This window comes from Phoenix dactylifera, unplaced genomic scaffold (assembly GCF_009389715.1).
Source record: "Phoenix dactylifera cultivar Barhee BC4 unplaced genomic scaffold, palm_55x_up_171113_PBpolish2nd_filt_p 001257F, whole genome shotgun sequence".
In the NCBI taxonomy this organism is placed as follows: Eukaryota; Viridiplantae; Streptophyta; class Magnoliopsida; order Arecales; family Arecaceae; genus Phoenix; species Phoenix dactylifera.
The window spans coordinates 1-72,089 of NW_024068591.1; the positions used below are offsets into that span (position 1 = coordinate 1).

The 72,089-nt window shown below is 38.2% G+C and overlaps 1 protein-coding gene, 2 long non-coding RNA genes and 1 other non-coding gene across 5 annotated transcripts; all 4 read left to right on the forward strand.

Moving 5' to 3' along the window:
- The first annotated feature begins 6,528 nt into the window (after positions 1–6,528).
- LOC113461024 lies at positions 6,529–11,978 on the forward strand. Its single transcript, XR_003382944.2, has 4 exons — positions 6,529–6,981; positions 11,102–11,202; positions 11,470–11,575; positions 11,666–11,978. It is a non-coding gene; the product is annotated as an uncharacterized LOC113461024 (long non-coding RNA).
- Positions 11,979–14,281: 2,303 nt separating this feature from the next.
- Positions 14,282–24,713, forward strand: LOC103723466. Its single transcript, XR_606632.4, has 3 exons — positions 14,282–15,061; positions 15,136–15,305; positions 24,480–24,713. It is a non-coding gene; the product is annotated as an uncharacterized LOC103723466 (long non-coding RNA).
- LOC120108288 lies at positions 17,897–18,103 on the forward strand. Its single transcript, XR_005509701.1, has one exon. It is a non-coding gene; the product is annotated as a small nucleolar RNA snoR127 (small nucleolar RNA).
- Positions 24,714–43,115: 18,402 nt separating the features above from the next.
- LOC120108285 (ABC transporter C family member 14-like) lies at positions 43,116–57,072 on the forward strand. Of its 2 annotated transcripts, XM_039121873.1 has the most exons (14): positions 43,121–43,420; positions 44,038–44,138; positions 46,124–48,402; positions 50,021–50,341; positions 51,462–51,548; positions 52,041–52,670; positions 52,920–53,084; positions 53,231–53,525; positions 54,244–54,458; positions 54,702–55,007; positions 55,385–55,448; positions 56,021–56,260; positions 56,456–56,738; positions 56,841–57,072. In XM_039121873.1, the coding sequence occupies exons 3-13, from the start codon at positions 46,294–46,296 to the stop codon at positions 56,554–56,556; spliced, it is 4,533 nt and encodes a 1,510-aa protein (XP_038977801.1). In that variant the 5' UTR covers positions 43,121–43,420; positions 44,038–44,138; positions 46,124–46,293; the 3' UTR covers positions 56,557–56,738; positions 56,841–57,072. The 2 variants fall into 2 exon arrangements, with proteins under 2 accessions (XP_038977802.1, XP_038977801.1); XM_039121874.1 differs by lacking the exon at positions 44,038–44,138 and having other exon boundaries at positions 43,116–43,420.
- The last annotated feature ends 15,017 nt before the right edge of the window (positions 57,073–72,089 follow it).

Sequence of the window (72,089 nt, forward strand, 5' to 3'; positions counted from 1 at the left end):
ACTAAATTAGTCTTAAGGACTTTATCACAATACACAGGAGTTCAAATTGAAGATGAAACACTTGTGATAAATGAAAAAAATGCCAGAATAAATTTTATTCATTTTAATAAAACATAACAAACTCCAATTTCTTACAATTAACAAAAAATTGGCTTTGGACATAATTCCCAACTTCCATTTGAACTAAAGCCAATTTGTATAGTACTAATACCCATCTTCGATTTGTGATAATCGAACTCCTTTACAGAAAGGGCTTTAGTGAATGGGTCAGTTAGGTTTCCCTTCCATCGATCTTCTGAAGATTGACGTCACCTCGTTCCACGATCTCTCGTACAAGGTGGTAGCGACGCAGAATGTGCTTGGTTCTATGGTAAGACTTTGGCTCCTTCGCTTGTACAATGGCTCCAGTGTTGTCACAATACAAAAGAACTGGACCATTGATTGAGGGAGCAACACCAAGTTGATTTACGAACTTCTTGATCCAAACAGCTTCCTTTAGCATCTGATGCAGCAACATACTCTGCTTCGCATACGGAATCGGCTACTGAATGCTGCTTTGAACTTTTCCAGCAGACTGCTCCTCCATTCAGGGTAAACACAAATCCTGACATACTCTTATTGTCATCATGGTCTGACTGAAAACTAGAGTCTGTAAATCCTACAAGTTTTAAATCAGATTCTCCATAAATTAACCATTGGTCCTTAGTATTTCTCAAATACTTAAGGTTGGTTTTCACCACCTTCCAATGGTTCTCACCCGGATCAGACTGATACTCTACTCGCTACTGCTAATGAGTAAGCAACATCCGGTCTCGTACATGTCATGGCGTACATGATAGATCCCACTGCAGAAGCATATGGGATTCTACTCATATGCTCTCTCTCTTCGGAAGTTGTCGGACAATCTTTTTTAGAGAGAGAAATTTCTTGGCCTATCAGAAGATAGCCCTTCTTGGAATTCTCCATGTTGAACCGCTTCAACATAGTATCGATGTACGTGGATTGGGACAATCCTAGTAACCTCTTAGATCTATCTCTATAGATCTTCATCCTAGGTTGTAGGATGCTTCTTCCAGATCCTTCATGGAGAACTGTGATGACAGCCAGAGTTTCACATTTTGTAATGCAGGGATGTCATTTCCAATTAGGAGAATGTCATCTACATACAAGACAAGAAATGTGATCACTGAACCGTTAGCCCACTTGTAGACACAAGGTTCTTTTCGTTCTTAACGAAGCCATATGTTCTGATAGTTTTATCGAAACGTATGTTCCAACTTCGAGAAGTTTGCTTAAGTCCATAAATGGACTTTTGTAGCTGCATACTTTGGACTCGTCTGTGGAAGTGAAACCCTCAGTTGTATCATATACACCTCTTCTTCCAGCTCTCTATTTAGAAAAGCTGTTCACATCCATTTGCCAGATTTCATAATCCATATATGCTGCTATAGCAAGCATGAACCGAATAGATTTTAGCATTGCCACAGGAGAAAAAGTCTCGTCATAGTCGATACCATAACGTTGACAATACCCTTTGGCAACCAGACGGTGCTTTATTAGGTCTCCACCTTTCCGTCTGCGCCTCTCTTTCTTTTGAAACCCATTTGCATCCTATGGGTTTTCATCCCTTCGGGTGGATCAACAGTGTCCACATACACTATTGATTTCGATTGATTCCATTTCGGATCTCATGGCGTTAAGCCATAACTCAGAGTCAGACCTCTGTTATAGCATCCATATAGGTGATCAGATCCTCATTGTTCTCATCGAGCTCAATAGGATCTGCGTCATGGACCAAAAATTGTAGTATCTGTCCACTTGACGCGGTACTCTACCAGATCGCCTTAATGGTGCCTGTACACTGGGCTCCTGATTTGATCTAATCAAAATCCGGTTCAATGGGTTCAATAGATTGTTCCGTTAATTCTCCTACCTACTGAACTTTACTAAGTTCAACCTTAGAGGCAACAATTTCTTCACCAAGGAATTCCTTTTCCAGAAAGGTTGCCTTTAGTCTACAAAACCTTTTGTTCATTAGGAAGGTAGAAGTAATAACCCTCAGTTTTCTTGGGGTACCCTACAAAATAACACTTATCGGACCTAGGACCAAGTTTGTCAGTTTTGAAAAACGTTTAACATAAGCCGGAATCCCCAAACCCTAAGGTAAGAAAGTGTCGGCTTACGTCCAGTCCATATCTCATATGGAGTCTTCTCAACGGACTACTTGGAACCTTATTTAGTATTATACATGCAGACTCTAAAGCATAACCCCAAAAAGATAGAGGCAGACTAGTAAACCCCATCATGGATCGAACCATATCTAACAGAGTTCGATTTCTTTCTTTCGGACACACCATTGTGCTGAGGTGTTCCTGGAGGGGTCCATTGAGAGAGAATCCCATTCTCCTCTAGATAAGTCAAAAAATTACCAAAAAAGATATTCTCCTCCTCGGTCTGACCGAAGGATCTTAATACTCTTCTTAGTCTGTTTTTCTACTTCATTACGAAATCGTTTGAACGTTTCAAATAATTCCGACTTATGATTCATCAGATAGACATACCTATAACTAGATAGGTCATCTGTGAAGGTTATGAAGTAGGCATAACCACCTCTGGCACTTATGTTCATAGGTCCACATACATCAGTATGTATGAGGCCGAGAAACATCGCTGGCTCGTTCACTCTTTCCAGAAAAAGGTGATTTGGTCATCTTACAAGAAGACAGGATTTACAGGTTGGCAATGATCACAATCATTGATTCTAAAATGCCCTGTTGGGCTAAACCTGTTTATCCTGTTTTTGTTTATGTGACCTAGCCGGCAATGCCATAAATAGGCTTAATTGACATTATCTAACTTAGGGCGTTTATTAGAAGTGTACATTACATTCACAGGCAGTGATAGAGTATAAATGCCATGTTTCAATTGTCCACGAAAATTTTAATGCCATTCAAAATGATATCACAAAAATTTTCTTTTATTGATAAGCAATCATTTTTGGCCAAAAGACCTACAGAGATGACATTCATCAAAAAATGCTGGGACAATAATGACAATCATCTAATATGAACTACTCTAGATTCAAAAACAAGCTCAATGACTCCTTAAAGCTAGGACTGGAACTGATTTTCCATCTCCAACGTTCAGGAATCTTTCGCCATTCTTGAATCTGCTACTAAACTTGAAGTCCCTGCAACGAATTGCAAATATTGATTAGACTTCCGGTATCTAATACCCAAGTAGTAGAATTATAAACAGAAAAATTACACGGTGTTATCATATAATTATCTTGTGCAGCAACTGTTTGCTGTTTTTTTTCTTTTTCTTAGGCCTGTTTGGATCAAGGGACGCTATGTAAGCCGGACAATTCCGCTTCCAATGACCCTGCTTCTTATAAAAGAAGCACTCTGCCTTGCTCTTGTGGGCTTTCTGCTTCTTAGTCTGACTGGGCTTAGAGCCCCTAACACGAGTTTTCTGCACCTTCTTCTTTTCTTTCTTAAAGGAAGAACGTCCTGCAGAAGTCCCACCTACTACATTCACCAACTCCTTTTGGAGTTGGTAATCCTTCTCATAGGTCTGCAGTAAACCTAGCAAACCATGATAGGATACTTCAGGCTTGGTCATTCTATAATGACTAAGGAAGGTCAGGTAGGACTTGGAAAGTGAGTTCAAAATGACATCCTTTCCCCATTGCTCGTGCAAAGGAAAGCCAAGTTTACTCAGGCAATCGATTTTGTTCGATCATGTACAATACATGATCGGTAACTGATGTCCCTTCCCTCATGCAGGCATTAAATATAGCGCAGGAGGTCTTATGTCGTTCGACATCGTCAGGAGTGCCGAAGGACTCCAACATTTGAAGGATTTCCACTGGCTGCGCTTCCTCGAATTTTCGACTAAACTCGTCATTCATCGATGCCCTCATGATGCAGCGCATTGTAGTGCGATCGTTGAGCCACTTCTGATAAGCGTCTTTGATTGCATGTGGTGCATTAGCTGTAGGTTCTTCAGGTGCAGGATCCAATATCACATACAAGATCCGCTTGTACTCTAATACAATTTTCATCTTTCGATACCAGCTATCGAAGTTGGGACCATTAAGCTTATTATTGTCTAATAGTGTTCGGAGGGACAATGAATTAACCATATCTGAAAAATAAAGGAAAACCCAACTAATTAGTATATGATTTATTTTAATCCTAAAGATTTGGACTTTAGTCTAAAGTTTTCTCCCACTATTTTAGTCGAATTAATAGCCTCTACCTTTAATTCGAGGAATTACTTTAATTTCTTAGCGGGTACTAGAATCCACATAGATTGCATACGGGCCCGAGGAAGGCTCGGCCAACCCATGTGCACCTAAGGGTAGGTACATTACCAATTGTTTCTCTAAATAATTTCTAGTATTCAATTTTGCCTCAGGTGGTAATCAGTAGGCGGAGGCCTCCACTGAAAATTCTGGTTAGGTCCAACCATTAATAAACTAGCTCAATGACACTACCTAATGTATGATTAGGCCCAAGAATGGCTCGGCCAACCTAATCACAATTAGATAGCTCAAAAAAACTATCATATAATGAAAAATAATTCCAATATACAGAGGAACATCAGACGGAAGCGTCCTGCATATTCAACTGTGATACTGGACCCATTATCATTCACCCTAATGGAAGGCTATGATCTAGTTATCTATATAACTTTATCATTTTAAGGGCCTAATAATTTAGAGGATTTTAATTGAGATGTGACACAGACCGATAATTCCAAATCCTCCCATTGACTTCACCAAGTCATACAGAGGACTAGCTCTTATTGGTCTATTAGACACCTAAATCAGTCACACTAATTTTTCTTAATGGCATGGGTGAGTGCCAAGTCTCAAGGTACCTTAATCAAAACTTGATCGACCAAATTGGCCAGATAAGAGAGATCATGGGAGGGTTCCGCATTAACCTCTTTCCTAGACACCAACTATGTTGGCCAGGTAAGAGGTAGCCCCAATTAAAAACCATGATCAAATGCCGACTTACCTTAGACACCAATTGGTTTACCAAGTTGATTTAGGTTATCCTTGGAAACTCGGGCTCGACCACTAAGCCACAATCAGATCAATTGAAATGTTTGGATATGATAAACTACAACTATTGAGTTTGATCATTTTAGATAACCTTGATTTAGTCTAGTTCACCTATTGATTTCAAGATTAGGTCTAACCTAGTCAACTAATCTGATTGTGCTAACCCATGCCCAAAACCCATGATCAAATTTTGAATTTTAAATCTTAAATTCGAATTTCAAATTTTGGACTTTTAAATTCAATGTTTAATTCTTAATTAAACTTATTATGATCATGAATTCAGGGTGTCAATGTATTCCAAATATAAACAATTTATATTTAAATTTTGTGGTTATAATAAATTTAAAACTGAAATTTTATTAACATCAATTATGCATAATTTTCACAAAAATAAACTATTTATTATATAATACAAATTAATCTCAATCTTGTGCTAGGACAACCTTTTCACTATAAGGGGTTAACCTTAAGGACAACCTTATGATTCAGCACAAGATTGATATTTTATGATTAAATCTAGATCTAATCTAAATTTAAAAATTAAATCATGCATAATTCTAAATATTATAGGCCAAATTCATCGGCCAACCTGGCTCTGATACCAGTTGTAGGGAAAATTTTCCGAATTGTCCGATAAAATCGGACGCCTGCATGAAAATCAGTTTTAAAATTTTATTTATAATAGTTATAAATATTAAACATAACTTTTTAAAACTGATTTTCATGCCTAGCGTCCGATTTTATCGGACAACTCGGGAAATTTTTCCTATATTAATCTCGTTTCTGGATTCACTGGTATTGATTCAATTTAACAGAGCTCTAAGATATATTCCTCTTTTGAAAGAATATGCATCATATCAATATTCAGTTTAACTAATTGATGTATCTATTTCTAAGGGATTCCTCCATAATGACCATGAACAGTTGTTCCTGCAGTGGACAAATGGGACTTTGCTGATCTTTTAACTACAAAATCAACATAAGCTATTAAAATTGACCACCCAACTATATGTTTAGTAAAATCAACTCGATCCTGGACATATTAAAATCCTCGAGGAACTTTTTCAGATAACCCTGACTGACTTGTGTCGTGTCTTCTACATTTGTCTTCTACATTTGAGTAATTGACTGATGATCTAGTATTTAAATCCTTTATTGTTGATATCATCTGCTTTTTTATTCTTCTAAAACAAATTGGTTTCATGCAGTGCAAGGATGTTGAGTTTAACAATGAGTTGGTTGAATTTCATGTTATGTCAATTGGATATGCTTTTGCTACTGTTGGCTATCTCTTAACAGTTTCCCATTTTTTCTTTTCCCGTTTTTCATTCTTGAGCAGCCTTGTCTATTTTCTAATTATCTGGGATATCGATGATCATGATTGTGTTGTATCCCTTCTAGTACGAAGTAAATTGACCACAAGGTCTTTTTTTAAATCAGAACTTATGAAGGCTAAGGATTTCTGTTTTTCGACAACCTAGGTTCTTCAGTAAAGAAAATGGTGGTAAATTGTAATCCATCTTTTCTTTCTTGAATGAGATAGTTTTTTTCTGAACAGCCCTTAAGGTTTCTTCGTTCAATCCTGGAAGATGTATAATTTCATCTAACTGTAACAACTTTAAACATCACAAACATTTTTTATCATATGTGCAGGATGTAGCATCTATATAATTTATGATGAGGCAAATGCCTTAAACAACTACCAAGTCTGCAAATGTTCAAAAGCGAGCTGTTTTCTGTTTTGAACTTAGAAGCCAGAGGTTGCAGAATAATAGAGTCAAGGCCCATTCAAAACATGCTTTCACTCCCACTCAAGGTTTAAAATATGGAGAATCAATGCGGTATTGAACAACGGTAGATAGGGTATGCATCATATCAAGGATCTTACTAAAGGGTATCAATAGGTACACATAGATATCCCTCAACTACCCTCGTTACAGCCTTTTTTAGCCTCCAAACTCTTAACTTTGGTTTTTTTATCATGTTTTTTTTATCTAAATATATATTTGTTGCAAGAAATATTCTTGGAAAATTGAGTTAAGTGCCCTCATCATGGTTTTCTATGTGCGCTGAAGTCGTTAACATACATAGAAATATGCTTGCAAGCTAAAATACATTGATATATATTAAAATTAGAAATGCAAGTTACTAAAAAGAACATGTTCATAATATCATTTAACTAGAGCAGCACCTGCCATCCAAAATCATTCAAAATCAATAGCCTGAAAACAGTTTTTCCAGTGGGAGTGTAGGTAGAACCGTTCTTGACAGCATATATGAAAATCATCCTAAACAAGTATCAATTGCTTGGGTTATTTTTGAATTTACTCTAATTTTCATACAAGTTTAAAAGGATCCACCAAAACCTCAAAATTTATTAATTTTGATCGTCCTCTCATGCTCTAGGATATGAATCCACAGATCAAGTAAGATTCAAATCAAAATTTCATGGAGTTTTTCTCTAGTCCTGTCAATCAACACATATTTGCTTAGTGATGGCACTTTTAGAAAAAGGAATGGGAAAAAAATTACCTAGTTCAAATGAATTTCTCGCACAATATAAAAATCCTTCAAGCAGTTTGCCCCAAATTCCTCTCATTTTTCACCTTTAAATAGTCGAAAACAGGAAAGAATCACCCTTTCACCCACTTCTTGAGCAGCATCCAGGCATACCACTCTTTGTAAGCGGTTCTGGGTGAACCAACCACAGTCCGCCTTAAAACCACTAGATGCACCCTCAGTTTGATTGGTTGGCGAGACGGTTCCGATGATTTTCATCTGAATCATGCCTCCCTGTACCAAATTGAGTTTCCTTGTACTGAGGATGCCTCAGTATAGTACGTACGGAGGTATGTGCCAAGCCACTCAGTATTTCAAATCTTGCTCTGACTCCAGAGCCAATTCACTTCACTTGACTCTGGTAAACATGACATTCTCCTTTTTTTTCCCCTTTCTTGTCTTGTTCCTGTCCTAGCTTGTTACTTCCAAACTGATAGTTGAAGAAAGAGTGATTAACAGATTCTGATCGAAGAGGATAGCATGTAATTAAGTAGATAGAAAGAGGGAAAAGCATCTCAATTCAAGAAATTTCAGAAGGCTGTGCTGAGGGCATTAAATCAATCAATGGTTCAAATAAAATTGGTATGATAATTTGTAAGGTGCTCAAAGTAGGATAGATTTACATGGCACTTAGAGCAAAATTTTGCACAAACTGATCATTGCCAACTTGTGCCAACCATCTGCTGATTAATTTGAAGATCATTCTGATATTAAATAAAATTAACTTAAATTGGTCCAATGTCCTGCTTCCCATCACTTTTTGAGTTGTCAAAATTTCATTATAATAATAGAACTGTAGCTCTTTGAATAGCACCACTCCTCATGTTACATGACCAGCAATGGAGAACAGTATCTCTGAACATGGATAGCTAACTATTTCATGCCAAGATTGATTTTTCCAGAGCTAAATGATATAATAAACCAAATAAAAAAATCTAGGTGTGTTGGCATAACTAACAGATATTCATGATCTTTCTTGGTCACATGGTCAAACCTTGACCTGGAATTTGCTGCAAATCAGATGAACTAGAATTCTTCTGAGTGGACTCCTTATTTTCCAAAGCAAAGTGTTTCAGCAATATAGTAAGATTGGTTCAATGATTGTCTAGTGTAAAATGCGTGAAAAAATGATTTTTTTTTTAATGAAAGGGCAACTCAGTGAATAAGGTTCCCGCCCGCAACCTTACCCTCATTTGCGGAGAGGCTGTTTTTATATTTCGAACTCGTGACACCCAACTCACAATCGAGCAATCTTATTGTTGCGCCAAGGCTCACCCTCAACTGATAATGTTTAGAGCATATTTTTAATCTCTTAGGAAGATGCTTGAGACATCCTTGAAACATGATCTTCTTTATTCTTATGACATCAGAGGTGGTGGCTGCATCACTTGTTGTTCATAATCTGGTTTTTCTGCCTTCTGAACATTTCCTACATGATCAGCAATACATTTGAAGTGGATTTGCAAAGAATGGATCAGCCTTCTAAAAAAAGTTGCAGTACTATCTTTATCCCTAGGCATGCCTTCTCCATGTTCACATCCGTACAAGGCTAATATTGACTCAAGGTGAGCCACCTGCATTGTTTGCACCACCCTTAACTAGCTCGGATTTCAACAAACTACCCAGTGACTTAGATGATGGGTACTATACAATGTAAATAGTTTGTGAATTCAAAAATTAGAATGCTAAAGGTATTGGAGGAAAAATCAAAAATTAATATGTGGAGCATTGATGCATCTCCTTGAGAAAATGATTCTTATAGTAGCGCGTGCATTAAATTGATAATATAAAATTAAGACCTTATTTGTCATAACTTGCATGGCTGGATTGGAAGAGTTGCTCCATGATGCTTCAGAAATAGATAATAAAATGCAGAATGTATGTTGGCCTGTTTCAAAGTTAAAGGGCGAGTTGCAAGCTCTTTTATGCAATGATGTTGATCATTGATTACGTACAGCTGCGTTAGGCACTTAAGCATAGGGTCACATTGAGACATTTAATTTCTTGCCATATATGGATAATTGGTGGGTCTTTCCTAGTTTTTGGATTATGTAGAACAGATGCTGCAAAGGGTGTCATGGCTATGTAGATCCAGGTTTGCTGTCTCGGTATCGGACCCATACCGGTGTTACATTAACACTAACGGTACGGTATGGAACAGTACGGTATGGAGTCTTTTTGGCATATCCAGTGTCGGTACGGCACCCGTACCGGATACTGGTACCGAACCGGTACAGACGTACGGCATCCGTACCGGATACCGGTGTCGAACCAGTACGGCACCCGTACCGCCCAACTCGGGCCGATATGGCAAACTATGGTGCGGATGGTGATATACTGTAAAACTATATTTAAAATACTTCTTCCAAGGTAACGTTGGATGGGTACAAATTGGTCTATTCACATACAAAAATGTTTCACTTAGACAAAATTCTATAGAATCTGAGGGTGTTGGATGCTTGGACACGTTAGAGGTTGATGGATCTTATTTTACAGAAAAAAGTAGTTCTCTCTGTCATTCTCTTTTGTCCGCTATGGAGTGCTTCCTGAAAGATTATACAGTTAGCAAATTTCCATGTTATTAATATAGGGGTATAGTCTTTATGCATGAGGTGATCTTGATTAGGTATTGTCACACACACCTGTGTATGTGAACATATTGACACGTTTTGACAAATTTCTACAACTTCAAGGGGCCTTTTGTGAAGTGCTTTCACACATTAAAGAATTCTTGAGGTTCACCATGGAAGCTATATATTCCTTCATCCATGCGGCAATACTAATTCTGGTGTAAAAGTAATCCCGTTTTCTTATCAAGTTATGAGGAATAAAACAACATCCAGATGTAAGAGGAAGTTTATTTAATCACCTGAGACAAAAGTTTCATGTTTTTTTTCGTCACATTTACATGCTGAGGCCATTTGACAACCCCTCTTCCTTTTATTTGTTACAAGTTTTTCTGATTACTTAAGATCATGTCATTTGCAATACAACAGCTTAATATCCTGCATCATTACCCAAAGGAGCATTTTAGTACTTGGAGGTGTTTGTGTAAACCAGGAGAAAAAGTTTTCTTGAAAATCTTTGGACTACTACTCATTTGAATATAAATCAGGACAATATGTTCAGTATAACTTTCAGAATCCAATAGACATATTGGCAGAATTTCAGGACTCAGATAAGCATTTTAAGCCCCAGTAACAGTGAGAAGACTTATATTTTCCATCAATATGCTACCAACTTTTCTGTATTTTATTCTGCAATAAACCACGTGATGTAAATGAATTAATTAAACTGAACCTATTTACATGTATATGGCATATGAATGACATTTATCTTTTTAGTGTTTCTATGAAGCCAATATTTGTGTTTGATTTCTATGAGTCCACAAGTTTTATTATATAATTGTTTAAGTGAGTAGATACTTATCTAGGTTACTTTCCGTCATCATCATTTTTTCTTCAGATACTTCATGATTTGGCGGACCTCAAGTCCCCCTGGAATTGTCCTCATGGTAGGCCCACCATGCGTCACCTGGCAGACTTGATCAGTATTCACAATGCAAGGTTAGAATTTGCCGACTACATCTGGTAGTTACCTGACAATTACATTCTTGTAAGCACTCTTATAAGAGCAAACTAAATTTGAACCTACGGCCTCAAAGATGGGAGCATCCTCCTTGACCGTTAATGGGTCAGAAGCAATCTGCTTTCATGAACCCATTTAACAAAGTATGCAGTTGCTTTATTTACTGGTAAAGAAAAGAATGTTTTTTTTCCTTTTGTTTCTGTCTGTTCTGAGATTTTAGTTCCAAGTTATTTTTCATGTTGCAGCTATGGTAACATGCACTCAGCAGCTGAGATTATCAAAATTTCCTTCCTTGAACTATGTTTCTGATATAGCTATAAATAGATGACCACTAGAGCACAGTGCACAAGTGTAAGTGAAAATGATATTTCAGAATGAGCTCATTACCATGGGCTTGCACTTTAAATCAGGTCTGCAGGGCATTTAATTTTTGTGGTACAGGGTACTTCTTAAACAACCAATAATGTGCTTGTTGGGAACTTGTAAAATCTGAAAAGTGACATGTTATTGGATGGTGGATTGAACAGAAGACCTAATATGAGAATCTCTCTCCCACGGGAGTAGAGTTGAACCAATTTCCATGTATCAAGAGGTAACCTCAAGACATGCGGATCTCCATTTCTTCCCAATAATGTTATATTGAGTAATCACTTCCTCTGTGTAATATGAAGAATGTTTAAAACCTGTCTCAGGGGCTTCCTATCAGTGGCATTTGCACACTTCTTGCATAATATTAACATGAAAATTTATGTCTTTGCAGATTAAAAGTGGAGTGATTTCTGGTCTGGCATCTGTTTTCCACCCCTGGAGACACTGGTGGTTTTTGTTGCCCTGTATTCAAGATTTGTGTTCTTGTTGTGGGTGATGTTTATGCTTTCTTGTATCTGTATCAGTATTATTAGTTGAAACATAAAAAGGTTATTCTTTTTTTTCTCTCTAAATTCTGAAGATGGATTGATTGCCACTCATACTATGGGAACCATCAGCCTCTGTGCAATCACGGCATGGCACTCTGGGGAAAGCTTTTAAGGTGCAACACAAGCAGCACAGCATTCCAGCTGTTCATGAATAATTGAGGAAGTAGACTGCTTTGTCTTTTGTTTGAAGTTTTGCAGCCTCATTAGCCAGCTCAGTTCATCATTTCCATGCCTCAAATACACTCTTTTATTTATATCAAGTTGTTTATGTTTCTTTTGAAAGATGATATATTCCAGTTTTGCAGTGAAATTTTATTTAGCTGGCTTCCTTGATGAAGAGAATGTGGCTCCAGTGACTCAGACAACTCAGGGCTGACATGGACCATCAGAAAAATTCACCTTCTTGCAAGACAATGGGCTTCTGTATTTCTTTGGTATTTTCCATGAGAACATTGAAGCCTTGAACATGCTCCAAATCTCAAAGTCCTCAAGGATATCTGAGAAACGTAAGTGTTCAAAAATCTTTTCCTGAACAGATCCTTCCAGGGCTGTGATGCAGGCAAAAGTCTAGAATGGATTGTTGTGATTCTCGATTTCATTTAGGTGTCTTCCTTTACTCGTGTTATTTAGTAAATATACTCCAAGCTCGGCCTGAGTTTTAGATTCTCAGGCCTGTATTTAGTATCCATGCCCATTAAATTTCGGGCTGGTCTGGGCGGGCTGGGTGGGCCATGATCAGCTCTATCTCCACTGCATAACCACAAGCTCGACAGCCAGAATGAGATAATTAGACAGAAGACTTGGGAGTTGGGAGTAAGAAAATATGAATCAAACATAGCTGAAAAGAGTTCAAAAAAAAAATAAAATCTCAAATATAAAAATATAATATGCAAAAGAATATCAGGAAATAAGATTTTGAACTCATAAAATGTGTTTAACTCTATCAATTTGTAAATCTAAAAATTCTCTCTTGTTATTTTAATTGGAAAACTCAAACATTTGTAAGAAGAATAAAATCTCCAAACATTTGTAAGAAGAATCTATCTATTTATCTAACTTATCAATATCCGAAAGTGAAAAATAGCGCAGGAAACCTCCAAATATTAGTAAAGAAGCTGTAATTCAGTATCCTAATATATCAAGAAAGAAAACATGCAATAAAATATATAGTATACATGAGGGGAAAATGCAATTGATTGTCACAATCTAAACTTTAAAAGTGGATCTACTCCTATGCCACGAAAAAAAAAAAATCATCAATGCTTTGGAATATTATATTTTAAAATTTATCTAGCATGTTATTTATTTCAAATTTTAGTTTTTAGAATTAACATCTTCCACCAAAAAGGTAATTTTTCTAATTCCAATTCTAACTAAAAAATTATAAAATTATTCAATTAAGATTTCCATTAAATAGGGATATAGGGGAAGCACCCATTGTTCAGTTATTTGGATCGCTTTGTGTTTCCATTTTTTAGGATTCAAAATATTTTGATATGTAAATACAAGCTAAAATGCTATGATCCTGCATTTTGCAAGTTTCTTGCATTAGATAACACCACCACTACCTACAAGAAGAAGAAAGAAAAAAATGAAAGGTATTACGAATTTTGTATAAAAATCTACTTAATCATTAATTTCATAGAAAAAATGATTTTTTTTTTTTTAAGAATGATACTTGTTTTGATATCATTAGACAATTTTGTCCCTAGGCCCAAGAATGAGGCTTGCAATATACAAAATTGGAAATGCTCTATCTGCCTTTTAGATTACCCCTCCTCTTGTGCTGGGGTCTAACAGTATTATGGGCTCTCCCATCTTTCCTCCCAAGGGGGAAAAAAGCTTTCTTATAAAATCAATATTTTTGTGGCAAAAGGTGAATTTTTCATAAAAGAGTGAATCTCATAACTTCTAGAACTTTTAAGTAATTGAGTATTATATCAGGGATCTTTAAATAATTTTCCTACACATGATTCATAAGTTTGGCAAGTTCAGCCGATTTCATGGGGAAGCAGGGGCTTACAGTTAATTTATTGTTGGAGCAGGTATCTGGAATAAATTTCATCGGCCTACGGAAGTCGGTATCTGCTTGCCGACTTTTTTCGATGTTTGGAATATTACATGTTAACCCCTCATATTTCGATACGAAGTTAAAAAAAAAACCCATTCTCCGTCCTGGAACCCTACCGCCCTGCGTTTTTTTTATTCCTTCGCCCGTCGCCGGCGACTCTTAAACTGTAAAACCTAATGCCAATTCGAAGGGAGAGAGGGGAGGGAGAATAAAGCGACGAACCGCCTTCTCTTTGGATCCAAAGGGTTCCAAAGTGGTGGCGACTCCGGCGGTGGCGATGGTGGTGTCTATCGTCGGCGGCGGAGCCGGAGGAGGATCGGCTCTTCCACCAACAGGTCATAGGCGACCATGTAATTAGTTAATCTTTCTTTCTCCCTCTCTTTGATTACCTTTGGGCCCGCCTCCCCCCGCCGTCGATCGCCACCACCCACCGTCATCTCCTCGTCTCCTTCGCTATCCCCCGATCCAAACCCTAGAAAGATCCAATCGCTCTAGCGTATTCCTCCGGTGGTCTCGACCGATTCTTGGGCTGTCCGACCTCTGCTCCTTCGAAATCATCCGATCTTTGGTTCCTCGCTTTAACTCCGATTCGCTGATCGTCCGAAAGAATGTCTCTTTTTATCTCGTTCCATCGTCGGAGTTCGGAAGGAACAAATTCACACGAAAAAAGGAAAAAAAAGTGGTGCATTTCTTGCTGACGTTTCCCTAGATTTTTGGGTTCTCTCTATCTCGGATTGGAAAAAAAATGGTTCTTTTCTTACCTTCTTAGTGACTTCTTTCTATTATACCTTCGATGCTGTTTTCAAGCTTCCTTTCTCTTTTCTAAAGACGGAGCAAGGGCATCCGATGGTAAGATCCTTAATTTTCTTGTTGTTTGGGGTTTTTTCCTCTCATTCCCGTCCTTATGGTAGTGTATCTTACAGGGTTCACGGTCTTATTCTTTTAGACTGGAATTCATGGTTTTATTTCGGTGGCGCTTTCTATATGGGTAGTTTTTCACCGGGTTGAAGAATGCGGAGAGTTACAAGGGGCACTTGGTAAATTCTGATGCCTGGATGACATTCACCTCCCGGAGGTTATCTCTACTTCAAAGGTGATATCTTGATCTTTTCTGCATCCCATGTGGGTTGAATGCTGCTCTATGAGGGCCTAATTTAGTATGCTGTGGTGTTTGTTAGAATGGCAGTAGGTTTTGGAGGATGCCTGAATGTTATCTATGCAGGGCCAGCCCGAGGCCTCGGCCCAAAGAAAGGCCTCCGGGAGGCAAAGAGAAGATAACTACAGAAGGAAGGGAGTAGGCAAAAAGGCACCAACTTGCGATGCAATAAAAAGAGGAGAGGAGAGAAAGAGATTGAGAGAGAGAGAGTGTGAGAGAGAGAGGGGGGGGGGAGGGAGGTTCCTTGCCCTATTTTCTGTGTCTGACCGTGACCAAAAGGAAGCAAAGGCCCTATATAAAACGGGAACATGAGCTGGCTACGAGCCTTCCCCCTTGATGGAAGGGAGGTGGAGAGCTTCCTGGCCTGCTGAGGGGCAATTTGGGAAGTTGGGGACAGTAGTTTTGTTTTTGGTGGAGAGAAAGAGAGAGGAGGGATTTGGTTGGTTGATACACATGTCTGAAGCCACTCTTATCTTTCATCCCTTCTCTTTTTGGTTTTGGTCTTGGTTTTCCTTCCCTCACATTACTCATGATCCAGCTGGGCCATCAGGAAGAAAGATAGGGGGATTGGAGATGGACTTCTTGGAGGTTGGAGATTCTTTTAATTTTCTCCTCTCTGTTTCTTCTCCCCTCTTGGGTGGTAGAGAGAGAAAAGGAGGGGGGGTGTTGTTTGAATGGCTGCTGCTGTGCTGTGATGTTGCAGTTGCTGCTTGGGTACTCACTTGAAGGGGAGATGGTAGGATGGGACTTTTATTAATTAGATGGAGTGAACCGTCGCAAATTCGAACTTGCGTCGAAAATGCTCTTCATTCCTCTGTCTCGTTTCCGTTCATACGTATGAAATAAATTACATTACTTCTCATAATGCCCCTACTTTCTCTTATAGAGAAGTCCCTTTCTAGACAAATTCTTTCCTTTACCTTGACCATGAAGTGCCATGGGATAACCTTTTCCTATTCTGCTCTTGCTTGACATGGTAAACAGTATTACCAAGCATTATCTCAGTTATTTAATCAGTTTCATGGGCCCTTCTTTTAGAGTAAGAACTTTTCCGTGCTTCCATTCAAGAATTATATTAAACTGAAGAGGCTTCTTGTCTATCTTTGTTAGATTCATGCATCTTTGTTGAAATAGTGTACTTGACAGCTATCTATTTCCATATCATTTTTTAAGTATTTTGTACTTATTAAATGTTTTTATTATTAAAAAATAAAAGGCCTCACTCACTGAATTCGCCTTAGGCCCCAAAATGTATTGGGCCGCCCCTGTATATATGCGTGGGAATGCAAGCAAATATCTCCAGGTTCCAGGTGGGGTTTGCAGGAAAAATCTTTATATGGAAATGTTTCATATTGGATATACAACTGCCTTATACCTGCATTGTTATTTTTGGTTTAAGTAGAGTATGCTTGACACCAGATAGTCCTTGAATCTTGATATGGTTTGAAACCCATTTGATGGGAATGACATCATCAAAATAGATGGTAGCTCATAATAATTTTGAGAGTAACATAGTGTAGGTACATGTAATGTCTTGCTAGACAATCGCATGCCAAGCAAATTCCTCGGCCCCTTAGTCATTGCTTTGATGGATTTAATTTTGAACATTCTGTTCATCTAGTTATAGAGAATCTTGACTAGTCTTATTCATCACTGTTCATGCCAATTACACATGCTATGATCATAAAGGGTGTGCTTGCAACATTTAGGCTTCACAGACCTGTTGGTTTCTAACATTGTCCGTTCTTACTCAACCAAGCATCTAGCTCAAAATGCTCATACTCTGTGTTTGTATGTGCATGTACTCTCTTTTTGCCCTCAAAATTTGATTTATACAATATGACCAGAATAATTACTTAGAGATTGTAATAATCATACCAACAATAATTACTGATAGCTGAGGCATGTGTTGGTGTTACTTAGTCAACACAACTTTAACCAAAGTAGTTGTGGCAACAGACTGAGTGGGATTGCATCTTACAGGGACCATGTTACTGCTTAAGCACGTGTCAGCAATATATCCAACTTGAGCAAGAATGGCCTGATAAACTAATTGATAAAATAGAAAAAGTTACAAAACTAATATAGCAGTGTACTTCTGTTTTGAGAGCATTTTCACCAAGTCCAGCTCCAAGCCATCTCGAAGAAGGTATGATGACTGCCTAGTCAGATGTGCCACAAAACTAACTGATTAAAGTAGTTCCACTTCTGAGCATAATACTTCAAGAGTTGTTTTAGTTTTACATGATTCTCCTCCCCTGCCCCCCCACCCCTCATATGTATATCTTCAAAAAAAAATTATAAAAAAGAAAATCATTCATGTGCCAAGTGCTCCAATCATCTTAATGGCTTTTTCTCTTGTTGTTATCCTGCTCTCTCTTATCTTGAATTTAAGTTTTTTCTCCTAGAAAGGAAGTAAAGGCATTGCCTTTTCAGATGATGAAATGAAATAAGTCATTTTCAGGCGGTAAACTTTCAGAATGCTCGAGCATTTGAAAAGCGTGTTCTATTTTTAAACAAGGTCCCATCTGGAATGATGCGAAATTAGCCAAATCAGACATCTATGTGCTCCTGCAGGCTTTCTCATACAAGCTTTCCCTAATATTGGTGCTCTTGGTGAAATTTCCTTTCTTGGGAAATTTTGCTAAGCACTTTCTTGAGCTTGCATTTAGATGCCTTCAGTGGAAGCGCATATCTCTGATGATAACAGCGAGATTGGTTGCTTGCTGACCAGATATGTTCCAGTGAATTCCTAGATTGAACATGCATTCTCGCCATGCCTTCTATTTGGATTTGTGGAAGCTTGATTCTATCTTTACTATTTGATTGCATATTTAATATCTGCATCACTTTGCCCTTTTCTAACAATTTAATGTTTGAAAAGTACAACTTCAGGAGTTTAAGACTTGCTAAGGAACAATTGACAGGTGCTTGTTGATAATGTTACAATTGCCTGCATAAATTTGATACAGTTGCCGGCATAAGTTTGATTTTGAAACTGCCGCTTTGTCTTCAATGTTTTTTCTCTTTTTTTTTTCAACTGTCACTATTTTCAAGTAATGGTTATTTATTTTTATTACAGCTTATTTAACATGTTCCTGGCAAATTATTCAGAAAATCATGAGAAAACTGGACGAGATTTGATCTTCATGAGGTCTGCCAAACTTGTTTTAAGTGATGCCCGTGCAAACTACGTTCAAAATTTTTGTTTGGCCTATATCCCATGTCAGCAGGCTGAATCTGATCCAAACATATCCAAAATTTTGGACAGGTCTGATCCTATCCCCTGGTCCAAAATAATATAAAAGTAAGCCCATAGTTTAACACATTGACTACTTGACACCCCTATCTCAGTTCTTGGTGCAAATTATGTTAATTTTAAGAGCATTTTGCATATAGGAACCCAAGCTTTTGACAATATTGTGTATTAAACCTTTCCTTATCCTTGTTTACAAATCTACGCAGATAAAGTTATGTTCTTACGTGTCATTCAGGAGCACCCATATTGTATTCCCTGCATCAGTGTTAAGAAGATAAAATACTTAAACCATCACATGCTACAGATTATGGGCTGAATAAGATTGAGGATGATTTGACCTATGTAAAGTACCAATCCATATTGTAGATGAACAAACAAATATGGCGAAACAAGATGATTCCTTCAGTTAAGGCTTTTCGGCATCATAATTTTCCAAAGAAGCACTTGGGACCATGAGGATGTAAACTTGGTGAGGGGGTAGAACGTAATGACCCTAGTCTATACATAGGAAACTAAATATGTAATGGATGCGTACAAAATATGAAAATGAACCCTTTTGCTAAGGTACTAAGTGTTGTCAAGCATCGTCTTAGATGACATGCTTTGAAGACTAATATATATGACTTTTCTAACTAGATTTTTGGGTTTTAGTAATGCTTATGTATAAAAGAACTTATGAAACTTAATGTTTGACAAACACAGTTGCATTTAAAAGACAATTTTGACTCGGAACCAAAAATCAGGATTTTCCAGGTTTTGGTAATGCTTATGCATGAAAGGATTTATGAAACCTTAAGGTTTGACAAATACCATTGCATTTAAAAGATACAATTTTGACTCAGAGCGAAAAAAATAAGGATTTGAGCTAAAGTTGGGAAATCAACTTTTTGTTCTCGAGGAATTGGAATTTTTAAATATTTTTCTTGAATTTAAGTAGTAGGTGCTTCTTTGCTTACATGTAACGTCTTAAGTAAATGGAAATAGAAATGAAAATAAAAAAAGAGGACATTTACTGAAATGATAAGGATGAAGATGAGGATGATGACAATGATGACAATGATGACAATGATGAAGCAAAACTTGGCAAGAATTTTCTTGGTTTCCTTTTGCAACATAGGTAAGTAACTTTCTTCATGGATTTGAAATTTAGTTTCTTTTTGTTTAGTGTTTCATTTGAATCTCTTAGTCCATTTTCAGCTCATTCATGGTCTTCGAGTTTTAAGCTGCATGGTCCTTGCCAAATTCTATGATTTTCCTTGTAAGTAACTTCGCCATGTTTTCGAATTCAAGTTTTGTGCTCTCAAGTCTTGAAATAAATCTCAAAATCTATATATTTGATAATGAGCCTCCTTCCTACCATTAGATCTAAACTTTGATATGATTGATGTTTTTGAGTCCCATAATCAGTTTTAAGCTTACAAATATAATTTGAGTGGATGCGGCTTATGGCCCATGTGTGATTAGGGGACGCTACGATACGAACCCTTTCGGGGGTGACCATAGGCCGATCGTGACGTTTGCAATTGGATTTGGATTCTTAGCCTAGTGAGAATCCTACGTTTTAAACCGAGGGAGTATGTGAGGACTTGCTCGAGCATATGTTTAGTCCCACATTGGTTGTGTGCTGGGGAGATCTTGAGTAATATACAAGGCTAAGGAGTTTAAATAATATCTTCCAGCTAGTCTTTTTGGGTGAGGTCTGAGTCGTTATACCTTTTTATGTTGCAAAATAATAATTCTGCCTCTTTCTAAAAATTGTTCATTAGTTGTTCTTGAGCGGTTCTTGACAATTGTTTGCTATTCGCGGTATTGATAAGGTCCAAGAGGGGGCCACAAAGAGCTGCTCAATTAAGTACTAAAATCTATTTTTAGGTTATCGCCACAAATTATTCGAAAGCATTATTGCATCATAAGTTTATAGAGCAATTGTCAGTAGTGCAAAAAATGGATTCATTTGCTGTCAGGTGAGGGTGCTATAATATAATAGATATATTAGAGGTAGTTATTTAACATCTTTTAGCAAGATCTTTTTCCATCTAAGTCCTTTCATTTTTTGAGCATCTGAGCTGTTTACTGATTCAGGAATATGATTTGTTGTATTCTTTCCGTACAGAGATGCCTGTTAGCATTTAATGACATGGACTAGATGAACAAACTGTCACAGTGTTATTTGCAAATTCATCTTTGAACCTGCATTTTCTGCCATGTAGGAAGTTGATTCTAATAGAATATTATATCTGGAGTTGCTTCCGCATAGAAGACCACCTGGTGTAGGCAATATAAGGGAAAGAGGTAGAGAGAACGGTGGAATTGAGTGGTCTAAAGGGACTGTACATGGTCAGGGTAATGGAAGCAGTGAAGGCAGTTGTGGCAAGGAGTGGAGCTGGTGGAAAGGCAGTGGTAGGAGAGGTATTAATTTCCATGCCTCAATTCAAGTTAATGTATTTACTCCACATATTTGAAGGACAGTATTGTCTTGAAGATAATTTATCATCTTATGGAAGACTGAGACCCTTTCTTTATGAGCTAGCTTTTAAATAGCAGGCATAATGTGAGTATCACTTTTTGATTTTTACCATCCATGGAATGATTAACTGGAGGAGGGCATGGGCATGGCTGATAAGAATTCAAGAAGAAGAAAAGCCATGCTTAGAGGTTATTTTCTTTGCTACATGATCAACATATGTGGAAGATTGCTTCACCTTTTTTGTTGCTTTTGCATGTAATTAACCAGGTATGGTTAGAAGGAAGTCTTCATTAGAGGATTAGATACAATTGTGGAAAGGAAAGAAAACAATCCTGGCCCATTTCCTGTTTTACATTGACTTCAGAAAAAAGCAAATTGAACGATTATTTGTAATAGACGTACATCTGATTAAGATTTCTTATGGGCTTTCATCTTTTTCCTGTACAATGTGATCATTATTTTCGTATTTACAAGGAGGATTTACCTGTAACTAACAGACACTAGTGGATGATCATTTGTAGTATGTCTTCTGGTTGTGTCTGGGCTTTTAGCTTTTTCCAATACAATATGTGATCCTTCAATCATTTCCGGTGTTTACATTGAGGATGTTGCATGTAATTGAAACAATATTTAGTCATTGTTTCTTGGCAGGGTTGAGACTGGCTTCCTCAATTCCAGCATGGAGATTTTGCTCGGTGTGTGTGTGATGCGAGGGTTATGTTAAATTTGAATTGATGCAAAATGGCAAGACTAGCGATAGAAAATGGGAAGTTTATATGAGCAATAATGTCAATTTACATACACATTCCTGCAGTTGAGTTTTGAATGATGACTGTAGTATGGAATTCAATGATATACAATCGTATATGGATTGGAAAGCAAGGCAGTAATTGATTGAAAGATGAGTCGGAGAGTGTTTTAGGTGCATTGTAGTTTAGGATCACTTAAGGGTGCAAGGTTAAAGTTGAGCAGGCTAGATGACCTTTAGCAATGCAACAGAAGAGGATAAAGTGACTGGAATAAAAATGTGATGGTGATCTTGGCAAAGGCCAGGAGACCTTGGTAATCGTAGAAGCAAATCCTCCACAGCATGAATGGTACAATTTTGGTGGGCTCTTTAACATAGATGGAAACATAGAGGAGATTTTACTTGACCAAGGAAATTACTAGAATCAAGGTAACTGAAAATGCAATCTTCTGTTCTCAACCCTTATGTTGATGTTTACAAAATGTATACACACACACACACATACATATATAAAAACTTAGAACCTACATATAGGGATGACAATGTATGCTGGTCAGGTCAGAATCTGCCCGGTCCAGACCCATTTCCAATTTGATCTAGTTAGGATGAGTCAAAGACGTACCAACCTTGCTAAGCATTTGATCAACCCCCTCTCTCCCCAACATATGACAACCTTCTCAAGGATAAGGTTGGTTCATATAGACCCAAAATTTAGCAGGTCAGTAAAACTGACCCAGACCCAGTTTTTTTTTTTTTTTTCTTTTATCTCCACCTGTTTCAGGCAACTTGGCAGGTTGAGGATGAGGGTTGCCGGCTTTTACTTTCCAGTCCTTGCTCCCTTGTTTCTCCAAAGCAGTTTGTGAGCATGCCCTAGTTTCTATTCAGAGCAAGTACGAATCAACCAACCATGTGATACTAACAAAGAATCAACGTGAAAATGTTTAAACAGTGAACTTTTCTTCTTTGCAATTAAAGTATGTGGGGTTTCTAAGTATGAATTTCATTCTTATAACTGACTAGTTATCATAGTCTTTGCTACCTTTCAAGGTTTATTTAGAAGTAATGACTGTGTGTTCCTCAGTTTCTTCATTCTACTTTTGGTTTTGTGCAAGGTGAACATCATGGAAATTTTAGCTGACTGAACTTGCATAATTTGTGTTCATTACTCGAAACTCTATTGAATTTTAACAGACTTACTTGCTCTTTGTTTATCCTGACACTGGTCCTAGTGTCAGTTTTTTGGTCAATTTGATGCTAGTGTGGAAATGTGCATGTCAACCTAGATATATTCTAATGCTGTTTCTGAGAATTTGGCATCATTGACATTAATTTATTTCCATTCCATAATGGTTTACTGGCATAGGCCTTGACATTATTCTTCAGTCCTCTCAAACAACCAGTCACTTCAAATGCCTTTCAAGCAGCTGAGGACACTGCATGACACAATAATATAATTATTGTATGTCTGACAGAGATAGGTATACACACACTCTCAGAGAGGGAGAGTAAATTGATTATTTATAATGAGAGATGGCTGATCATCAAATTATCCAAGCAGGGACTTTCCTACATACTCTATACCTCATTTTATGAGGGATTTAGAGGCTGGTTCATGAGCTATAATAACTTTAGACATGTCTGATGCCTCTAATTCTACTCATCCATTTGCTAGCAAAACCAAAACCTCCTGAACGGAGAGCCGTTCTGGTACCTTATTATGTTAGAAACTACTTCCACCACACTCACCTTCCTATTAGAACTATTTAAAGAGGTATCCTTTTTCTGCTACATTCAGAAGTATCCTTTTGCTTGACCTCTAGGATAGGCTGAAATTTTGTTATTATAGCTGTGGTGAAAGATTGCAATCTAAAGGAGTTGTAGTTAGAACAATAGATCTTCACCTCATGTTTCTTCCTGATGTTGGTAAACTTCTTCAATATGCCCACATCTGATGAAATACTTACCATGAAACTTATCAATTGTTGATTTCATGAACCATTTTCTTCAGAGCAAGGTCACTGTTTATATTCTCTTGGCTTGGAGATCACACTTTCTCCTCATGGATCTTTGGTATGCATCCATGGTATCTCAGAGAGGTATCGTGTATTTCTAATCATAAAAAAAAAAAGAGTGTTCTATCGTATGAGGCTTCTGCCACTGCAGGGTCTAGGAAAGGTTAGGATAAACTATCATATTGTACATTGTGGTCATATTATAACTTATTGATGCTTCCATAAATTTAAAAGGTGGTTGCAAGTTTTTCATAGGTCTAGTCCACCAGTCTTAGAAACCATGAAGAATTGACGAGTATTTAGAGTGTTTGATGCATATCCAACTTGCCTGTATGTGTCGCCACAAATTCTTTAAGCTAGTTCTAATCTATGATGCATTTCGCTTGCACAGCCTCTCAGGTTGTCTTCACTTACTATGCTTGCACTAAAAAGCAAAAGATGTTTTAGTTGGCAATTCAGTATCCTCTTGACATAAATATAGATACAACAAGTACAGCAAATAGCATTAGTTATGTTAATAGTTCACAGATGTCATAGATTGTCGCAAATAACTTATGAAACTGTTGGTGAGTCATTCAGTCATTGGGATGTATGGTCTAACAAGTTTATAATTTTCTTTTTGCAGGCATCTTTTTGCCAAAACAATGATGTAGGTATAATCTGGAGGAGTGCTGCCTGAGACATTCCTGGCATTTAGACCTAGGGGGGAAAGATGCTTCCTCTGTTTGCTGTTATATCTTCATTCTGATTCTCTTTTGAAGACTTGTATCTGACTGGGCTGTTTAACAACCTCTCACTCCAATGGTTTAGAAAATTGTTGCTCTGACCTTTATTTCTAATTTGTGGTGCATATCTAAAATTATTTCAAGTAATTGAAGATTTTTTTGAAGATAAATGATAACTTTATTACTTTCCATTCTAAATAATCGATGAACCAATAAAACTTAATAAAATTAGGATCTATGCGTGCATGATTCATCTATGTAAATTGTTGCGAGAAGGATGCATTTTCTAACCGGGAACAATCAAGCGGTAGACTGCAACTGGTTCATATTGGCTCTTATTCTGGCTTGATATGGATTATTAATCCAAATAGACCTTACATCTAATATTTGAAGAACTCAGGTGCAACCAACTAGCTTGAGACTTGAGAGCTTGACTTAGATTGACCTGAATAGCCCTAATGTCTGAGATTCAGGCACAGGTGCAACGCACTTTATTGATGGATTAGGTTCATGTCAGCCTAAACTTAAAGCTTTAGGGCTGCCATTTGTATCTAAACAAGACTGATGCCACTTCTGCAGGGTCCACAATTGACTTGGACTCTAGGTTCAATTTAGGGTCTCTATCCAAGGGTGGTCTAAATATTATTGAAGATTTGCTACATTCAAATAAGATTGAATAGAAGTCTGGGTCTGCCAATCAAGGATATGTTTGGTTATAATGAGAATGGCACAAAAAAAACTCTCTTTTTAAAAATCTACTTTTTGGTTACTTCTTTTAATAAAAATTAATAAGTTAAATAATGTATCACTGTATCTTCAGAATTTTTTTCTTTCTTTCTAAAACAAAAACATAAATTTTCTTCCAACCAAACATACCTAAAAGCGAAATTCATAGATGACTCGAGTATTGCATCAATAATTTAACAGTACGACATTCGTATCTCTTTCCTGAAGTTTCCGTTCCGTTCCCCAAATTCTTGATATCATGTTGGTAAAAAAAGATTGCGTCATAATCAGCTATTACATATTTAGCTTTTATAAACTGATTTCAGTAGCAGCACTTCCTGAGTAATTCTTCTATATAAAAAAAAAATCATGGGGAATTCTTCATGGGGGATAAAACCTGAAAGATGAGACAAGTATTGGCAATATTGCATTCCATGGACCACAATGTTGTGGCGCTCCTTTTCTTTTGTGCCCAGCACCATCTCTTTCTTGTTCTGTAGCAAAAAAAAAAAAAAAAAGAAAAAAAAGCCATCTCTTTCCACGCAGCTCCGTTCCCCGTTCCAACGGCTCCATGATTGATTTTAAATCGTCACAAGTGACGCCATCATCACCAAAGGCCAAAACTATGTCTCAGAGGTCAGACGAGATGGCAAGCTCTCTCTCTCTCTCTCTCTCTCTCTCTTGTCCTCCACTTTTCCACGTCTTACGTCGCGTGCTCTGTATCTTTTACTGAACTTTCGGGTCCAAGCCAAACCCAGCTTTTAATTCTCAATCTCTCTTTATTTACGTGCTTCCAACCTTTCACAATGACCTGAGACTTTGGCAGGTCATTAAGAAAATCGAACTCTTTTCTTTTGTCTCCAAAAGATACGAGTAGATACCATCCATCCACGTCAACCAAATGGCCTTTTACTTAAGAGTTCCTCTTAGCCACTGATGCCGAGGGAAGAGAGGAAAAAAAAAAAAAGAAGAAAGCTGGAAGGATTGGGAACTTATATTGACGTTGAACAAAGGAGGCATGTGTCATTGAGATGGTAGCTCAGTGAAAGTGTGGCTTTACTGTCATTGTGGAGACCGGATACTCCCTATTCGGACGTTGATTAAATTGTGGAGACCGAATGCTTCCTACTCGGACACGGAATTTGGAAGGGTGTATCGCTCTGCTGGTAGTCTTGGTGGTGCCAGATGTAACGTACTCACATGTGGTACTCGTGCCGGAGTCCAGATAGATAACCGAGCTGGCGCTGTCGGCCGCGCGCTGCTGCAGTGGGCGCAGAACCTCGCGCAGGGGCTGGATATGGCCTGCGCGGGGCTGCGCCGTGGGCTGGAGGTACTGGCCACTGAGAACTTGACTTCATTCGAACATTCTCCTGGCAGGATGGGGGGGCCAATAGGAGCTGCTACGCGGGGTGGGTTTGCCTCTTCCTCCCCTTCTCCTTTTTACTAGCGCGCGCACAAAAAAAAAAAAAAAAAAAAAAAAAAAAAAAGAAAAAAGAAGAAGAAGAAGAAGAAGAAGAAGAAGAAGAAGAAGAGAGGAGGAGGCATGAATGCTGAAAAAGTAAGGGTTGATTGGAAATTTGGAAGTGATCATGACCCAAGCAATTGGCAGCTTGCAGGGGGTGAAAAGCATTGCTACTATATGTGATCATGCAGACATTTAACACGCACCGCTTACAATGACTTGCGCAGGGGGAATATTATATTGTGTCCACACTATCATGTCTTGAGCCAAATAGATACGCCAAGGCCCAAGGATATGAGTGGATGATATTTCTCACATAAGAAAATCTAAGGTTGAGAAACTTGCTCCTAATTGGGTAAATATCTATTTCTAGATTTTTATTACATATTTAGACCATTTAAATTCGCGGATGTCGTGCATTCAGCCAAGGACTACAACAACCACCAAGGGTGGGTCCATTTTTGCTGTGTGCCACTTGTTCAACAAAACTTAGCCGAGGTCACTTTCTCTCATACATCAAGGTGAGCCTTTTGAACACGGAGTTTACCAATTGAAGGATTTTTAGCAGGTAGAAAAGCTTTTAATATTTGGATAGAACAGAAGAGATGGATAATTTTAATACTTTTGCATGATATGCATGAAATCAAATCTTGACCATAAGATGGCTGGATGTGTCATTGTTCTCTCACCATTAAAAAAATACGCACATTTGGTACTGGTGTTTTTGAATCAATAATTAAGTCAAAATGTAACATCTGTATCTTTTATCATACCTTTTTCCAAATATTAATGAGACTCATCCCTCGTGCCAAGGTTAGTCAGCTATATAGTTAAGCTTAATATCCGAGTTATTGTATTAGAAAAGATAATCATAACTTTTGGCGCCTAAAGGATTGTTTATGAGATTATTTTGCACTTCCTATCATTGTCAACGTTTGGAATGGCAGGAATGTCTGCGTTCGACTGTCATCCAAAGTGCATCATTTTTATAACCTAACTACAATTATTGCTAGTAACTTCTAGGGAAAGAAGTAAAGGAACAAGACAGCCATAGGAATTTGGAGTTTTAACTATGATTTAGAGAGTGTTTTGAGGGTGAATGAAAGGGATTTCACCTTTGTGTAATTTCGAGAACATTTATCAATGATTCTAAAATTTCTGTTCCAAGTTTTGAATGTGAATAGTCATTATCTATTACAACAGTGGACCAGTTGTTGTAAATTATTTCTCAATTTTTTTAAAAAATATACTAGAACTTCATATAATATGTTCAATATCACTCATATTATATTTTTATTTTAAACAAACTTGAATATTTTTACCGTAATGATAATCATAACCATAGTAATGACCGCCTTGCAAATAATTATGGAGCAATCCTTGTTATTATGGTAGCCTTGGTGTAAGTTTTACAATTTTTTTTCCATGACTTCTCTTCAAATTAGCTTCTTTTCTCCTACTCTTTTTGAGACACTTCACCATAAATTTAAAAAATTCCCAATGAAGTCTCCTCAAATCTCAACAGAAAATTACTATCAAAATCACCACTTATTTCAAAAGTTTAAGTTAATAGAATGAGGTAGATTTATTTATATATTTAATTTTTTTACATTTCTCCTCACATGTGGGTCGGACTTCTCTTTTAATGGGTGAGCCCAACATATGAATTTTTTTAATAATAGGATTAAAGAGTGTGGAAACAGAGTTCGAACTCAAGATTTCTACTCTAATACCATGTTGAAATCACAACTTTTTCCAAAAACTTAAATTAATAGAATGAGGTAAATTTATTTATGCATTTTAATTTTCTTACAATTACAATAGTTCTTTTATTTATTTTTATTTTTTTTGTGTGTGCACGTGCGAGGTAATGATTGACAATCATTTTAGTTAAGATGTAGTTATCACAGTGCTATTAAGGTGGCATTGCTGTCCGTCCTTGCTTTTTGGCTATTGCTAATGTAAGATAAACACATTAACATAAAACTAGGATTTCGGATCACTTACAGATTTTCTCTTTGATTCGATTCACTGATCAAGGAGTGGATTTTACCAATGAAAATCTACTGTTTTCCACAACCTAAATGCCCAAGTCACTTGCAGAGAATCTCATAACCACCCCCTTTTTAAATGAAGCCTTATGCATAACTGTCAATAGACAGTTTCAGGGTTGAAGAGATGTCTATGGAAAGACATCTCTTTTGGACATGAGATCATGTCTTTTGGTTACCGGTTTGATTGAACCATCATGGGTGGACCAAACTCGTTTTTCCAACATCTCCCACTCACACATGATGGGTTCAACAGTGTGAGTTTTAACATTACGAACAAGTCTTTTCTCTGCGATTTTCATACAGGCAAATAGATCGTGCGACCAGCATACCAATAAAAAAAAAATGATAACGAGCTCACACTACCATACATCTGTTAGGAATATATAGTAGTTCAGTAGAGTAAGTATGCAGTACCCCAGAACATTTAAGTCACATTTCAAGTACCTCATGATCTCACTTTAACTTATCACATTATTTGTTTTCTGTTTTGTATTCACAATCATGCTTTAACACATAGTCAAGATGATTGGTCGACCAGTGAATACAACAAAGAAATGAGACACAAAATGATCTTCCTTTCTATCTCGAATCTCTTAATTGTAGTTTAGTTGCTTTTCCAGATATGTCCCAATAAATCGAATCAAGCATGATTGCAGGTAACATTCCAAGATAGCATACACTGAACTAAATCTCAAGAAACAGTAAAAGTAATAAGGGTACTAACAGAGGTAATTATAGCCTCAGGGCTCACACAACGAGAGAGAAGAGATTAATTCTCTCGTTACCCTTATTGGTCGAATTATGCACATGTGGTATGAAGCGCATGTTATGGTATTTTTCTCCTTTTCCATGGAGCGTATGTTGATTCTCATTATATGAAATACCATACAAATGATAGTTCAGACACACTTAGTGTCCAACTTGAGTTCACCACTCTACTTTCTTTCTCATTATTACTACATAACTCACATTTGGCATTTAAAACAGACAAGGTGATTTGTGGGTTTACTCACCTTCGATCACAAAATATTACATAGTGACCTCATCTTGATTTACTATCAAGGCGATACTAATTTTAAGCTTGAGCTCATAAATACGTTATGCTTAAAATTGTCTCATCTCTATCAACCACAAGTTATAGAGGCGATTGCCCGTGTGAGAAGGCCAATCTAATTTCTGTCCAACATACATTTCTTTAAATAAACTAATCATATGCACTAAGCATTAACGCATATATATATATGCATATGTGTGTGCTTAAAAAAAAATAATAATAAGAACTTAGCATTAATATAAATACATACATGTGAATCCTAAATGAGAAATTAAAATATCTCATTATTCAAACCATTAAGTACATCAAAGTCTACGAAGACCTAAAGATTTCACATGTCTCATAAATACATCTCTAGGAATAGATTTAGTAAACGGATCTGCAATCATTTGATTCGTAGATATGTACTGTATGTTCACTTTCTTTTGTGCAACCATGTCTCTCACAAAGTTATACTTTGTATCAATATGCTTAGTCTTTGAGTGATATTTGGGATCTTTTGTATAAGCTATCGATGCTTGGCTATCACAATGTACTAGTACTGGATATGCAACATTTTTCATAACCCCCAAATGATTAAGAAATCTCTTTAACCAAACTGCTTCTTGTACCGCCGCTGAAGAAGCTACAAATTCAGCTTCCATCGTGGACAAAGCTATACAAGTTTGTTTCTTACTACTCCATGAAATTGCCCCATTACTTAGTAAGAAAACATAACCAGAGGTTGATTTTCTTTCATCCAAATCACCTCCCCAATCAGCATCTGTATAGCCTTCAAGACGCAAATCATTTCCTTGATAACATAATGAATAATCCGCAGTACCTTTTAGATATCTCAATATCCTTTTGACCGCTTTCCAATGGTCATGGCCAGGGTGTGATTGATATCTACTTACCATACCAACTGCAAAGCAGATATCTGGCCTTGTACACATCATTGCATACATGACTTCCGACTGCACTGGAATAAGGAACTCTTTTCATTTGCTCTTCTTCTTGTAGAGTCTTCGGGCACATTCTTTGGCTTAACGCTTCAGCTTTTGCAATGGGAATATCAATGGGTTTACAATCTTGCATATGAAACTGTTCAAGAATTTTCTTTATATAAGGCTCCTGTGAAAGAGATAATAACCTTTTTGAACGATCTCTTTCAATTTTAACCCCAAGAATATAATTAGCTTCTCCCATATCCTTTATTTCAAAATTCGTGAACAACCAATTCTTAACTGATGCTAAGAATTCTTTATCATTAGCAGCCATTAGTATATCATCCACATAAAGTGATAAAATCACAAATTTGTCTTTGGATCTTTTAATATAGACACAGTGGTCTTCATCAATCATGGCAAAATCATATGATATGACAGCCTGATGAAATTTTATATTCCACTGTCTAGAAGATTGTTTAAGGCCATAAATCGACTTCAAAAGTCTACACACTTTGTGCTCTTGGCCTTCTTTAATAAAACCGATAGGTTGTTCCATATAAATTTCTTCTTCCAATTCTCCATTGAGAAAAGCTATTTTTACATCCATTTGATATAATTCAAGATCCAAACTAGCTACTATGGCTAAAATTATGCGAATTGAGGTGAATCTCACGACAGGAGAAAATGTCTCTTCATAGTCAATTCCCTCTTGTTGTGTATAGCCTTTTGCTACAAGGCGTGCCTTATATCTTTCTATTGTGCCATCTGCCTTGCGCTTTATTTTGAGAACCCATTTGTTCCCAATTGCTTTCCGACCTTTCGGAAGATCAACCAATTTCCAAACTTGGTTTGATCTCATTGACTCCATTTCTTCTTCCATTGCATTCATCCATTGCTCTTTTGCAGGACATTTAAGAGCTTCATCAATATTTCTCGGTTCACCTTCCTCTTGAGGTGTAACAAGAAATGCTTCTCCTTCAATCTCAAATCGTCGACGGGGAACTAATCCACGGTTACTTTTTCGTAATTGAGATTGTTGTAAAATAAATTCATCATTTCTTGAATTTCTCCCACTTGAACCAGATGTTGTTGATGGATTTTCAAGATTTTTTACCAATTGAGTTTGATTAAACAAATTATCATGGTCCTCTATCTCAAATAAAGATAAACCTTTATTTATTTCACCCTGATTTGGAAAATCATTTTCCAAAAATGTGGCATTACGAGATTCAAACTCAGTAATACTTCCATTGTCAGTGTTACCAACGAACACATATCCTTTGGAGGTTTCAGAATATCGAATAAAAATACTCTTTTTGCCCCTTGGACCCAATTTTCCATATTTATGAGAAGAATCATGAATATATGCAGTGCATCCCCAAGGTCTTAAATTACTTAGGTCAGGTTTGCGACCGGTCCATAATTCATAAGGGGTGGAAGTTACTGATTTTGAGGGTACTAGGTTAAGTACATATGCAGCTGTTAATAATGCATCACCCCAATAGGTGATCGGCAAATTAGCTTGTGCCATCATAGACCTAACCATTTCCAATAGGGTTCTATTTCTTCTTTCCGCAACACCATTTTGTTGTGGAGTACTAGGAATAGTTAACTGTCTACCTATTCCCTTTTCATCACAAATTTGTTTGAACTGATCAGACAAATACTCACGTCCACGGTCAGTTCTTAACACTTTGATTTTCCGGTCTAATTGATTTTCAACAAAGTTTAAATATCTTATAAAGCAATCTAATGCATCAGATTTGTGAGATATCAAATAGACATAACTGAAACGTGTATAATCGTCAATAAATGTGATGAAATAAGAAGCCCCATGTCTTGCCCTTACATTCATCGGCCCACAAATGTCAGAATGAATTAATTGCAATGGAAAATCGGCTCTAGTTCCTTTACCAAATGGTTTTCTTGTTGTTTTTCCTGCTAAGCAATATTCACATATAGCTAGATTAACCTTTTCAACAGGGCCTAATAGTCCCTCTTTGGCTAATCTATTCATTCGTTGTTGCCCAATGTGACCTAACCTAGCATGCCAAATATTTTCATCCATGTTTGGATTACTAGTAGATGTAACAAAGGAAAAAATAGTACTTATTACATTACACATACTATAATCAGTATCAAGTACAATAAAACCATTTAGTACATAACCAGATCCATAATAAGTTGTCCCTAGCAATATGTCTACACCATTACCATGAAAATTTAAGATATAGCCAAACTTAAGTAACATAACAACAGAAATTAAGTTTCGCCGAATATCTGGAGCATATAATACATCATGTAGAATTAAGGGTTGACCACCTCGCATATTCAATTTGCAGGTGCCAATCCCCTCTACTGCAACTCTTGAATTATTTTCCACATATATCCATCTTGCTCCTTGTGGAATTCGACGATATTCCACGAAAGCGTCTCGATTTCTTGCTACATGGTCTGTGGTCCCTGAGTCTTCTTTGCCTCGGAGCATTCACGAGCAAAGTGACCCTTCTTGCCACAGTTGTAGCATCTCAATTTTGCTTTGTTCCTCTTAAAAGGACGCTTTCTTTTACCCGGCTGGCTATGCTTGAGCTTCTTAGAGGTCTTGCCATTACCATTGCCTTTCTTAAAATGACCACTAAAATATTTTCGCTTGAAGCCCGAAGCTCCTTGCGAACTAGTGTTAGCCATATACACTTCATTAGTGGTTTTATTTGCCTCAAGACGGTCTTCCTCCAATTCCAGATGACGACCAGCATCAGTGAAAGTTCTAATGCTTTCATTATGGGTTAAGTGAACTTTCATGTGCTCCCAACTATGAGGCAAAGATCGAATTATAGCTTGAACTTGTTGTTCATCAGTTAGCACATGTCCAGCATCTCGCAGTTCACTTATCATGTTCGACATTTCCCTTAAATGCTGCTTCATATTATTATTAGTGCGTTTCTTATATGTGTCGAACTTGATAGTCAGCTGCCTAAGTTTGGTGACAGAAGTTCCACCAAACTTTTCTTTTAATGCTTCCCATATTTCCTTTGCCATCTCAAAAGGCCTGAACTCTCGCATGATATCATTTTCCATGCTACTCAGCAATGTAATCCGAGCAATTGAGTTCTTCTTTTTCCAGGCAATATAAGCCTCCTTATCCTTTATGTGTTGAACCGTTATTCCATCCTCAGGCTCATTCATGGTATGGTTTAAGGCTTCCAGCGCCTCTTGTTCCTCCAATACATATTGGATTTTCATTTGCCATATTTCATAATTTTCACCATTCAATTTCTCACCCTTATTAAGTTCAGCTACTATATTCTTAGATGCTGAAGCCATTGCAGAAAACTAAATTTCTACATAAAGACAAACATGCACACAATTAATGCCAAGCACAACACATATTTTTCTTTGCCACTAAACACAAATAAAATTAATGCTAATTCACATAATGGCATGGAATTGAAAGTTCACTATAAACATTAATTTTGATTCTTAGCAGACAAAGTTTTAGTTCTTAAGACAAATTATATAGTAAGTCTTAGAACTCCCACTTAAAACATGTATACTAAAACATTAAAAATTATATAAACATGGAGACATTTATTATCATAAAAAAATTTAAATAATTAATACACAAGTAAAGAATATAAGTCATTCTAGCTTCGACTAGTTTTCAACTAGTGATTTTGCCATCTAAGAACCCGAACCCTCCTTGGAATAGTATCCTCAATTTCTTTTTGAATCATAGTTGATACTATTTGTTCGATCCAAGGAACCATTATTCTACTAATGGTATGACCTCCTGCTACTGTTAAAATTCCACTAATCTCATGCATTAAGTACTCTTTTATAAATGCTCTCACCAATTGAGCATAATCTCTCACTGCTAAGGAATTCCAAATATCTCTTAGAACTTGTTGCCATGATCCAAATAGAGAATCATACAACACTTGGTACCGTTGATGTTGACATAATGCATGTCCTAGATGAATGATTTCTTCCATCATATAATGAATAGTTTGTACATGTAAAATCATGTCATCATTAGGATCCATCCTTATAACTCGTAATGTGTGCAACAAATCTCTAAGCCTCGCCCTTTGTTCCGGGGTTCTTGCTGCCCTCGGAACCCTCACTAAGAGTGGTACTCGTGGCATTATTTCCTACAACAAATGTGGAAAAAATGCTTAGGCATAACACTTAAATATAATGACACACAATTAAAGGATGCGGGAACATTCAATTTCAAAATTTCCAAATGTCACACATACAATCACGGTATGATTGGAAAAAATTTCAGAAAAAAAAATATTTTCCTGTAATTTTAACTCATTTTTCGAATATAAATAATAATAAAAAAATTATTTTATATTCGAAAAAATATTTAAAAAAATTACAGAAAATTAGGAAATTAATTATTATTATTTTGAATCCAACGGTATAAACTACGTCTCAATATATTTCTCCAAATCATATTTGAAAATTTTGTCTCCAGAAAATTGGTGGCCCGCCCGTTAAACTTCCACCGTTGAGAGCGGGAGGTGTACGTTGCTATGTTAAACCAGCCTCACGCGGTCCCCTCCGCTTCAAGGAAAGCGGGACCCAAGCTTTTCGCTCAGGCCACGCATCCCACTACCCAACTTGGACTGGGCGAACTAGTCCTTTGCACCAATTGCACCCAGACTCGAGGACGAAACCCAACGTCCAAACCACCAAATGCCCCCGTTTGGGTTATAAGCTCCCACTGCCTTCTTTGTTTAAATATTATATTCTTCCCAACGTAACCCATCTCTCCTCCTTTCTCTTCTTCAGGATGTTTGGATGAAAAAAAAAAACAGTAAGAAGAAGATGAAGAGGGGAGAAAAAAAAATGGTTTGGGGCAGTTGGGCTTTCCCTTTTTTTTTTATGAGGTGGCCGCATGGGAGACGCCATCCGTGAGCCGTTTAGAGGCCGCGCCACTGTGCAAAGGGAAGGTCTTCTTCACAGAAAAAAAAAATTTGCAGAAACAAGCCTGAAATTTTCGGGCCTTGTTTCTCCCTCCATAGTGAACGAAATTAAGTGTATTATATATGGATAGAAAGCTTGTTTCAAGGGCTTTCCATTGATATAAGTTTCGTTTCCCAAAACAAACTGTGGAGAAAGTTATCAAGTTTCAAAGTTCCGGATTTTTGATCTTTATGAATTTATATCTCTCAAACTACTGCACCAAACATCACCAAACTTTCCATATATCATCTACATATCATATAGTATCTTCATGCAAAAAATCACGGCCTAACTCTATGTGTAAACAAAACCGCCATTAATGGCCATTCAAGGTGGTGAGTGCGAGAGCAATGGATTTAAGATATTAAAACATGTAATATTCACTCCAAAACATTTCAGAAATCGAACAAACATGCTCTGATACCAATGTAAGATAAACACATTAACATAAAACTAGGATTTCGGATCACTTACAGATTTTCTCTTTGATTCGATTCACTGATCAAGGAGTGGATTTTACCAATGAAAATCTACTGTTTTCCACAACCTAAATGCCCAAGTCACTTGCAGAGAATCTCATAACCACCCCCTTTTTAAATGAAGCCTTATGCATAACTGTCAATAGACAGTTTCAGGGTTGAAGAGATGTCTATGGAAAGACATCTCTTTTGGACATGAGATCATGTCTTTTGGTTACCGGTTTGATTGAACCATCATGGGTGGACCAAACTCGTTTTTCCAACAGCTAAAAAGCGCCCTTGCATATGCTTGCCAGCCCTAAGTTTCCTTTATACCTTCATCATTGAGATGTGGCTCAGCTCTCTTATTGGTACTAATAACAAGTTTTTGAAGGTTAAACTTTAGAGTTTCCAGCATCCTAGACTCGGCATATAATCTTTTAGTAACTCTATTTTTCTATTAGTGTTTATCCTATTCAATTTCTTTCGCATCTCATGGATGCCACATGCATCAATTAGTTAACAAACATCTTGTATGCAAATAAGTAGAAAAGCAGAGGCAACAAGAAAAATACCTCAATAATAACATAAAAGCTTTGTACAAATCAAATATATTAGTAATGTCTTTTTTTTCACTGAGGCTGCTAAGTGGTAAAATCATGAAAGGTTGGATATATCCAAGGTATTCCGAACCGTTACTGGTAGGCGTACCGGTGGTCTATCGGACCGGTTTATCGTTTTTGGTACCGTTTCGGGACCGGGCCCGTACCGATAGTTGGAGCCGGAGAAGTCGAGGTGAAAGAGAGAGTGAGCAGGGAGGAAGGGAAAAGGAGAGGCCTCTGCCGCCAACGGAGAGTTTCAAAATAGGAGATGCGGCCGCGGCCTCGGTCTCCGCCACGCCCCTGTGGGCTCCGCCGCCCCCCTGCGGGCTCTGCTGGCAACAAAGGCCTCTCCTTCTTCCTCTCTTTTCCGTTCGTTCTTTCCTTCTCTTCTTCTTTTCGGCTTCGACTAGATTCTCTCGGTACAGACTGCGTACCATTTTTTAGGACTGAACAGTACCGATCAGGATTTGAATCGGTAAGATACGTGCTGAATCGGTCAGTATGGGCCGGTCGGTACCTGTAGGCGTACCGATGGTCTACTGGACTGGTTTATCATTCTTGGTACCGTTTCAGGATCGGGCCCGTACCGATAGCTGGAGCCGGAGAAGTCGAGGTGAAAGAGAGAATGAGCAGGGAGGAAGGGAAAAAGGAGAGGGCTCCGCCGCCAACGAAGAGTTTCAAAATAGGAGATGCGGCCGCGGCCTCGGTCTCCACCGTGCCCCCGTGGGCTTCGCCGCCCCCCTGCGGGCTCCGCTGGTAACGAAGGCTTCTCTTTTTTCGTCTCTTTTCCGCTCGTTCTTTCCTTGTCTTCTTCTTTTCGGCTTCGACTAGATTCTGTTGGTATAGACTGTATATCTTTTTTACGGCCGAACAGTACCGATCATGATTTGAATTGGTAAGATACGTGCTGAATCGATCAGTATGGGCCGGTTCAGCATACCATGAATATATCTTAGATTTGTGTGTAGTTCTATATGACACTATCACCATCCGCACGTGCGGAGGTAGAGAGACAGAAAGAGAGAGAGAGAGAGAGAGAGAGAGAGAGAGAGAGAGAGAGAGGGGCCACCAATTGAAGGCAGAAATTCTGCTGATAATATGACAACATGCACGTACCAAATGCCGGTCGCCACCACATGTGCGGGGGCGCGGGGAGAGAGAGAGAGAGAGAGGACCACCAATGGAAGGCAGAAATTCTGCTGATAATATGGCAACGTGCACGTACTAAGTGCCAATGTTTTGATAGAGGTCAGATGATGTGAAATAAAATATAATTTTTAAAAATAGTGGGAAAATAATAAAGATATATTTATTTTGACTGCCTACATGTGAAATACTATAAAAATAAACTATAATTTTTTGGTACATTGATAAATCATAATTTATAAAAATATAGGAAGATAAAGGGAGTTACCCCCTCCACATCTTTAAGCTCACATGCACAAGAGCCAAGGGAACAGGAAAGTGGGCACCTCCTTGTAATATGGTTGCAAAGTTAAAAGCTAATTTTTACCCTGCAAGGAATGCTCCATCGTATATGGCAAATAATCGCGCATGGCCTCTGCACGGCGCATTGGCAGGGAGGCAAGCAAGCAAAGAATTTTTCTTTTCTTTTTTTTTCTTTTTTTTTTCTTTTTTTGTATATCTGCATCTCACACGTAACATAACGAATATAAGTGTAGCCCATAAAATTTAAAAAATAAAAAAATATGAAAAAATGAAACCAAAACATAGTTGTCCCAAATAAAATCTCAAGAATGCTAAGCTACAAAGGATGTCATCCAATCCGCCGCACTGTTTGCCTCTCTGTAGGCATAAGTAGCTTGATGGAAGTCGCACTCACTCAAAAGACTGTAGATATCGTAGATCAGCCGCATTTCACCGGCCCCACGATCCGGCTTCTGAATCCACTCGATCATTATGGCTGAGTCCTCCTCAAGAACGATGTGGTTCACGCTCAGCACACGCTTTGCATAGGAGACTCCCTCCCACGTGGCTCTGGCCTCCGCACCGACCACTCAATCATTTTTTGCTTTTGGATGTAGGATTGTTATGCACAGCAGAAGATTAAATGAAGTAAATTATTTTACTAACCTCCGGCCATCGTTGATTAAGCACTTTGATTAAACACCAACTAAGTACCTCACACGAGAAGAGGAAGACCAAGCACCTGAGGAGGAAGAGACCTACGGGAGAGAGAGGGGAGGAGATCTAGAGCTTCCAACCTATGCAGGACTTGAGTGCCTTAGGTGATGGATCCACAGGCTATTTATACTGCTAGGTTAGAGACTCGGATCTTTATCTTTAAGGTTTATCTCTAATTAGTTTCCATCCATCATAGAAACTACCTGATAAGATAAACTCTGAATAATCTCTAATCAGATTGGAAACTTCTTTTTGGCCAATTTAATTCGATTTCAAAGCCATGTTCATCTCTTGGAATCCAACGAACCAATAAAATGATACGATACTTTTAACATATTCTATCCTTGCACAATTCATAGGTCATTGCACTTCAAAGTTATTTAATGCACGGTGTTGTATACAATTTAACAATTTATAAGTTAAGATGTTGATTATCATGATGCTTTTGGAGAACTTTAAAATCATGTTTTATAAATTTTAGATATTATGATTCATTAAATTAAAATTCTCCATATTGGTGATGCTGCAGAAATTTATCCTATAGTTTTTATTTTAGAACTTTTATTATAGAATTTATTATTAGAACTCTACGCAAACTAAATCTTCATGGAAAAACTATCCTCTTGAGACTGCACAAATGCAAGACCACTCACAAAACTTGTGGACCTCAGCTTATGCTGGGGATCATCTTATAAATTAAAGAGGGTTTGGCTGCAATTGAAGTTGAAAATATATAAGCATCCAACAAAAATATTATACATTAGGGTTTTTTTCTTAGATGCATCTAGTCAGATGAAGCTTTTGAAGGAAGGAAATTACAAAATCGACGCTTCATCCTAAGACATGGAGTTTGCTGAACTCAATCCTACTTTACATAATAGACATAATTAAGTTGTCTTCTTCCAAAAATCGTTCACCTTCTAAACTTAGCAAAGGCAAGATTTTCGAACCAAGTCTCTTATAATGACCGCCCAACAACTTCGCCAACTTGATAAATTGGAATATGAACTAACAAAAAGTATATATAATAATGTGCATGCGTGCGAGAGAGAGAGAGATGATATGAGTTCTTGTATACATTATTTTCATGTTGCTACATTTAATATGTGGTGTGTTTTGGAAGAGGCATTGCTTAGATTTCACGGGAGCAAACTCTATATGATTCGTTTGTACTTCTCGAATGGGGCTGGCCAACATTTCCCAAAATCATATGGAATATATACATATATGTATACATGTATGTACATACATATGCATGTATGTACGTATGTATATATGTATATGTATATATATATATGTAGGTTTTTTTGTATGAATATCCTTCTAAAATTGATATTTGCATATATATCCTCGTAAAACACTTATTTGGCTATTTTGCCCTTCTTTATCCTTATTTTTGCATATGTACCTACGCCATCTAACGTCGTTAAAAAATTAACGATTTCAAATTAAAATGGCTAAAATTCTCTTAATATAATGCAATCGCAATGGAGGACAAAAAAGCAATTTTAAAATTTTATTTTATTTTTAATTAAAATAAATATGATTTTTATTAAAGATATTAGAAGAACCATGGCATTTGTGAAAAATAATATTTTATGAAAATATAGAAATAAATATAAATTTTAAGACGATATTCATGTAAATTTAAATTTTTAAAAATATATTCATGAAAAACTCTCTCTCTCTCTCTCTCTCTCTCTCTCTCTCTCTATATATATATATATATATATATATATATATATATATGTTTGGACCATAACATGTTCGACGTGACGAACGAATCTGACCACGTCAATAAGCCAAGAGGCTGGACGTGGCAAATTGAAATTATGAGCGAGGAACCAATGCCGCTCCCAACAGCACGATTACGACGGCGGACCCTGCAACGACCATGGCCATTACGTTGAAAGCCTTTCGACCAACCATTTCATCTCAACCCAACCACAACCGGCTAGGTGGTCCAATCCACACCAAAACTAAATCCGGGGCTTAATTATATAATTAGCAAGGTAACTCGTGTTTATATTTAATTGCACTAGGCTCTAATTAATATTTTCATATTATTAAGCAGAATGTGCAGGTTCCTCAATCTTTGTCTCTCATAAAAACAAAAAAAACAGAAGCTAGGATGCTTTAGAGAAGGACAAGTCCCCAAGCAAAGCTTCACGGGCCACTGATCAAGAGTTTTCTTTATTAGTGGTGTAATAGATTTATTTGTTACGTAGATTTAGAAGACAGCAGATGCTGATTCCCAGCGGCAACTGGGGCCAATTTGACAAATAATAAATGAAGGACTTTAAAATAGAGAGCGAGTTAGGTGTGAATTGAGGCTTAAAACTGCACCATCCCCATCTCAGCAAATAATGGCAGCATACTCGGATCGTGTCTGGTTCTGGTTGTCTTGTTGCAGCCAAGGAAGCAGCATCATATCCCGGCATGTTAAAAGATTCGGTGGTAATTTAATGCAGGGTTTTCCGGATTTACGGTTATGCGCATATTGCACCGCAGAATGATGTACAATACTTGATCAGTGACATCTCTATTAAGAGATAGGCGGCGGCCATCGAATGCTGCACAGCACTCTACGATAGAATTTACGCACTGCAGAGGATTTTGAATTGGGATTTTCAAGCCATGTTAAATAAATAGGCCATGCAAGGCTAAATTGTGAAACTAAGTGGCCTCTCTTATATGGCTTATAGTTTTACGATGTTCGCTGGAGAAAGTGGGGCACATTAACTCATAAAATTGTGCCCTTGTTGAAAGAAAAATGTTGAGCCATTTCCTTTAGCATGTTCATCGGTATTCTCTAACACGATAGATGAAGAGGAAGAATACTTTGCTACTAAATAGGGGAAATGCAACACAGTTAGTTAGGTGTAAACAAGAATGATATCCCATGCAATGCATGGTTCTTCAGAAATTTTTCTTTTAATTTTTCTGTATTTTGGAGAGGGGTTGAGTTATCTCCCTCCTATTCATTTAATAGGTTTAAAGATAGAGATAGGGATTCAAACTTTGTGAAATAACTATAAATTTATATTTTTATGCATGGCTTTAAATAGCTAATATTTTTATAAGATAATCTAAATTTATTTTTTTTCCTAAAATAATTAAGAAGAGTCCTACAAAATTTATTTTGAATTCTTTGCTTAAATATTTTTTTTATGTACATGAAGGAAAATATTCATGAAAGTTTCCTGATTTTTTTTTTGTGCATGGACTCTAAATAGCTAATAATTTTTTCTTAAAATAGCTAAAAAGAGTCCGACTCCAATTCAAAGTTACTTCAATTTTTTTCTTTTTTCTTTTCTTTTTGTTCTACGTGCATGGAATACCTCAATCTCCATTCTCCACTCAACTAGAATAAACTAGCAATCAAGAAAAAGAAGGCTTCAAGGCCAAATGCCATAAGCATATTGGCACCCTACACAGCATTACACATCAATCTTTTTAATTTAAATTACTCAACAATTAATACACAAGAGCCACTTTATACCATCTATTTTCTTTGTATTGCACCAATCCTTAATTGCCACAACAGCTGGTGAAATCTACGACAATACTCCAATTTTTTTCCTCATTTCAAGCAGATATAGCATTACCCAGGCTATCTTTGAACAAATTCCATCAAATTAAGCTAGTAAACCGAAATGATGGAAACAAACTTATTCCTACTTTCTCTCCATTAAATCCATTCCCACTCCCTCAAATTGATTCAGAAGCTAGCAGTCAGCATAAAGAAATTATTTGGTAGATCAAGAATAAAATCATTCTTAGATCACATTGCAAGAAAAAAAAAATACTAAAAATAAAATATGATTTCGTCCTAAATTTAGGATGGATTTGATCCATCTAATAATTTTGTGGTTTCAGATCCAGCCCGCGATATCACTAAAGCAGTCCAATGCCATTAAAACCCAATCATCCACCACTGCCGAACGATTGGTAGATCCCCGAGAGATTTAATTTTGAAAGCGACCTCAAGCCAATCGTCTCTATCTAAGTCACCGCCTCAGCCAAGTCTTCTCAGCTTTCACGCCTCCGGTCACAAAACAGTTACCTCACTGGGAGGTGACCCGATCTCGGGAGTCCCCCGGTTTATATAAACCGCGGGCAGCCTTCGCTCGCTCGCTCGCTCGCTCGCGCGCTTTCATTTCTTCTTCTTCTTTCTTCGGAGGCGGCTGCTCGTCGGCCGGCCGATCGCCCTCTCTTCGCCGGCGACGCTCCGTTCCTATCCGGCGGACGAGATAGAAGAGAAAAAGGGCGGGGTCGAATCTCCAAGAAACATCCAAGAATTAACCGAAGAATTCGATTTGGTGGCGCCGACGAGAGGACGGAGAAGAATCTCTTGGAGCCGTCGGAGAGCTCGCAGTCGATTCAAATTCGCTTCTCGATCCGATCTCTGTGTCGCCTCGCGCTTCTTCCTTCGAGGTAACTGGCCACGCTTAAAAAAGAACGTTTTTTTTTTCTTTCTTAAATGGTGAAATTTATCTATTTATTTATTTATCCAGTGCAATTAAATAAACGAGATTTTTTTTACATGAATATTCTTTTAAAAATTTTGATTTGCATGACCATCCCCTTAAAATATATACTCATAAAAAATTATTTTCGCACAAATATATTCTTCTATATTTATTTTAATTAAAAATAAAATAAAATTTTAAAATTATTTTTTTATATTTTATCGCGATTGTTTTACAATTTTTTTAATATATTCATTAAGAATATTTTAATTTTTTAATTTAAAATTATTAATTTTTTAACGGTGCTAAATGATTTAGTTATATATAAAAAATAAAAATAAAAAATAAAATAGCAAAATGAGTATTTTATAAAAATATTTATATGAAAGTATCCATGCAAAATTTGATATTTAAAAATATTTATAAAAAAATTTAAATATTTTTTTATTTCTTGCAGTAGCTTAAAAAGATGAGATTTTAACGCCGCGGGGGGGGGGGGGGGGGGGGGGGGCGCGGGGTGGAATTACTGATAGGACCACTCTTTTTTTTCTTTTTGTTTTTTACGGTAGCACGCCATTGTAGGTGGAGAGTGGTGGAAGAGGGGGTGCAGTTATTGAGACCTGGACCGGTGTTGTCGTCATGTGGTGGTTGGTTTGCGACCTTGGACTGAGGGCATCTAGAAGGTTCGTACGGTGGGAACCTCCTCGCTACGGTGGGAACTGATAGGTGTCTCATCTACAATTAAAATTGTTTTGTTTTTTTTTTTTTTTGTCTTCGTGGTTGGTAGGCTGCTTGCTAAGTTATTATAAACCTATAAATTTCCATAAACAATGTAATTATAATTCAATTCATTATTAGGAATTTGAATGAGAAATTCACTTGAGCGCTGAAGTTGCTGAATTTTTTTTTTTATGTTTTATCCAACAACCATTCTATCACTACCCATACAAATAATAAGAATATGTTTTAAAGTATGTATAAATTTATGCCATACTGATTTTGTGAGAACATTAATATTGAGTGATTTTTTTTTAGTCAAACTCTTTTGTTTATAAATTTTTGTTTTTTCTTTTTATGCTATTTTTTTTGTAAAAGTTTCTCTCTCGCATTACTACATATGAGACAATTCAGAGAGAAGAAAAACCAGTCAATGCATATTGTTTATAAAACTTTATACATAATTATACTCCAGATAGATCAATTATTGGTCGAGATTCTGCAAAAGGACACTCCACTTTTGTTCTATCTATAATTTCATTTACATAAAGAACTTAAGTATAATTTTAATTTAATAATAAATGATAAATTAAGAGTATGTGTAGGTCACTATCTGTAGCAACGATAACTTAGAGGTAGAGTTGATCATGGGCTGGGCTGGGTTGGGACACAAAAATATCAATTTTTTAATAAGCTTGAAGTGAAACTCTACTAAAAATAAATATAGTTTAGGCTGAAGGCCTGGCTCATGATCAACTCTACTTAGACATAAATGCTACGGTGGTGAACAGCTTCCAACAATTCTCTTATATCTCATCATTTTTTGTTTATATTAGGAAAGAAGTATAATTTATTAGAAAATTTATTATCATATCTTTAAACTCTCAGTGCATACCTCACTTTACTTCTGAATTTGGTCATCTATATTGCAACCTAAATCCTTTTAAAAACTAGTAAAATGTTATATGTAATTGATATTTTCAAAAATAAATATATCCTTTTTGATACAAAGGCTGCATTCTTTCATAATTACCCCAAGCTTTCCTCTCCTCCTTAACATGGAAATATAAACAACTATTTCCAATGTGGGTATAAGTATTTCTTTTCGCACCATTCTACACCTCACAGAATTTGTTTCCAACCATCGCATTGTAGTCTATATCAAAGACGGTTCATAAGTAGAGTCGATCATAGGCTGGCCAGATCTCATGTCTAAATTATATTTATTTTCAGTCAGATTTCAGGCCTAATCTACTTTTAATTTATTTTGTTTTACCAAATCCAGCCCATTATCAGCTATATATTCACATCAATTTTACACGTCACATCTTATGAGCACGACAAACACCTAAATAACACAAAATTCTATCATGCGTCCGTCACATATGTTTGTCTCTAACTTTGCATGTGTGCGCTTATACTTTTCTTTTAAGATATCTAATTTGACATAATCTTCGCTCTTACTAATTATTATTATTTTCCATCTCCACTTTCCAAATATTAAGAAAATTGGTAGCCCCAAGCATTGAAAAACCAAAACCCAGGAACAACCATACTTGGTGCACCCCATTCCCTCTTACTTGAACTCGGAGGTGCACTTGTATATCAAGTTTGTTTCATATGAACCACTTGTTCCTCTCTCCATCTTTTTCTCCCTCACTCTCCCCCTCTCTTCTTTGCTCAGCAAGGATACCACCGTCTCTGCCTTGCTTTGATATAACAGTAGATGGACTGAAAGACTCCCAAACCCCACAAACCTAAAAAGCTCTCCTCCTTTTTTCCCTCCCCTCCCCTCCCCTCCCTTCCTTCCGTCTTTAGGATATCTAAAGTTCCACGTATCTACACTTCATGCAATTATTGTCATACAACTACGCACCTACCCTCTTTCCATCACAAAAACAACTTACATGAGACCTCCTTTATGAGATTTCCATCTGTTTCTCCCTGTCAGGAGCTAAAGGAGAGAGATCATTGAAGTCAAGGAGAACGCCACAAGAAAGAAGCAGCAGCAAGGGAAAGCAAAGAAAGCTCTCTCTTTCCCTGTGTATATATGTATTATTCTCTATTTATTTCATTCGTAATTTTCCAACAACAAAAATAACGAAATAAGCTTCAAATCCCATGGCTGCTTCTCCTTCGTCCCCTTCTTGGTTCACCTCTCTCACGTGCAACCCCTACTCCTCTATCCATCAACCTGAGTCTCTTCTCCAATGGCTCCGCTTCATTTTCCTCTCCCCGTGCCCGCAGCGCCTCCTCTTATCCGCCGTCGACGCTGTCTTCCTCCTCCTCCTCCTCGCCTTCGCCCTCCACAAGCTCTTCTCCCGCCTCATCCACCGCCGCCGCAGCGGGGAACCGGACTCCGATGCCCTGAAGCCTCTGCTGTCCGGGTCCCGGGTCGTTCTCCGGACTGACTTCCGATTCAAGCTCGCCCTCGCGATCTCCTCCTTCCTCGCCGTCTCCTTCGCCGTCCTCCTTGTCCTCGTCCTCACCTGCCTCCCCCGATCCCAGTGGCAGCTCGCCGAGGCCGCCTTCCTCCTCCTCCAATCCCTCTCCCACCTCGCCGCCGCCGCCGTCGTCGGCCACGAGAAGCGCTTCCAGGCCGCCGCCCACCCGGCCACCCTTCGCGTCTTCTGGGTCGCCGCCGTGCTCCTCACCGCCCTCCTCTCCGCCTCCGCCGTCCTCCGCTTCGTCTCCGCCGCCCCGATCTTCCCCGACGATGTCCTCTCCATCGTCGCCCTCGCCCTCTCCCTCCCCCTCCTCTTACTCGCCGTCTCCGGCTCCACCGGCGTCTCCGTCGACCACCTCCGCCCCGCCGACGAACCGCCGGCCCGGTCCGACCTGAACCACCCTGAACCGAATGTAACCCTGTACGCGACCGCCTCGATCCTCTCCCTCATTACGTGGAGCTGGATGAACCCTCTGATCTCCAAGGGCTACCGTTCGACGCTGAACCTGGCCGACGTGCCGTCCCTGGCACCGGACCACCGGGCGGAGCGGATGTACGAGCGGTTCCAGTCCAAGTGGCCCCAACCGGCGGTCCGGTCGGCTCACCCGGTCCGGACCACCCTCCTCCGCTGCTTCTGGCCCCACCTCCTCTTCACGGCCTCCCTCGCCGTCCTCAGGCTCTTCGTCATGTACATCGGCCCCACCCTCATCAACCGCTTCGTCGACTACACCTCCGGCCGGCGGTCCTCCCTCGCCGAGGGCTACTACCTCTGCGCCATCCTCCTGGCCGCCAAGTTCGTGGAGGTCCTGGCCTCCCACCAGTACAACTTCCACTCCACCAAGCTCGGCATGCTAATCCGCTCCACCCTCATCACCGCCCTCTACAACAAGGGTCTCCGCCTCTCGTGCTCCGCCCGCCAGTCCCACGGAGTCGGCATGATCGTCAACTACATGGCCGTCGACGCCCAGCAGCTCGCCGACATGATGCTCCAGATCCACTACATATGGCTGATGCCCCTCCAGGTGGGCACCGCCCTGGGCCTCCTCTACATTTACCTCGGCCCTTCCGTCACCTCCGCCGTCGTCGGCATCGCCGGCGTCATGCTCTTCGTCATCCTGGGCACCCGCCGCAACAACCGGTTCCAGTTCTCCCTCATGGGCATGCGGGACAAGCGCATGAAGGCCACCAATGAGATGCTCAACTACATGCGCGTCATCAAGTTCCAGGCCTGGGAGCGCCACTTCGAGGAACGAATCAAGCAGTTCCGGGAAGGGGAGTACGGCTGGCTGGCCAAGTTCATGTACTCCATCTCCGGGAACATCATCGTGATGTGGAGCGCGCCGGTGCTGATCGGGGCGCTGGTCTTCGCCACCTGTGTGGCGGTCGGCGTGCCGCTGGACTCCGGCTTGGTGTTCACCGCCACGTCCTTCTTCAGGATCCTCCAGGAGCCGATGCGGAACTTCCCGCAGGCGCTCATCTCGGTGTCACAGGCGACGGTGTCGCTGGATCGCCTCGACGCGTACATGACCAGCGGCGAGCTGGAGGACGGCGTGGTCCACCGCGTCGGCGGCGGCTGCGACGATGATGGGAGCGGCGCCGCGATCGAGGTGACGAATGGCGCGTTCGCGTGGGACGACGAGGCGGAGGTGAGCGACGCCGTGCTCAAGGGGATCCACATCAAGATCAGGCGCGGCGCGCTCGCGGCCGTCGTGGGGACCGTCGGATCCGGCAAGTCCTCCTTCCTCTCCTGCATTCTCGGGGAGATGCACAAGATCTCGGGCAAGGTATGTTCAATGTTCCCCTTTTTCTGCTCATACATCTCTGGCCGTTCATTTATTTTAGACGTCCATGTGGTTAGGATCCGCCGCAACGTCATTAAACCGTGATAACGGACCGTTACGCCCTGAACCCAATATCCCGCTTTCATTTAATTAAAAAACGAAATCCTGACACGTGAGCCAAAGAATCCTACTCGAACGCGGGATCAACAACTCTGTGGCAAATCACGTCGAGTAATACTAAAGAGTTGAGTTCGTGGCACGTGGGATGGAGCACGTGTTAACTCGTAGCGTAGGTAGCCACGCCTTCGCACATGCCGTGGCTGACCCGTCCCTCTATCTCTCGCTCTCTTAGCCTAATTTTTCCTTTTTCTTAAAAAAAAAGATTTTATTCTTCGGTGCGGCCATAGACTTTGACCGACCTAACAAGAGCTAAAAAAAATAAATAAATAAAAAACGAATGATTCATTCAGAAAATGCAGACGCATAGACCGTCCACCATTTTGAAAATTTTTTTTGGACTCGTTCTGTATCTGTTTTCCACCTTCTTATTCTTTTTTTTTTTTTTGACTTCAATGATAGTGCTCACACGAGATTAATATGAGCAGCCGATATTAAAAAAAAAAAAATTGCATAGAAGCTCTAGGCGGGATTCTGGTCTTCACATGCCAATGTCGAGGAAGAGAGAAAGCAGTATGGACAGCTGGTTCGGCACCCTCATAAAAATTATTATGCGTGCGGATTGAGGGGTGTATTGTTCATCGTGCATGGAACCAGGATTTTTTTTCCCCACATGCCACATTTGCGAGAAAAGAAAAAAAAAAAAAGGTTTAGGGTTGGCATGAACTTAGAAGAGATTGATGAGACTCATCAGATCCTGTTTCAATTGACCCTCGCATAGCTAACTGTACGCTCGCATGCTTTTTATAAGTGACAGCACACAACTGGCAAAAAGGAAATGGTGACAGTAGCTAAACAAGGTGTTTTCATCTGGCTAGACTCGTCTCTAGCTACCATCTAGAAGCAAAGCCACACAGTACAGTTTTGACATCATCCCATAATTTTTTTTTTAGCTACAAAAAATAATTTATATATTTTACTATAAATACATCCAAAAAAAATCAAAAAACAACAAATCTCAAAGTACTTTAAGCAACTTCCTCTTTCCAACCCATAGAACTTTTTCAGAGTGATCGGTAACATACGAAAGCATACAATCCACAATCCTATTAGCCTCTTTATAAACATGCTTGACTTGAAAGACAAAAATATTAGATTGCTATAGAATTTAAAAAAAGGGCAGACAAATTTTCTTTTTGACTTTCGTTAAATCGGGTGAAAATGGTTTGTGCAATATTTCGATACTTGTTAACATTTGTATGCTTCACCTATTCTTTTCAAGTTTTACATCGAGGCACATTCATTCCCATTTTTGTAAGAATTATTGATAATTATACCATTCTCTTTTTAAGTATTTAAACAAATGTTAATGAACAAGGAACTAAGGATCTTGACTCGATTTAACTGTCATCATCACTAAAACCACTGCTATCGTATCATAGATGTAGTTAAAATACTGTGTCTGGCTTTCATTCTGATTCTCGTTCGCATATTATGGTGGCAGGTCAAGGTTTGTGGGAGCACAGCCTACGTATCACAGACGGCATGGATCCAAAATGGAACCATTCAAGAGAACATCTTGTTTGGGCAGCCAATGAATCAGGAGAAATACAAGGAAGTCATCCGGGTTTGCTGCTTGGAGAAGGACTTAGAAATGATGGAGTTTGGGGATCAGACTGAGATTGGGGAGAGAGGGATCAATCTCAGTGGCGGACAAAAGCAACGCATACAGCTCGCCAGGGCTGTTTATCAGGATTGCGATATCTACCTCCTTGATGATGTCTTCAGTGCCGTTGATGCTCACACAGGCTCAGAGATCTTCAAGGTGACTTTCTTTCGGTTTTGGTCTCTGACACTTGCCAATTTAACTTATTGTTGCCCATGTTGGTAGGAAGACAAATTACATACAACTACATTATGTTTATTTCCCCTCCTTACTAGTTAAACATGGTGAACCCTAAGTGCAAAAGTGATAATTGAGGTTGATGTTCTACCCGTCCCTTTTGTAGCTGCACAAAATTGGATTTTTCATTCTATGAGGACCCCGTATGGGTGTTTTTAGTCTCGCATCGATTATTCGTTGGGTAGATATTGGGTACTTATACATAATCAAGGAATCCAAATAATACCTTCCAGCTAGTTTTTTTGGGTGAGATCCTAAGTTACTTCAAATGGTATCAGAGCGGGCCTTACCCATAAACTATATGGACTAGGGGACTCGGCAGTACAGATTCATTGGGGCTGACTACAGGCCACTCGTGGTGCTTGTGGACGTCAGAGCTTAAATGAAAAGAGTATGTGAGGACTCATGCAGGCATATGTTTAGTCCCACATCGGTTATTCGCTAGTTAGATCTTGAGTATTTAGATCAAGAAATCCAAATAATACCTTCTAGCTAGCTTTTTAGGTGATCTCTTAAGTTGTTGCACATTCATTTTTTGATTATTATGTCTCATTTGTTATGTATCCATTCTCTTACCTTTCCTTTTGCTGCATTTGTTGAACAAATTGCTTTTTTGATCATTAATAACGGAGCCTAGCATGTGCAAAAAGAATCCCTTTGTCGAGAAAATCTGGTAATAAACCTAAAGATACGATCCAATACTTACTGTTTCTCCTTGGTTTTAAATGAAGGGCTTCAGGTTCTTTTTTTTTTCTTCTTCTTTTTTCTTTTCAATAATGCATGGCATTTGATTTGGAGGTTTCAGGAGGCCTGGGGAGGCTTTGGAGTCCAACATGCACTGACTCCTAGTACTCTTTATTTCTTAAAGACAGTGGTGCAGCATGCAAGCTTTACCATTATAAAGAAGATGTCAATTTATGATTGAATTGAAATGCATGCTTGCTTGTTAATATAAATCTCTTCTGCAAAACCCAATAATATGTCATAAATACCGCTCTTTATATTCTAAAGTAGAATCATAACTTTGAGCTTATCGTTGTAGGAATGTGTAAGAGGTGCTCTCAAGGAGAAGACTATTGTGCTTGTAACACACCAAGTAGACTTCTTGCATAATGCCGACCTCATAATAGTAAGTGCTGTATCCCTTCCTCGAGTATTCTTGATTGTGAAAGTTGAGGTGGAGAAAATAGTTTCAGCTGCTGAAGAGAACAATTTCGGAATTTGTGTAGAAATTTTTGAAAAATGATTAGTTAATAATAGTATCTTCATTAGAACTTCCACAAGTTTGTCTTCATCTGTTTCCAGTGATGAAGTTTCAGCCACTATCTTTTCTGTATTTCTTTTCCTTTGCTCGGTTTCTTATATCTACTAGTTGTCAACATGATGAGAGTATTGCTGTGTAATCAAAAAAAAAAAAAAGTGTCAGACCGTCGGTAGATCTTTTTCCTATGTTATATTTTCAGTCTGTTTTTCATAAGCATGCTCCTTTTAAACTTGGCATATTTATCATATTTCTTCGTTCGCTAAATTAGCTAGTCCTTCCTCAACATTGATAATTTTTTGGCAATTAGCTAAACATTAGATTTTGTTTCCTCTCTAAATAATGAAAAAAACCACATAGGTCATGCGAGATGGGGCGATCGTACAATCTGGAAAATACAGTGAATTACTAAATTCAGGCTCAGATTTTGCAGCACTTGTTGCTGCTCATGACAGTTCCATGGAACTTGTAGAACAGAGTGGTTCTACTGGTGAACACATAGAGCATCAGCCAAAGCCATCAGTACAACCTGCCACAAATCAGGAGCAATCTAATGGAGAGAGCGGTTCTGCGATCTCACCAAAGAAAGAAAAGGGCACTTCTAAACTGATAGAGGAGGAGGAAAGGGAGAGTGGTCATGTCAGCTGGAATGTGTACAAGTTATACATGACTGAGGCTTGGGGTTGGTGGGGAATAGTGGCAGTATTGGCAGTTGCTTCTATGTGGCAAGCTTCGTTAATGGCAAGTGACTATTGGTTGGCATATGAAACGTCTGAAGAGAATGCAGCTTCATTCCGTCCATCCTTATTTATTCAAGTTTATGCCACTATAGCTGCAACTTCAGTTGTCCTTGTTGCAGCCAGGTCTTTTCTCGTAGCATACTTGGGGCTCAAAACTGCACAGATCTTTTTCAAGCAGATTCTCAACAGTATCCTGCATGCTCCAATGTCCTTCTTTGACACCACCCCTTCTGGAAGAATTCTTACCCGGGTAGGTCTCACTTTCTTCTGATATTTCTTTTGTTTTACACATGTTTAGTATATGCTTTCAGTTGGTTAGTGTCTGAGTCTCCATCATCTCATCTCTATCTTAGAAGATCAATAGCTTTACTTGCTCATTTCCTGAATTCTTTTGTGTATAGATGCCTGCTTCTTATAGATCAAAGGTCATTTTGTGTATTTCCACTGGTTGTTAGCTATTCATATGGATTTTTCTGACTGTTTTTCCTGTTCTTTCCAGGCATCATCCGATCAGACCAACATCGATCTTTTTCTTCCTTTCTTTGTAGGATTAACTGTTTCAATGTACATTACAGTGTTCAGCATCATTATAATTACATGTCAGGTTGCCTGGCCAACTTTGATAGCCATATTGCCACTGGGATGGCTGAACATCTGGTACCGGGTATATTTCAGTCATTGGAATTCATGTCTTCTCCATTAAAATTTATCTTCCATTATGCTGGTCCATTTTAAAGCAAAGGCATGCTTTTATATGCAGGTTGTTTGGAAGTTAATTGTTTTTCTCTCTCTTTGCTGTCTTGGTTGCAGGGATATTATTTAGCAACATCTCGGGAGCTAACCCGTCTTGACTCGATCACAAAAGCACCAGTTATCCATCACTTCTCAGAGACAATTCAGGGTGTCACGACAATCCGGAGCTTCAGAAAGGTGGAAAGGTTTTCCCAGGAAAATTTGTATAGAGTCAATTCAAGCTTACGCATGGATTTTCACAACAATGGTTCCAATGAGTGGCTGGGATTCCGGCTGGAACTGATAGGAAGTTTTGTCCTCTGTATCTCTGCTTTGCTCATGGTCATGCTGCCTAGCAATTTTATAAAACCAGGTATCAACACAAAGTCATCGGTATCGCTAGGATCGATCGTTTTCATGTTCTTGGCCTTTAAAATCTAGCAAGCGCGTTCCTACTGTTTGTCGGTGTTAATCATAAGCTGCTGACATTGCCATTAGATGAACATATCTTTTGGGGAGAATGCCACTTTAGGTTCTTTGGGTAGCTTTAGGACCTCCATTTCATCTGCACCTAACAGCAGTCCAGTGAAATCTTAAAGGCCTCAGACGCATCGTCTTCCCTTTTATGGTTTTGCAGTATGGCACTGAATGTCTAAAATTCATGTTAATATAACATAATAGATACCATTAAGATGATATGAGGTATCATTGTTTAAACTCATGCAACTATGGAGCAATCCTCCTGAATTCCCCTACCTAGAAAGAGTCATGGGAAAGTAAGAAGGTTTGATGCAGGAGTTTGTTTTCATCTTAGTTTAGCATAACAATCTAAAATAAAGACATTCTCTTGAGACATGACAATTCTGTCAGATGGGATTAAAATCAAGTATATCTTGCAAAAAACTACCATGCAACTCTTATCGGTATGTTGATTAGTAGAAAAGTCATGTGTTAATGCTTTTTCTATTGAGGTCATGAACTGAAAATCCTGTTTCCCCTCCCAATGCACCTCATATATTCATTTTTTAAAGAATAATTGTTTTGAACTACCATGAAATCTGCAGGAGCTAATCTTTGTTTCTATGTTGCAGAGTTTGTTGGTCTATCTCTCTCCTATGGTCTCTCTCTCAACACTGTAGTGTTTTATGCCATATGGATTAGTTGCTTTATAGAGAATAGGATGGTTTCAGTAGAAAGGATAAAACAGTTCTGTAATATTCCTTCTGAGGCAGCTTGGGAGGTCAAAGACTGTCTAGTGTTGCCAAACTGGCCAACCAGAGGAGATGTCATCATCAAGGATTTAAAGGTTACTGAATAACTTTCTTTTATTCATGCAGTTAAAACCAAAAATCTTATGAACTTTCAGGTGGACTTTGAAGTTAATATGTTTTTTTTTGTGCAATACCAGTTCTAGTGTTGTTAGAGGAAAATCCCAGATAGCAATGCATATGAGGATGCATATTAGATCCAAGATAGCTTTTCCTTTGAAACGTTGCTCCCACTTGTTATTATTAGGTGTTAAATTGAGCTATGCCTTCTGTTTGTGCAGGTTAGATATCGATCAAACACTCCTTTAGTTCTTAAAGGGATTTCAATTAGGATTCATGGAGGAGAGAAGATAGGAATTGTGGGAAGGACTGGGAGTGGCAAGTCAACATTGATACAAGCTCTTTTCAGAATAGTAGAGCCTTCTGAGGGCCAGATAATCATAGATGGAGTAGACATTTGTACTTTGGGTCTTCATGATCTCAGGTCGCGCTTTGGAATTATTCCTCAAGAACCAGTTCTATTTGAAGGAACAATTCGGAGCAACATTGACCCAATTGGAAAGTATTCAGATGATGAGATATGGCAGGTATCAGTTATATAAAATCCAAACAACTGTATTCATGCTATTTGATTATGATAAGGCCTGATCTTCATTGCTGACCCCTTCTCGAACAGCTTAAGCTTTTACGGTCTAGCGATCGGTTAACACAGTATCAAAACCAAGAGTATTTTCTTCTTTTCTTCTCTTGAATTTTTCCCGGTCGAGTCATTCTAGACTTGTCTCGAGTAATTCTTGACTTGTTCGTGCCTTCATGTGTGTGTCCGGGCCACATGTGGAGGGGAAGGGGGTCGCTAAGGCTTGATATTCATTGTTGATCCCTTCCTTAACAGTTCAAGCTTTTGGTTTCTAGTGGTTAGCTGACAGTTTAAATGACAGTTGCCTCCCAATTTGCCTCTTTACAGGCCCTTGAGCGTTGCCAACTCAAAGATGCTGTTGCTTCAAAGCCTGATAAGCTTGATTCACTGGGTATCCCCTCTCTCTTATTAGTTGGTTTATTGTTTGACAAATTAAATATTCTTCACCTTTGCTATTGTCTTCTTCTACTTGTTAATATTAGAAGGTTGCTTCCTTTTTCTCAAAAAACAAAAAAAAAGGAAAGAAAGGAGAAGAAATTTGCTTCAATTGTTAAATAAACTTTGTATTTAGATGGAGTTACAGTCATTTGAGAATGCTGAATACCTGTCTTATGTCTTGTAAAGCTCATAATTCCCACTTTTATATAGTTAAGCAGTACCACCACTGTTAGAAAGATTAAATTAGAAATATTTATGTCAGGAAATACGATTCTTGATTGGCTGTGTTGAACTTGATGAAACTGAACACTGGGCAATATAGTTTAATGGAATATGAAGCATTATGATGCGATGCAGACTAAGTCCATCTTGTATTTTAAGAAGAAAAAAATAGAAACTTGAAAAAGTGGAAGAAATTGGCTCATTCATTTGGTTAGCTTTGAATGTTCACCATCTCTGGCTTGCTCCATCCTTTATGGCATTCCCTCTTCCATACCTCATGCATTCTTACATTGACATTATCAGTGGTTGACAATGGAGAGAATTGGAGCGTTGGACAGAGGCAGCTTCTGTGCTTGGGACGGGTTATGTTGAAACGCAGTCGTATCTTGTTCATGGATGAGGCAACTGCTTCAGTGGATTCACAAACAGATGGTATGATTCAAAAGATCATTCGAGAAGACTTCGCTGCGTGTACAATCATTAGCATTGCTCACAGGATACCCACAGTCATGGACTGCGACAGAGTTTTGGTTATAGATGCAGGTAATGTTCTTTTTTTCTTTGGTATAAAGAAAGTTCCCTCAAGGAGTCATAATAGTTTATGGATCTCACTTTAATTTAATGTAATGTTAAATGATTTTCTTCATTTCATCTATGACGTCGATACTTGAAGGAAAAGAGTGGATCGGTGAACATGAACTACAAATATAATAATTGATTTTTTTTACACCATGCCAGGATTAGCAAAGGAATTTGACAAACCAGCCAACTTGATCGAACGTCCATCCCTCTTCGGAGCTCTGGTTCAAGAGTATGCCAACCGCTCTTCTGATTTATAGGTCACAAGTGTACCGAATTCTGCGAAAAATGAAGATATGGACCTGCCTCGGTCAAAAGAACAACAGAGGTGTGTCGGAATCCTAATGCACTGACGGCAGTAGCTGATGATGCTGGATCATAAAGAATATATATATATATATATATATATATATTTAAGAACAAGGGTGTGGAGCAATTGAAGGTATCTTATACCATGGTTGTTTGATACTTCAGAAGTGGATGGCATTTCTTCAATCTCCATTACTAGATTTGAGCTGTGATTGACTGCTAAATTCTGATTCAGGAAACCATCTGCTAAAGTTCTCGATCACACGCATCAAATTTGAAGAATTGTATTTGTAACTGCTTTATGTTATGTATAGTGGGAGTAAGGCAGCAGAAAATTTTGCAGCGAACAAGCTCAGACTCGAAATAAAATTTCTTCATCACCTGTAGCAACTTTCTCTCTTTGTTTCTCATCTTGCATCAGATAAACTTTCAGATTTTGGTACGCATCATGTAGGATTTTATATCAATGGTTCTTCTCTTTGGTGCTTTTATGTGAAAATCTTTGCAACTTCTTACCTATTAGACTTCTGTGCCGAACAAGAGTGTTGTGTGCAAGTAGCCATACTCTTAGTCTTTTCATTAGGGGTCCTGACCAGAGCAGTTAGATTAGAATTGAGACCCATGAATGTGATAGGTCCCAGCCTGTGAAGGAGGAGAAGAGAACGGTGGAATAGAAATACTTTATTCAAGACCTCTCTTCGGGTGAGAGAAAACCCATGCAAGGAAATACTCTATTTCTGGTGAGAGTAACCTATGCTTCACACTAAAGAAAGAAAAGAAAATAATTCCACATATCTCCCCAGAACCCCCCCTTGGGCCATCACTCATCAACGCCCTTGTCTCACGTCCACTCCGGAGTTCCTCGAACCCACGCTCCCCACGTGCCCATCACGCATCCTCTCTTCCCTCGTCCACATGACATCCGAGCCATCGCTCATCACGCCCCACTCCCCACTCCCACGTCTGTGCTTTGGAGAACCCATACATGACGGAGTCGTCGAGTTTCCTCCACTCCCACGACACTCGGTTTCTTCATTCCCGGCCTCGTTTATTTCCCTGGTGAGTCGGTAGCTCCGTGGGAGACGTGGTCGATTGCCACCAAGTAACGCCAGTTCAGCCTCCGAACTTGCTGGGGTCTGATGCTCCCATCATCCCTTTCTCCTTCGACCAAAACCTTGTCCACAAGGTTTGCCTGTGGAAATTGGTTCTTCAGCTGGTCATACTCTTCCCAAATAGCGTCCTCTTAGGCAGAGAATGCCATTGTACGAGCACTTCTTTGATAATCCTTCCGCCCTTCTTCACCCATCTGTAGTCTCTGATGGTAGTCGGTTCCAGCATAGGGTGACCATATTCTTGAATGGGGGGTGGGCCTTGGTAGAGAACTTGCCCATCTCCTAATTTCCGTTTGAGGAGAGAGACATGTAATACAGGATAAACTTTTGCATCCTCCGGTAAAGCTAGCTGGTAAACGACAGACTGATGTATTCCAAAATGCAATATGGCCCGAAATATTTCTAGGCGAGCTTTTGGTGAGCTCGTCGGAAAACCGTCTGCTGTCGGTAAGATGGAAGTTTTAAGAACACCCACTCTTCTTCGGCAAGGGTGGCTTCCCTCCTATTTTTGTCAGCTTGTTACTTCATACTGGTTTGCACCCTCTCCAGTTACTCTTCAACTCCTTTAGCAGTTGGTCGCAGTCGACTAGGGTCCTTTCTACCTCATTGACTGCTGATAGCCCTTCCATGTTGATGACCCAAAGATTGATTTAAAGATTGATTTTGATGATCACAAAACTTTGAAGTATAAATACTAATGTTTGTGTTGCAAGAAGAAAGATAGGAAAAATACAAGAAGGCCTCAAAAGCTCTCAAGAAGAGTTGGAAGAAAGCTACACTTCATTGGCCCAAGTTTCAAGTTTAGAGTATTCAAGTTGGAGGAGCAAACTCTAAAGAAAAATTCAAAAGAATAGTTCTCGAGTCGACTCCGATACATTCACGAGTCGACTCCAGTGAATAACAGACAGAAAGACAGAGAAGCTATTTTGGACTCTGAGAGCCGAGTCGACTCCCAAAGAACTCGAGTCGACTCCGATGGTTGGCAGATCGACTCCTAAGGAAGCGAGAGTCGACTCAAGAGAAAAGCAAGGCAAAAAGTCAGAGAGCCAATTTCAGACACTGAAAACCGAGTCGACTCCCGCGAAGTCCGAGTCGACCCGAGGTAGCGCAACCCCAAAGACAGAAGACGGTATTTTCGTCTCTGAGAGGCGAGTCGACTCCAAGATAGTTCGAGTCGACTCCAAGGCAGCGCGACCCCAAAATACAGAGGATCAGTTTTCGGGCTCTGAGAGCCGAGTCGACTCCAAGAGAATCCGAGTCGACTCGAGGAAGAAAATTAGAAAGTATGTCCTCTGGATTTCTAAGAATGAGCCGACCCCTAAGTGCCCGAGTCGTCTCCAACTATTGGCGAGTCGACTCCAGTTTGGTCCGAGTCGACTCTAGGACAAGGCATGCACATTAATTCAAATTTGGAATAGTGGCCGAGTCGTCTCCAGAAAAGCATGAGTCGACTCCTGCTACAGCCGAGTCGACTCCGAGCCCAACGGATACATTGTCAAAATGTGCAGACGGGTCATAACGGCTCTATTTTTGTCTCTAACGGCTAGTTTTTGTTTCCACGCCATCAAAAGCTATAAAATCAAGAGGAGAGCTAGGGGAGAAGGCATGGAAGTGGGAGAGAACATTTAAGGAAGAGATTTCAAAGAGATTACAAGGAAAATCTCCCATAAGCACAAAAGGGCCATTCAAAGCAAAATAGAGAGAAGAAGAGCATCCGAGTGAATCCCAAAGCTTCCTCTCCAACTGTGTGCTGCCTCAGTGATCCTCTACCTCGTGCGAAATCAGAAGAGGGTCAAGTAAAGAAGAAGCCGAGTTTCCTCATCTACACAACTTGTTTGAGGGCTTCTCTTTACCTATTTGTTTATATTGTTATATTTGCTTGTTTAAGAAGCTTTGATTTGTTTTAAATTCGTGTTCTAATATCTTGTAACTTGATTCAATCAAGGGATTGAATCAAGGGGTTAAGGTTTGTTGGTGAGCCTTTGGGAAAACCAACTGGGTTGATTGTGAACCCGGAAAACAATCGTTGTAAGGTTGTGGTTGGTGAGCCTTTGGAAAAACCAACTGGGTTTGATTGTGAACCCGGAAAAACAATCGGTTGGTTCTAGTCGGTGAGCCTGTGAAAACCGACCGAGTTCGTTGTGATCTCGCAAAACAACAAGTTGGGTTGTGAGCTTGTAAAACAACCGGCTGTAATCTGGAGGATTATAGTGAAATTCTCAAGAGGTCTTGGGGAGTGGATGTAGGTGCTGGGGTGCACCGAACCACTATATGTTTGTTGTGTTTGTGATGCTTTTTGTCATTGTCTAACTTGCTCACTTACTTACTTAGATAAATTGCTTGCTTAACTCTTATCTGCGCATCCTTTAGTTGCAAGCATATTCAATTTACTTAATTAAGTCTCAGTGGGCTCAGCATCTGATAAAGCACCGGCAGCGGTATAGGTAGGGAGCTATTGCAGGGTCAACACCGCCGCATAGTTCTGGCATCTTTCCTTAATTGGGTGGTTCACGCGCGCGCAAACGAGCACCGGCCTTTTCAAAGAAGTATGTGTCCTCTACGACTTCAAATTGACTCTTCGGTGTTTCAAGAACGGGAAGCGGTTTGAAGCAGGAAGCAGCTGTCTACGACTTTGAATTTTCATATAGTTAGATCATAGTCGCACTTAAAAGCCGAGTACTCTACCGTTGAGTTAGCAACCCGAAAATACATTCAATAAATCAAACTGTTGCTAAGTTTAAATTCCACTGTGCATCTATACAACTTAGCATAATTAATTGAAAAGTTTTAGAAGTAGTATAAAAGTTTTAAAAGACCCAATTCACCCCCCTTTTGGGTTGTATCTACTGGGCAACAAGTGGTATCAGAGCAGGTGCTCTAAGATTAATTATTGATCTCACGATCAAGAGCCAAAGATCATGACAACTCAAATAGATAGTTTTCTAGAAGAGGGACAATTAATTGATAGACCTCCACTACTTAATGGCTTAGACTACACATATTGGAAGCACGCATGCACATTTTTGTTCAATCACAAAACTATAAAATATGGAGTATCATTATAAATGACTCTCATACACTCTCTCAAGCTGTCAATGAAAAAGACTTAGCACAATTGAATGCTAATGCTATGAACATTCTATATTGTGCTATCCATGAATCTATATTTCATAAGATTTCTGCATGCTTATCTGCTAAGGAGATCTGGGATACTTTAGAAAATATTTATGATAAATCTCAGATTAGCTCACATGTGCTTCAATTACATACTAACAATGAGACTGCAGAAAAAGGTGTTGAATCTCCCACCTCAGTCGAGTCGACTCCAAGTATTTCAGAGTCGACTCCCAAGTTAGCTGAGTCGACTCCAATAAGGCCCGAGTCGACTCCGAGGCAGAACAGTTCAAAAAACAAAGAGTTCGGTGATGAAAACAAGGATCCATTTCCAAACACCGAAAGATTCAAAAGCTTCCTAAAGACAAAGAAGAAGAGGAAGCAAGAAGAAAGAAGAAAGAGATAAAAAGCAAGAAAGTCTTGACCAAGGAAGAGTCAAGCAAGAAATTGAAAGCTAGGAGCAACAATGAAGATATTAGCTCCAAAGAACTACAAGAGGTAACTAACTTGTGCTTCATGGCACAAGAAGATAAGGTAAAATCTGAATCTACCTTTATATCAAATGATTTTCAAGAAGAATTCCCTTATGATGAATTATTAAATGCTTTTCATGATTTGTATGGTGAATGTAAAAAATTAGCTATAAAGAATAAAAATCTTAAAAAACTAAATTTGAAAATTTCAAAAGAAAGAAACTCTAGTGATGAAATACAAGATAAACTAAATTCTGAAAATGAAAGCTTAAGGTTAAATTTAGAACAATTGATTCAAAAAAATCAGAGTTTAATTAAAGAAAATCAAAACTTAAGTGAAGAAATTAACCAATCAAAATCTCTTATTAACAAATTCAATGTAAGTTCAGAAAGATTAAAAATAATGTTTGAAAGCCAATGTGTTGCTTATGATAAATCAAAATTTGGCTTGACTCCTTTACTTAATAATAAATCTCTAGAGAAAAAGGTTATCAATTCACCAAGCAAACCATTAAATAAGATAACTTATTTCAAACATGAAAAGAATGGGCATAACAACTTTACCTATCGTTCTAACATAATTAAATCAAGTGGTAAAGTTATTACAATTAAACAAATCTGGGTTCCAAAAGGAACCATATGTCCTAACTCTCAAGGACCCAAGCAAGCTTGGGTACCCAAAATGAAAATATGAGGATGTAGATGAAGGTGTGCTAAGATACCCATAAAATAAATAGAACTTTCATACAAATGGGTGCTCTAGACACACATTAAAGAGTGAAACTTAAAATATACTTATGCAAAGTAATTAAAAATAATAATAATGAAATCAGTAACCCTTGCATCTCATCATTACTTTTGCTTTAGTATTTGATTAAAATATGAATTGCAAGTATTGATCAATTTTGTGATATAGAAAATACTTTTGAAAATATTATCAAATCACTTCATTTTATAGTATGATTTACTCACTATTGGATAAGTTGCTAAGAATAACTCTATGAATTCTCTATATGCTTGATTGAGAGTTTTTATCCATGGCATTATTATTTATCGATCATAGATATGAAAATGTGCACTTGGTATGCCTTTGAATATATGCACTATGAATACCAAGATTAAAGAAACCATCTTTGGGATATAAAATCAACTCATGCTAGTATGTACTTAATCTCAAAAGACCTTGCCATTGGCTTACTTAGAGTATCTTCTGAAAGGTCAAAGTTTACTATGCATGTTAACTAAGGAAACAAACAAAAATCAATTTCTAAATCTAAAGTTGTTGTTTCCAACACTAAGTTTTCAAAAGCTTACATTGGTTTTGTTCTTGGCACTTAAATTGAAATATTTTCTGCATTGGCACAAACTCACAAAAAGGGATCAAATGAAAAAGGTTTGCAAACTATGAAAGTAAAGAAGTATCATGGCATAGTGTTGAAAACCAATTTTGTATTAAGTTGTGCACAGAAAATAATATTGAATGCAATTGTTTCTGCACCAAGAACACTATAAGTAAAATAGGATCAATAGAATCCTTGAAGAAATGAAGAAGGCAATGTTGTATGATAGTCATCTACTTAAATGATTTGTTAAAAGCTATCATCATTGCTTGTCATATATATGGTTTCTATTAGGTCTATTATTGATGAAAACTCCATTTGATCTTCTGAAAAATAGAAAATGATCTATTGCATATCTTTCATATTTTTCAGTAGCTTATGATATGCTTGATATGGTCTTTTGAAAATAATGCCAAATCTGATAAAGATATTTCTATCCTTGGATATCATTCATCAAGCAATGCATATAGAATATTCAATGAAAAGATTCTAGTTGAAGAAATATCAATTCAGTTTATTCTTTATGAGACTAATGATTTATTATCAAAATACTAAAATCAAATTATATATGTATATGGTTAATCTTTTACCTATAACAATCTGAAAACTTGTTAATGATCAGAACCAAATTGAGTTCTTCAGAAATGCACTTAATGAAGAAAAATTGATAACTACTAAAAGACTAAATCAAGAAAAGATGAAATAGATCTTGATGAAATTCTTGCATGATTAGAAGTAAAGATCACCATTATCATTTGCTTGCTTATGAGCTTTATATTCTATCAAATGAATGTGTAGAATACACTCCTATGTGGTTATTTCATTAAAAAAAAGATCTATGTAAAATAACCACCTTATTTGAAAACATTCATTACAAATATGATAAAGCAATTTGTGATTTGGAACAAGCATCAAAAGCATGATAGAATAATTATTTTATCATATACCTAATAGACCAGATTATGTGATCATTATGTGCCTTTGTGCAAGACTTCAATCTAACTCTAATGAATCATAATTTATTGATAACAAATGAATCATAATCTGAATTTTGATAGAAACAATTGTTTAAGGCAATTTGATCAAAACTTAGCTAGCATGCCTTATTGATAATTATCTTAAGCAAATAAAATTTAAGCTAAATTGATGTTGAAAATAAGAAATTGATTTGATCTTGATAAATCTTTCTATTGTCTCACATGCTTGTCCTTGAACCTTCTTGGTTAATGAAACTATCTCTTAAGTTCAAGTGACATGTGTTTGCTTATATTTAGGCAATCTCTTGAGTAAAGTGACTCAACATTCAATTGTTGTCATATCTTATGATTGAGTCACCCAGTTAAGAAATATGCTCTATGAATGTTTTGTATCTTGAAGAAACTAATGACTTTCTTTCAAGAAAGAAAAGGAGTTTGTTAATAATGCAGGATCCTTGAGCAAGAAAATGAGAGATTTCTATTGAAGGATATCTCCATGTAAGATACAATAAACATTCACATGCAAACAAGAGAGAGGACCTTCATCAGCCAAAAGTTCATACATAAGAAATCTAGTAGGTATTTGACTGAAGAATGTAGAATGAATTGGTAATTCTAGATACCTCTCTCATAAATTAATTGAGCAAAGTCAATAACTTAAATCTTATTATGGCATGATTAAGATCTTTAATTATTAATTTTTGATATCATGTCTATATATATATATTGATTGACTTATACTTTTAGAAATTGTTTCATGGTTTGTCCAAACTAAAATATATCTTTGCCTATGTCATAACCATGAAATACACAAGTTTATGCTTAAAATTTTGATTTAAAATAACTTGTGAGAAATTATGAATCCATGAGCTTAATGAAAATGTTGTTTGCATGATATACATCTATATGATACATAAGATTATTTCTTTATTCTGCTCTTTCATATAAATTACTTGAGAATAACAAAAAGAGAGAGAGATAAAGAAAAGAAAATGGATATTATTCAAGAGAAGGCAAGTACTCCAATCTTAAGCAAAAGCAAAAACAAGCATAATATATTCGGCACATTTGTGATACTTGTGTGAGCATTTTTTTGGAAGGGATAAAATTCGTAATTAATTACACTTAAATAGAGAGAGTTTCAAGTGAACATTTTAACCTTTCTATATTGCTCATCATAGGGATGGTGCCAATGGGGAGGCTAGTGGTAGTACCCGGCACTATTTGACCCAACTATTCGGTGTAGGGCATATTAGGGACGGCACAAGAGGGAGGCTAGTGGTAGTACCTCGTGCCCCTTCCAACTCTACCGGATAGGGAGCAAATAGAGTATAGAGCACAAGAAAGTAAAAATGAATGACAAAGTAAATGAAAGTATAAGAAGAATCAAGTCAAGCTTTAATCACTTGGAAACACACCTTAAGAATGAAATCAGTGCAAGATTATATTTAAATAAGGGGAGTTTATTTGAAAAGAATTGATTTTGGTCCTTGACATGCTTATTCTTAATATTTCAATGCATGACTTAACACATAATCTATTTTGCATATGGCATGATGTCTTGAATTATGGGTTCTCAATATTTTGTAATGCTCCATGCTTGGATAAGTTGATTGGAATATGTCTTAACTTTGCTCACAAGTTTTTGCTTCACCCTTGCCTCAAACTAACTTGTGTTCCAATGCTTGAATGTTTGAAATACTACATAAAGTTTTTAAGTAATATTAAGAAGAAATTTCAGTTTTATCATTCACGATTATCTTTGGAAGTTAAATAGATTTACAAAAAGAAGAAGAGAAGGATACTTCTATTTAGGCAAAATGAATTGATCTTGATCTATCTTTCTGCTTGCCTAACTTTGATACATAATGTCCTAATACTTATTAAAATATCCTCCATTGTGTATCGAAACTCAATATTAAATATAAAGATTCTGAAAGTGCTCTAATGTTATTGAAATATGCATTTTCAATCTTAGTGATTTAAGATGAGCTTCAATGTGAAAGATACATATCTCAAATCATGATTTAAAAGCCTCTATTGAAAATCTTTATAAAATTCAGAATCTGATTTTGTATAAAAGCTTAAACTCAATATGATTCCTAGATAAAAACTACAGTTTAAGAAAAATAGAATAATTCTGATGCCTTGATTGTTTGCCCCGATACGCATATGAAACATATCATTTCTTATCCTTACAGTGTACCAATATTGGTCCAAATGATGTGTCTTTCGATGATCTTGATTGCAAACAAAAATTTCTAAATATATAATTTTATTTTGATATTAAAAAGGGATTTATTGTGTTTCATGTATACATTGCTGAAAAACTGTGATTAAGTAATTGAGTTCTATAAATCTATATACCTCAATGATCATCTATATGTTTTTCTCTCCTACATTCTTCAAGACTTCCATCAGAATATATATATAGTGAATGATCTTAAAGCTAGAAATATTTCAGCTCACTCAAATGATTCTCAAAGAAAGAAAATGTAAATGCTTTTGAAAGAAACTGAGCTTAAAATGAATCATTTTCTGTTTAATATTTCTATACATTTTCTCTAAGATTAAGAGAAAGCATAACTTGTTCTTGAAGGATTAGAAAGAGTAATTGCCACAAATTTTGAATAATATTAGATTACTTTACATTCTCGATATCATAGAATTTCAGTCTTATTCACGTTTATCATTAAAATCTGAAATTCAACAATAGAAAAGAATGATTAAAGAAGAATGCATCTTTTGAGGGGTAGCTTTAGATATTCAGTATCTTTTTATGGATTGATTTTAATGAACCTCCTTATATTGCAAGACTTGCTTTAATTATATAATGAGTTTATACCTTGAGATGAGTTCTATAAAGGTTGTCTTATCTCAAACATTGAGTCTTATGAAAATAAGCTGAAACTTATAGAAAATATATTTTTTTTTGAGATTGACAATTTTACTGAACATTATCTTCAAATTCTAAACTCTTAAATGGAATGATCAATTGAGGGGGAGAAAGAAAATCTCAGAAGGAGAGATCTTATGGAACTTAATCGCATAAATCTATAACTAAAGGAGAGAGAAAGCATACTAAATGAAAAGTGATCCTAATGCTCTCCAAAATGTATCATCTGAAATTTAAATATACAAATCTTTATGATACACCTTGAGGCTTGTTATTTGGTTAATATATCTTATGCATAAATCATGAACCAAATTGCAATTCAAACAGTTGATCTTAAGAGCCTCTAACTTAATGAAAAAGGGGGAGAATTATGTATTGAATTTTCTTGAGTATCTCTTAGAAAACCTATTTTTGAAATTTATTGATGAGGTCTCATTGGCTTGTTCTTTAGAACTTCAATTTTTGTGCCAATTCATTATTATATGTACCAAATTTTTTTTTAAGGAATAAAATTTTTATAAGAACCTTCAAAGCTTTGAATTTTATGTATGCTCTAAGATATATCATAAATTGCATGAATTCATGTTTTTGGCATTTATGCCACAATATTTTTACACCATAAAAGAACTTTGCAATCATACTTAATATACTGCACTTATACTCTGAAAATTAATTAAATTGCTCTCATGTTGATAAAATACTTAATATATTGGGCAAAAGATCTTAAATGAACAAGCTTTCATACTTATTATTGAAGAGAGGTTAGATTTCTATTCGTGCTTTCTTTGAATATCATTCGTGGTACTTCTTGAATTAACTTAAGAAAGATTCCATCTACACTTGAGTTGAAAACTATCCTTGGAATCACATTCGATGTGTTCTGCTCTGAAATTATCTTAATTGGCTCTGATCTATGCTCATTAATCTTATTCTAATATTATTGCCTTGAGTTATATGATTCATATCCTTGCAATAATTTGACATACAAATCAGAGTACAATAAGAAAAAGAAATATTTGAGTAGTCTTATCTTTGTGCTTAATGTTTCATTATCTTACAACCTTTTTGATGTTGTCAAAAAGGGGGAGAAATATCTGAGTATATGCTCATAATGCTTGAAGTATATTTTAAAGATATATAGCTATGCATTACTTCTAGAACACAATATATTTTATACTGCATATACTCCAAGTTTTGTCATCATCAAAAAGGGGGAGACTGATGACCCAAAGATTGATTTAAAGATTGATTTTGATGATGACAAAACCTTGAAGTATAAATACTAATGTTTGTGTTGCAAGAAGAAAGATAGGAAAAATATAAGAAGGCCTCAAAAGCTCTCAAGAAGAGTTGGAAGAAAGCCACACTTCATTGGTCCAAGTTTCAAGTTTAGAGTATTCAAGTTGGAGGAGCAAACTCTAAAGAAAAATTCAAAAGAATAGTTCTCGAGTCGACTCCGATACATTCACGAGTCGACTCCAGTGAATAACAGACAGAAAGACAGAGAAGCTATTTTGGACTCTGAGAGCCGAGTCGACTCCCAAAGAACTCGAGTCGACTCCGATGGTTGGCAGATCGACTCCTAAGGAAGCGAGAGTCGACTCCCAGAGAAAAGCAAGGCAAAAAGTCAGAGAGCCAATTTCAGACACTGAGAACCGAGTCGACTCCCGCGAAGTCCGAGTCGACTCCGAGGTAGCGCAACCCCAAAGACAGAAGACGGTATTTTCGTCTCTGAGAGGCGAGTCGACTCCAAGATAGTTCGAGTCGACTCCAAGACAGCGCGACCCCAAAATACAGAGGATCAGTTTTCGGGCTCTGAGAGCCGAGTCGACTCCAAGAGAATCCGAGTCGACTCGAGGAAGAAAATTAGAAAGTATGTCCTCTGAATTTCTAAGAATGAGCCGACCCCTAAGTGCCCGAGTCGTCTCCAACTATTGGCGAGTCGACTCCAGTTTGGTCCGAGTCGACTCTAGGACAAGGCATGCACATTAATTCAAATTTGGAATAGTGGCCGAGTCGTCTCCAGAAAAGCATGAGTCGACTCCTGCTACAGCCGAGTCGACTCCGAGCCCAACGGATACATTGTCAAAATGTGCAGACGGGTCATAACGGCTCTATTTTTGTCTCTAACGGCTAGTTTTTGTTTCCACGCCATCAAAAGCTATAAAATCAAGAGGAGAGCTAGGGGAGAAGGCATGGAAGTGGGAGAGAACATTTAAGGAAGAGATTTCAAAGAGATTACAAGAGAAATCTCCCATAAGCACAAAAGGGCCATTCAAAGCAAAATAGAGAGAAGAAGAGCATCCGAGTGAATCCCAAAGCTTCCTCTCCAACTGTGTGCTGCCTCAGTGATCCTCTACCTCGTGCGAAATCAGAAGAGGGTCAAGTAAAGAAGAAGCCGAGTTTCCTCATCTACACAACTTGTTTGAGGGCTTCTCTTTACCTATTTGTTTATATTGTTATATTTGCTTGTTTAAGAAGCTTTGATTTGTTTTAAATTCGTGTTCTAATATCTTGTAACTTGATTCAATCAAGGGATTGAATCAAGGGGTTAAGGTTTGTTGGTGAGCCTTTGGGAAAACCAACTGGGTTGATTGTGAACCCGGAAAACAATCGTTGTAAGGTTGTGGTTGGTGAGCCTTTGGAAAAACCAACTGGGTTTGATTGTGAACCCGGAAAAACAATCGGTTGGTTCTAGTCGGTGAGCCTGTGAAAACCGACCGAGTTCGTTGTGATCTCGCAAAACAACAAGTTGGGTTGTGAGCTTGTAAAACAACCGGCTGTAATCTGGAGGATTATAGTGAAATTTCCAAGAGGTCTTGGGGAGTGGATGTAGGTGCTGGGGTGCACCGAACCACTATATGTTTGTTGTGTTTGTGATGCTTTTTGTCATTGTCTAACTTGCTCACTTACTTACTTAGATAAATTGCTTGCTTAACTCTTATCTGTGCATCCTTTAGTTGCAAGCATATTCAATTTACTTAATCAAGTCTCATTCAATAAATCAAACTGTTGCTAAGTTTAAATTCCACTGTGCATCTATACAACTTAGCATAATTAATTGAAAAGTTTTAGAAGTAGTATAAAAGTTTTAAAAGACCCAATTCACCCCCCTCTTGGGTTGTATCTACTGGGCAACACATGTACTTGATGATCGTTGGTGGCGCATGTCCATAAAATACTTGAAACGGTGTCATGCCGGCGGAGGAATGAAAGGTGGTGTTGTACCAGTATTCTACCCAGGCCAAGTTTTGCTCCCATGTTTTTGAAAGCTGGCTGCACAGACATCTGAGGTACTGTTCTACACACTGGTTAATAACCTCAGTTTGGCCGTCGAATTGAGGGTGGTACGCTGAGCTCATATTGAGTGAAGTCCCTTGGAGCTTGAAGAATACTCGTCAGAAATTACTCATGAACATGGAATCCCAATTGCTGACGATTGACCTAAGCATTCCGTGCAGACGAGCCACCTGGTTTACAAAGAGTTCTGCTACCTCTCTGGTGGAATATATATGGATGGGAAATAGCCAGGAAGTGAGTGTATTTAGTGAGCCGGTCGACAACAACAAGTATGACATTCTTCCCTCTGGACTAAGGCAACCCTTCGATGAAGTCTAGGGAAATGTCTTCCCACACCTGGGTAGGCACCAGCAGAGGTTGAAGTAGCCCTGCAGGAACTTGAGCTTCATATTTGTGTTGTTGACAAACCACACACGCAGCTACAAATTGCTTGATGTCCTTCCTCATCGACTCCCAGTGGAAGGCTTGGGAGACCCTTTTGTAGGTTCTTAGAGCACCGGAATGCCCACCAATTTTTGTACTATGAAACTCCTCCATCAACTTCACACCCAATGGCGAACCGGGAGGAATCAAAACTCAGTCTTTGGAGTATAATATCCCTCATCTGAGCTAGTAATTCTTCATACGGTCAGGCGCAGCTTCTAACTATTGGATCTTCTGCTGCAAATAAGGATCCTCACGATTAACTACCCGTATCTCCTCTCAAATGTTGAAGATTGGTTGATTGAGAGCATGTAGTGTTATCCTCCAGGCAGAGAGATAGAGCGTCCGTGGCCGAGTTGTCCTTCCTGGGCTTGTATACAATTTCATACTCATATTCCAACAATTTCGCTACCCATTTCTGCTGCTCCGGCATGCTCACGCGCTGCTCCAGAAAGTATCGCAAGCTCTTTTGGTCGGTGCATATTTGGAACTTCCACCCAAGCAGATATGGCCGCCACATCCGCATGGCCTCCATTGATTGCTAGCATCTTCTTGGCGTAGGTCAACCAGCCTTTCTTCCTCGTGCCCAAGGCCTTGCTCATATAAGCTATTGGCCTCCCTCCTTGAGTCAACACCGCTCCAATCCCTTTCTCTGAAGCGTCCGTTTCAATCACGAATGCCTCTGAAAAATTGGAAATAGCAAGCACCGGAGTGGTGGTCATTACTTGCTTGAGTAGGTGAAAAGCTTGCTCGGCCTGGGACTCCACTGGAATTGCCCCTTCTTCAACAGTGTGGTTAATGGAGCGGCGATGATCCTATAGTTCTTAACTAACTTTCGGTAGTAGCCCGTTAACCCAAGGAATCCCCATAACTCAGTCACAGTTGTGGGTCGTGGCCATTCCTTCATAGCCTGTATCTTAGTGGCATCAACCTGCACTCCAGCTTCCAACATGATGTGGCCCAGATATTCCACTTGTTGTCGTCCGAACATGCATTTAGTGGGTTGCAAATACAAGCGATGGTGAGCAAGTATTCCTAGGGTGGTGTCCAGGTGAGACAAGTAGAGCTATGAGGTAGCACTGTATACTAGGATATCATCGAAGAAGACCAAGATGTATTTGCGCAAACACCTCCGAAAAATGGAGTTCATGGCGGCTTGAAATGTTGATGGGGCGTTACACAACCCGAAGGGCATCACCAGGTATTCGAAATGACCGTGGTGTGTGCAGAATGTCGTCTTATGGACGTCCTCAGGGTGGACTCTGATATGATGATAACCCGCTCTGAGATCCAACTTGGTGAAGAAGCAAGCTCCATGCAGTTCGTCCAGCATATTGTCGACGGTGGGAATGAAAAATCTATCTCTAAGGGTGATGGCATTGAGAGCTCTGTAATCGGTATAAAATCTCTAGGTACCGTCTTTTTTCTTCACCAACAGAACTGGAGAGGAGAAAGGACTTTAGCTTTCCCTGTTGATCCCCGCTTCCAGCATCCCAGCTACTTGGCGCTCGATTTCATTCTTCTGGTAATAAGCGTATCGGCATGGTCGGACGTTGATAGCTGAAGCCCCATCTTGTAGAGAAATTCGATGGACAAAGGACTGCTCCAGAGGAAGCCTCTGGGTTCCTCAAAGAGCGTAGAGTACCTCCTCAACAACCTCCGGAGATCTATAGAGAGCGTTTTCTTCTCGGTATTCAGTGGTTGTTCCTCTAGGCCTCTGACCCTGATGGGAAATAGTTGGGTCCCCCCTTTTGATTTCTCGCTGCATTCCTTGGGAGTTTAGTGCTCGAGCGGGCCGGACTGGTTGCCCGGTGAGCCCGCAGTCTTGGCCATTCCACCGAAACTTCAT

Bases quoted from the DNA above. Each gene is read 5' to 3' on its own strand.
- LOC120108285 (XM_039121874.1), top strand. From the start codon at position 46,294: ATGGCTGCTTCTCCTTCGTCCCCTTCTTGGTTCACCTCTCTCACGTGC. The intron at 50,342-51,461 runs GTGACTTTCTTT...TTATCGTTGTAG, and splicing joins CAGGCTCAGAGATCTTCAAG to GAATGTGTAAGAGGTGCTCT. The intron at 55,449-56,020 runs GTATCCCCTCTC...TGACATTATCAG, and splicing joins TGATAAGCTTGATTCACTGG to TGGTTGACAATGGAGAGAAT.